This window comes from Peromyscus eremicus, chromosome 2 (genome assembly GCF_949786415.1).
Source record: "Peromyscus eremicus chromosome 2, PerEre_H2_v1, whole genome shotgun sequence".
Lineage (NCBI taxonomy): Eukaryota > Metazoa > Chordata > Mammalia > Rodentia > Cricetidae > Peromyscus > Peromyscus eremicus.
The window spans coordinates 9,705,939-9,778,027 of record NC_081417.1 but is presented as its reverse complement, the minus strand read 5'-3'; the positions used below and the strand labels follow the sequence as shown (position 1 = coordinate 9,778,027).

Sequence of the window (72,089 nt, the reverse complement as noted above, 5' to 3'; positions counted from 1 at the left end):
AGTTTGGTTCAAGGAGTTAAGTTAGACATCAGAAATGTGCATTGTATAACTCATGCAAATGGGGAAATTTATTAAATAGTTAATAAAGCTTTAAAGGAATTTAACATATGAATAGTAACTATTCAATAGCTTAATGTGTTGGGGAGTATAATAAAACAGTAGGTATCATTAGGTCCTAGCGAGTTTTCCAACATTTCAGCTTGGCATCAATTTCAAATTTAAGACATTGAGCAAATATTTAGAATGGATCTTCTTTCTTCTTTAATTAAATAAAAAATTATGTGTATGAATGTTTTCCCTCCAGGTAGGTCAGTACACCATGTGTGTGTCTAGTACCCACAGAGGCCAGAAGAGGGCATCAGTTTCCATGGAACTGGAGTTGTAGATGGTTGTGAGGTACAATTGGGTGCTGGGAATCAAATCCAGGTCCTCAGAGCATCCAGGACCCTTACATTGAGCCATCACTCCAGTTTGAAGGAAATATTTCTACATTTACTTATTATTTAGGTTGTAGTTCCCAAACTTTTTGAGCTGCTACAAGGGTAACCTCTTGGTGGAGGGGTTCTACATGGACACTGTTAAAATTGAGAATTTCAATAGTAATTCTGTGGTCTGCCTACATAAGTTGTGGGTCTTATATAGAGATCTGCCAGAGAGTGAGAAGAAGCCTGAGGATCGTTATGTTCTCCTATTGTCCTTTTTGAATGATAACATTGAAATGGATTAGTTCCCAAGAATCTCAAGGGTATGTGCAGATATCAACATGCTTTAAAAAGAAATAGTTTAGGGTCTGAGAAGTAAACAGTTGTTCTCTGGAATGGGAATAAAAAGACAATAAAAAGACAAAACATCTTAAGGTTTCTTGAATTTGCCATAAGTACAAAAAGGGAATGAGGGATTTTAATTGGTCACTAGGACATTCATAGTAAATTATTCACTATTCTCTGTTCTTCGTTCTCTATTTGAGCTTCTTGGAAAGACCGCTTCTAAGAAATTCCAGCAAATCCTATCTCCTTCCCCTTCTTCCTGTAAGCATTTACGAGCATCCACAGGATCCAGGAATTCTGAGGTGGTTGGGATAAGCAATTGTAACAAATATTGTATAAATAATCTACACACAAAACATTCTAGAACTGTAAGAAGAAAATATAACATTTTATCCTCCCACTTCTTAGACATGTGGAATATCGATTCAACAGACAACTATGTGGGACAAATATGCCTGGACAAAGTTTTATAGAGGGATAAAATGACAATGAAAATAATGACAATAACTGTTAGGCACTGATTTACACATATAAGGATTTACTTTAAACAAACCGTTGAAGCCCCTGCTATTGTTATGCCAGTTTTACAGGGATGAAGAAAACTGTAACGAGAGTTCCTTTCTCTCTAAACTAAGAACTCATCAACCTCATCATTTAATTCAGTTTGTTTGAAAGTCAGAGAACCACCACTACAGTAAGCCTGTGGAGCAAGTGTAAGACGTATCTCAACTTCAGATGCATTCAAATGTCTATTCAGGGCTCCTGAAAAAGAAGCATGGTGGCTCCACCTCCCATAGCAGCATGACCATTGGCATCAAATTCCATTACTTTGTAATAGGCACATAACTTGAAAAATAACACACAATTCTTTTGTGGAGGGTTATTAACCATTCAGCATTAAACAAATATTAATGACCATTAAATGTATTGTATGTACACAGGGCTCATGGATGACATGGTTATTCAATAATGTTTTGAGAAATTTCAAATCTCAACCATTGGTAATGGAACAAGAGAAGGCAGTGAAAATGTCTCTGATTTCCATATCTTTCCTTGTCTTTACATAGATGCCCTTCTACTTAAATTGCATTTCAGGCAAAGAAGAAAAAAAGGTGCTACCATGAAAAAAGCTTAACCAGAGAGAGAGAGAGAGAGAGAGAGAGAGAGAGAGAGAGAGAGAGAGAGAGAGAGAGACAGACAGACAGAGACAGAGAGACAGAGAGAGACAGAGATAGAGACAGAGAGACAGAGACATGGACAGACAGAGGCAGAGAGATGGACAAATACACAGAAAGACACACACACACACACACACACACACACACACACACAGAAACAGAGACAGAAACAAACAGACAGACAGACACACCTACACACACCCAAACCCACACAGTGAGAGACAGAAAGAGAGAGAGAGAAGAAAGTGAAAGAGAGAGAGAGAGAGAGAGAGAGAGAGAGAGAGAGCAAGAAAGAGAGAGAGAGAACAGGAATGGTCCCAGGAATCCTCAACCTGTGAATATATAAATCTGCTCAAGATGCGTCTAGAAAATATCATAACATTTCATATGACCTGCAGCCCTCCATCATCTCTAGATGATTTATAGCACCCAATGTATGCAAATACTATGTAAATAGTTTTTTTTCACTGTATTGCTCAGTCATAAGGACAAGGTAAAAAGAATGTATATGTTTAGTACTGACACAATTAAGAAAATTATTTTCCATCTGTGGTTGGGCAAGTCTGTGTATGAACAACCCACTGATACTAAGAGCAGACTGTCACCAGTGCCAGGGCCATTTTACTGATGTGCCAACCATTCTGCTATTTCAATGATCCCTGGGGTGCTAGAAAGCACAGATTCTTGCTGGGTTCCTTTCCTTGCTAACCTCTTTTGTGTGACACAGTACAATAACCAGTGTTGCTAAAAGGGTTTTGTCAGCATGTTCAGAGATGTAGAAATAGTTCTTGATGTCTTAACGAAACATGGGATACTCTCTAAAGATGCCAGGAAAATGAGACATCACTTTATTGGAAGAGAGCTCACAGCTATACATAGTCTATGACAACTGAGTCCTTCTGGAATGTTCTTCTAGATGATTTTGCGTTTCTCCAAGGAATTTTATTCTTAGTTCTAATATTCTTTTCTTCAAGGAGAGCCTGAGTTGTTCGTCACCAAACGGCAAAAATTACCCAAAGCCATAAACATCTTGAAATGACTTCCTGATTGCTACACCAGAATGAAGTTTCCTACTGTCAGAGACTGGTCACTTCCTGTTCTTTCAATGACTCTATATCAAAAGGTTTCAAAGCCTGAAGACTTCTTGTAGGTAAGAAGTAATTTGGTCCAGTTTAAGAGGTCATGCTGCCAGGGTTGCCTGTATTACAATATTTGATAAACTACAGGCATTCTAGAGACCCACAGGAAGAGGATATGGGACCTTGAGTAGTCCTTTTCTGTCTGGAGAAGCTGAGATGTTATCATCGTCATCACGATACAATCAAATATAATATCCTGAAGGGATCAAGCATAATCCTGTATGTCATCAATCATTCACTCCCAAGAGAAGGCTTATGACAGAATGTGACAAATGTAAGCATAAAAATAGTAAGAACAAATAATAAGCACACGAGGAAGCCTACAGTTGATCAGTTTGAAATGTCCTTCCTGGGAAATATGGATCACAATTACTCTATTGGAGTCGATTGTTAAGAAGAAGACAGGTAACCTAAACATGATGTTTGGATTATATCTTCAAAAAAACTCATTGTTTGTCAAAAATTGACATCTTCTGGGGAATCCTGTGCTATTGGCTGGATCTGGAAGCCTCATATAAGAAACTTTTCACCAACAGTATTACTAGTAGGCCTGGCTGGCCAAAGGAAAGAGGCTTTTGGAAAACATTTCCTTCTTTCCTTCCTTGATGGAGATGATTGAAGGATAATGCTTTCTTCCTCGTCCCTTGATGTAGAAAGAAATGATGGTGTACAGTGTGGACCTTAAGTGTCCTCACATGGCCCACGTGTTGAAGGTTTGGTTCTCAAGGAGGCAGTATTGGGAGGAGGTAGAAGCTTAAGAAAGAAAAGAAGTGATTGTGGGGTGTGTTCTCTAGGAGATGTTGGGACCTGAATCTTCCCTCTTTACATGGAGTGAAACCTCTGAAACCATGGACTGAACAAACTTTTCCCCCTTTAAGTTGCTTCTCTCAGGTATTTTATTACAGTATCAGAGAGCTAACATCACAGGCAAACCATCCTGGAAAACACTGGTCATGCCTTATCTCTGCTTTTCCTCTGCCCTACTGTGGCAGGACTCCTCTACCAATGCTTCTGTGGGATACACAAGCAAATTCTGTAGCTTGTCAAATAGTAGAAGCTTTCCCAGAAGAACAGACAACATCTGTTCTTGCTGTCATTGTACTTACATATAGATGAACATGTATTATATATAAACATATAGCTTAACATGCATGTGTAAAACCTTATGTTTAATTATATAATGGTGAAGTCCAGAATGTTTTCATTTACTACACCATGGGGCTTCTACACAACTGAACACTGATGCTAGGCATCCACTTGACTTATACTTACTGTACTCTTAAGCGCCCCTTCCGTTTATGCCTCCTGAGAGCCCTGTCTAGTATGAGGCAGTAGAAATGTGAGAGACAAGCGCATATTTTGTGGCCCTATGAGGATCCAACTTGGGTGCTTATTTAATCTGAAATGCATCTGTTAAATTACTAATAAAATTTATTTATTTAGGAATAAGACAAATACAAAAGAAAATTACTTTTGTCTCTAGGAACTAGAAAAATGCAAATAGGCTCAAGAATCAGAATGCAGTTAATTCTGAAGAAAGCAGTTTAATTAAAGACAGAAGTGACAAGTGCATGTGGGCATGTGTGCCCATGTGAGATAAAGAGGTGCATGAGGATGACGGAATGCTAATGTCTGTCTTCTGCACAGACTTGCTCTTGCATGGGGATTGCCCCATATTGCAGTTCAAGGGAGTGGGAGAGAACACCAATAACATGGCTGCTCAGCTCTTCAGCACAGTGGACCATGCCTGGAACCTGGCACTTAGTGATTTGGTATATTTGAGAGCAGCTGGAGTCCTCTCAAGTTAACATTTCTGATTGTAGGTCACACTGGTGAAGAAGTTTCTTCTATTAATCTCTAAAAGTAGACTTTATCTGATTTCTGGGAGACCCGGGTGCTCCATTGTCCACCATCCACCTGATTCCTCCCACTTCTCAAACCATGTTGAGATCAGGATGGAGGTTGTATTGGTTCTTCGTTTGACCTTAAATGGTGCTGAAGACTTCAGATCACATCCAATTAAAGAGTTGTCATTTCTGTATCAGAATCTTGTAGCTTATGAAAATATCCTCATTCTAAAATGAATTGCATTTTTATTTTTTTTCTTAAACAACCCAACACCGGAGCACTGTTATCTGTCAACTGTGTAGGAAGATAAAATTAACTCCAGAAATGGTGTTTTATTGTTAACTGGTTAAATTCTTCTTGTTTCATTTTGCTCCTTACTGCTTTGAGACAGGATCTGGCTACACAGCTCACACTGGTCTTAAATTTCCTGTGTAGTTGTGCTTGTCCTGGAACTCACGGCAATCCTCCTGCTGCAGCTGTTTGAGTGCTAGTTATATGCTCAACTCTGGGGACAAGCAGTGATACAGGCCTATATCACATCAGGGCTGTGGCTCACCAAGGAGTGGCAATCACTGTCTGTTTCAAGCTGTATATGTCCAATATAACAGTCACTGCTATTGGAGGTGACAGGTTGGTGGCACATGAACTTATCCCCAGTACTGCATAGAGTTCTTGAAATTTTAGCCCCAGTTAAAGTGGACCAGAACCAAGGAAATAGTGCAATTGCTCAGAGTCAGCCATTCAAGACAGTTTGTTGTCTTTGCTGAACAATGTTGCAGACATGTGAAAATGACTTTATTTCCAGGACTTTTTAGTCTGTTGTAAAGGAATCCACTGCCCTTGGCTGTGCAGTGCCTCAGGGTAGAATTTAAGTCAGTTTTCCTTTTGATGTCAACATGTCTACTGGAGTCTCTCTCTTGCTTCTTAATGTATAGGAACTGGATTCCGGAAAGATTGCTCCAAGTATTCTCTGGACATACACTGCTAACTATACTCCTGTTTCTGTGTACCTTTTACATGCAGTTTGTGCTTCTCCATGCATGCATGCATGTCTGAAGCAGTGCAAGAGCATGGACATCATGGGTGCTCCTCACCAGGGCCTGCATTAACTATGACTGTATTTCTCAGTGTTTACGCACATGGTCTAACCTGACTCAGATGCTTTCCTCTTTCCTCCACACATTTATCCATCTCAACCTGCTTCAAGGCTTTGCTGAGATCCTGTCTCTGGCATCAAGCCTTTCTCCATGTGTCCGTTCCTTGAGACCTACAGGTCTGTGGGTCTTGCTGCTCAGTATATTCTGCTTCTGTCTCAGGCTTCTTCCTCTCTTCTCTGCCCACAAACTAGAAGGTGCAAGTTCCCAGGTAAGAATTCTCTTCCCTACACTGCTCTTGAGCTACACTGAATAGATGGATAGCTGTTGCCAGATACTGTGATAGAAAACTGTCAAAATAATCAGAGAAGTGGCTGGACCACTGCTGTTTTTAACTCTCTGTCTCTAAGCTTTAGTTGGACTAACTTTGGCTAATGCCATTAATCTCACCAGTCACTTGTTGTTGATCACATGCTTGTTCACACTGCGTGTGTGTGCGCGTATGCACATACACACACACACACACACACACACACACACACACACTCCTTGTGGATTGTTATGGAAATTAAATGAGATAATATGCATGAAATTTGTTATACATTGGCTTTTAAAGTTTTCTTGTCTGATTTTTATGTGATATAGCAGAAGACTGCATGTTTTATGACCCAGCAATCTATTCAGGATTTTATTAGTTATATATGGAAAACTTTGCCATAATGCATGGACCATTCCCTGTTTCTGGGCATCTTTCCTCCAGTCATATTAATATAATTTTGAATTATACCTTCAAGCTCTCTTAATTATTTTCAGATGTAAAGGTCCTCCATTTTAGTTAAGTTGAGACACATAATTTAAATAATTAATAACTGCAGCAAATTGAATAGGAGGTCTGGATTGGACATTCACGGATTTTAATCAGACACACAAAAATAATAGGGACAATTTTTAAAGACAGCCTTGAGACTGGGGACCAATTGTCAGCAGCATCCATCTGAAGCAAGGTCCCTACTGCACATCACACTGATGACTTGGGTATCTTTGCTATTCCACTGTAAAAGTACTTTAAAAATATCCCCAGTAGAGACTGTGCCCAACTATCCACGAGGACTGTTCATGCCAGCCCAAAGTTTCACTTGCATCTTAGTGCTATGGTAGGGTCTTAGTTATGTTACTGTTGCTATGATAGAACACCATGACCAAAGGCAACTTGAGGAAGAAAGGGTTTGCCTGACTTACATTGTGATGGTCTGAGAATTGCTGAAGGAGACCCCAGACCCAAATAGTATGTAAAAGCAAAGGGAGTTTATTCCAGCATATGGGGGTCTATTTGTACAAAATGGTAACCCTGAAAGGATTACCCAGGTCCCTGTTAGCTTAGCTAGGGGAATTCTAGGTTAGGCAGGCTGTGCATTAGTACATTTTAAATTGGTTGTGGTTATTTTACCATTTTTGAGCATACTTGGGCAAAGCAGGATATGTTTTAGAGAAATTACAGGAATGTCATTTTTGATCACTGCCTTGAGGTTTTGTGGGTACTGGCTCAAGCCTGGTGTGTGATATCTCCCCCATCTTTGCATACATGCTCTCTCCTCACTGTCCCTTTGGGAAACTGAAACAGGCCCAGTTGTAATGTGGGGAAAGTTCAGATCTTACATTCCTCCCTTGAGACTGGCTCCATCTCAAATCCTTGAGATGGGTTGAGGGGCTGATACTGAGATTTTAAAATCATCAGTTGAATGGTGGAAATTTATTTCTTAATGAATCTTATAAGAGCATTAAGAATGCAGGGACCACAGATTAAAATGAGTAATTGCCAGATCATGGGTCTGGCTATTAAAGAGAGGTGTGTGGTGAGCCAGAGGGACAAATTAAACAATAATTCAAACCAGTTTTGATTCTGTTGTCTGGCCAGTTCATGTTCCTGTACTCTTTTCTTACCCAGTGATAGAGACTCCCTAAAAACTCCAGAGTGGTTAGTATAAAAACACCATTGTTCCCCCAGGGCTGTACAGAGTCCCCCTTATTGGAGAAACAATAAATCTAAGCCATGGTGATTCTGTAAAGTAACTTCAACTAGGGAAGAGAGGGAAGCTTTTAAGTGAACAATGGATTTCCTAGCTTTAAAAATGTCATTATCAATGGCTTTCTTAGGGCATTATAGTTTTTAATCCTGCATTATAAGGACTGAAGCTCCCAGACCTGTTGATCCTGTTATCCCTAGACTGAGTAAAGTTGAGACCAGAAAAATGGCTACTCCTATGACCAGTTTCGGTCTGATCTGAGGGGTTGGAAGGAGCTATCTCTCTATTTCCTCATTAGTGTAGTAGAGAATGTGAGGTGTGAGCTGAACCAGGGCACATAATTCCCCTGTTCGATACAATATCTGGGAGTGATCATTGTGTGAGGGCCTTTCCAATGTCTTGTGTCTTATGGTTATGTCTCTTAACTCAGACCTCATCACCTGGTCCAAGGCTGTGGGGGTTAGTAGGAGGAGCTGATTCTTAGATCTGGCATATATCAGGTTAGAGGTGTTTCTGGACCTTATGTAGGGCCTGCAAGGATTTAAGGAACCTTTGTTTGATGAACCTTTGTGCATCACATTCTGCAAGAATCTCAGATTGGAGGCTAGGCAGAAGGGGAGTATCTTAAATGGGGTCAGGCCCTGGGTCCAAAGGGTATTTCTTGTCTTATATAGAGCATAGGGAAGGAGGGCTACCCAATCACCACCAATTTCTAGGATAATTTAGTTAAAGTCTCTTTTAAAGTCTGATTCATTCTTTCTACTTGCCCACGACTGTGGGGATGGTATGAACAGAGAGGCTTCCAATCTGTCCCATTAATCTTAACAAGTGATAATGTTACCTGAGAGATGAAAGCAGGTCCATTGTTGGATCCTAATAGTGTGGGTAGTCCATTCCTGGGAATGATCTCCTCTAACAACTTTTTGGCCACCATGTTGGGCAGATTAATAAGTAGTCTTCTATGATAGTCAAACTTATAGTCATGTTAAGTTTTCTAGGTATACATAGATATAATTCAATTAGGTAGGTAATCTTCAAACACTTCAAAGACCTACAGAATATGGCATTTAAAATGTTTTAAAAATTTAGACTTTCTGGACAGTGAGACATGTCTACTCCTGGCAGCACCAATTTACTTCAGAGAGGAGGATGGGCATCGAAGATACTCTGTATGGAGTTTATCTTCTTCTTGGCAAAAATAGCCATTTGGGCAAGAAACTGTTCTTGCCTGGACTGCTTAATTGACTAGACATACAGAACCCATAGAAAGGTAACCTGCTTCACGGAGGAAACTGCCAGACATTCTACAGGACACAGAGAAAGTGACTGAGAGACTCTAGGCCTATGGGCTAAAGACAGACGCCCAAACTTTACAGAGGAACTTTGGATGACTGTCCAGGCTGCAGCTGTCTCTGTCTACTCTCACAAGACTCCCAAAAGCTGCTTGCTTCCTTTCCTGGTTCTTAGGTAATATTATATCCTTCTGAGGTCTTTGATGTAGTTGAAGACTAGATAGTTATAATTTCCTTAGTTATGATAAAACGTAAGTTAAATATGAAACCTTAGACTCACAAATATAGGATAAATAGGATATCTTCTTTAATTTGGCCAAATACAAATAGACTAGATATTGTAACTGTAATTCTTGCTTGATAATTGTTTTGTTATATGTAATTTTACTATGTTAAAGTTAAAACCTTCCTTTAAAAAAAAAGAAAAGGGGAAGTGCTGTGGATACAGTTCTGTATGCTGTGAAAAACCTTCCTTTAAAAAAAAAGAAAAGGGGAAGTGTTGGTGATGTCGTTCTGTATGCTGTGAATGTGTTACTCTGATTGATTGATAAATAAAATGCTGATTGGCCAGTAGCCAGGCAGGAAGTATAGTGTAGGCAGGACAAGCAGAGAAGAGAATTCTGGGAAGAGGAAGGCTGAGTCAGGAGATACCAGCTTGCTTTCCAGGGAGCAGCATGTAATAGGCACACAGGTAAAGCCACGGAACATGTGGCAACATATAGATTAACAGAAATGGGTTGAGTTTAAGTGTACGAGCTAGTCAGTGGTAGGCCTGAGCTAATGGCCAAGCAGTTTTAAATAATATTAGCCTGTGTGTGTTTATTTGGGTCTGAGCTGCAGGACTGGCAGGTGAGAGAGATTTGTCTTAACTACGCGCCAGGCAGAACTGGAGAAAAGTTCAACTACAAGGGGCCTAGCTCCAGTCCCTCTTCCCTTATGCTATGTTTTGAAGCTCCTTTGCATTTGGTCTTTATTTTCCTGTGGCTGCCAGCAATACTTTGTCAAGCCCCTTAGCTGTTTCTCTTCAGGAGTTTATTTTTATATTCATATATCTCAAATCATCTTCCAAGACCCTCAAAATTCATAAGCTTTCATGTCCTCAGACTTCCATATATCCCAAAACATTCTTGGATCCTCAAAACTTGCATAGGCTTTAACCCCTTTTTCTTTTCATCTAATCATTTATCAGAGACACAAGCAGTTATTACTGAGAACAGTCATTTCAAATCGTGTTCCTTTAGTGGAAAGTTACATCTGAAACCTGTTTATCTTTTAATATGAAGCATATTAGCAAGGCAAACCTGTCTACCTGTATTACTTTGGATAAATCTGTGGACCTTTTTGTAGCCTCATTTAGATCCCCCTTTAAAATCTGGTGGTAGACTTTGAGCCGCGCCCTACCTGCAGGGTCATTGTATTCTCAAAATGCCTCATCAGTATCAGTTTGAATAGCCATGGGCTAACCATTCAGTCCTGGGACCAATTTCTAAGTGGCAGCTGGGGTCCATTTTTGCTCCTCAGTTGTGAACAGTACCTATAAGAGCTGCTGACAATTATCCTAAGTGGGCTGGTGAGTGATCAACAGAGTCTAATAAGTCTAGCAGAGCAGAAGGTTTCTCTGAAAACTTGGGGGTTTTGCATTTTCCAATTGTACAAGTCACTAGTGGCAAAAGGGATATTAGTCATATATTGCCTGCTGTCCTGGTTGGGGGCGAGCAGGTTTTCACCTCAGCATCTGACTCCTGAGTATTTATCGGTAAAATTGTAAGATTGAGATTTAGTTTAAAAACAAAATACAACCCACTGTATATCAACATTCTTTCTAGTGCATATATATATATATATATATATATATATATATATATATATATTATGCAAGTATGCAGGCACACACTAACACCCTCACCTGGGTCCTTGTCCAGCTGAGACTGTCTGCTTGAGGTATCTCTCTTTCTGTCTCTAACCCCTGAGACCTGTCTACCCCTGTCCTGGGAGGACCTTTTCTCTTATCCTAGCTGGGCTTGTTCAATAGATCTGAAGGTCTGAAAACCCTCCCTCCTTTTACAGAAAACCAAAACACAGATTTTCCTACTTTGTTTTTTCTGTCTGAGGACAGTACCTCCACCTGGCAGTGGCTGTAGGGGACAGTGCCCCTGCTGGATAAGGCATCAGAGCAAAAAAAACAGTCACATATGGGCAAAAACATATTTCCCAACTTAAAAATGGCATATATAGCTTGTGGATATACAAATGACAGATGAGGCAATGGATATTTTTAACTCAATATTTTACTTATTAGATAATTCACCATAGCATATTCCTCATTTATTTTGTATCCACATCTTCCCTTTGCAGGTCGGTAATTTTCAAGAACCCTAGTGGATGTCTGAAAACTTCAGTAGTACCAAGGCCTATATATACTGTGTTTTTTCCTATATATAAATATCTATGATAGAGTTTAACTTATAAATTAGGCACATAAAGAAGTTGACAACACTTGCTTGTCATGATTAATAACCTCATGTACGACTCCACTCTTTTTTTTTTTTTTTCTTTTTTTGGTTTTTCGAGACAAGGTTTCTCTGTGTAGCTTTGCGCCTTTCCTGTGACTCGCTTGGTAGCCCAGGCTGGCCTCGAACTCACAGAGATCCCCCTGGCTCTGCCTCCCGAGTGCTGGGGACTCCACTCTTTCTTAAGTTGAGAATGTCTATCTTTTTACTTAAATGAAACACTTTATGGCTTTTTTAATTACCAGCATCCTCATTCTATACCTTGGTGCCATGAGTAAGTAAAATGAATGCCACTTGAACACAAGCATGCGGTAGATGGGATATCTCAGCTGGATCCTAAACAACTGATGAGTTGGTGGCCAAAGCAGTATGGATACAGTGGACAAAGGGAAGAGTCTATTCTATCCTGGTCTGGATGAAGGAGGGCAGCGTGAGATTTCCTCATGCTACTCAGATTATCAGTTCATAATTTGATAATTATTTATTTTTCACACTACAGCATTTTCAAGTCTGAGTGATATGGGGTAGCAAGGGGTAGTATGCAAAGTAAAACTGTGGATAATAGAAGATTTGTAATTAGATTAACCAGAATTTAACATGTAAAACTTTTCAGGAATTCATTGTGTAAAGAAGCCTATTTCTTTCTCTCTCTCACCCCCCCACTTTTTTTTCCAAGTAGGGTTTCTCTGTGTAACCCTGGGTGTCCTGGAACTCCCTCTGTAGACCAGGCTGACCTCAAACTCACAGAGATCCACCTGCCTCTGCCTACTAGGTGCTGGGATTAAAGGCATGTGCCACCACTGGCTGGCCAGTGTATTTCTGTTAGCCTGTCTTCAAAGATTATTATGGAAGCTGTGTGGTGAATGGTCTGTGCTGGCATACAATACTGTAGCCTTAAGTTTATGTTTCCTAAACAGATTGATTGGATATTTTTTAAAATCATTGAATAGATAAATTTTTATATAATCTAATTCTGAGATGAAATAGTTTAAAGAGTTTAGGGACAATCACTAGAAAAGGCTTGTGTGTGTGTGTGTGTGTGTGTGTGTGTGTGTGTGTCAGAGAGAGAGAGAGAGAGAGAGAGAGAGAGAGAGAGAGAGAGAGAGAAAAGAAATTGTCCCACAGTCAAAGTGATATTCTGAATTTTAGCTTGCAAGCTGTATCCATCCATCCATTCACCTCTTTGTCTAGCACAGTCTCTTTGTTATATTCATATGCATGATGGAGGGCTGACTATGGTTTGGTGGTATGAGGGCTATTACTCCCTGTAGCCTTGTTAACTAAAATATGACATTATAGTAAAGTGCTTATGAAGGAATATTTAGAATTTGCCTCACTGTTTTTCTATTACCTCACTGTTTTCAGGATTACCGATGCTCTTGTCTCCTTGGGAGATGATTAACAGTGGCTTGCTATTGCTTTCACCAATCACATTCTGATATAATCAGAGGCAAATAAAATTGTTTAAAGGGATCATGTAAATTAACATAAAGTGTGTGGTTTATTGGCAGCCCATCTGAGCTGGTGACAAGTCCAGGACCTAAGCACAGAAGGCACTTGCCTCTTGTCTCAGCATGTCTATTCTTTAAGGTAAATTTCTGATGCCTTTCCTGTCAGCTCATAATCCTTCCCATCAACCTTAGATTAGAGCTCTCTTGTGCCATTTTCAAAGGACTAAAGGGCTGGCCACCTTTGGGTGAGTCATTGCCCACACAGGGCACTGCAGCATTTACAGCCCTGTCAGTGGGTTTCTAAAAGCTGAACTTAGCATCTGTGTGCCTGGGTTGCTCAGCTCTGCCTCCCTAGGTTCCCAGTCTCTCCTGCAGTGCTGAGCATCCTTGCCTGCTTCCTGTGGCAGGAACTAAGCACCAGCTCTCACAGGCCTTCACAGCCTTATCAGTATTGCCTTCTGCCAGGTCCCAGCTGACAAATGCCTTGCAGAACACCCCTGGCATTTATTTGCTTCATCAGGGAAGCACATGTGGAGAACCTGCCACAAGCCCACTTGTTTCTCAATCATAGTCACAGTATACTTCTGCTTCCCAGCACTCAGCTGTTGCCCTTGTTTCCTGACTTCTCCATCCTTTAATTTGTGGCCTTGAAACCCACTAGTGCAGAAACCAAGTTTTGTTTGTTTGTGAAAAAGTGAAGCTGGGCATGGTGACATATGCTTGTAATCATAGCACTTGGGAGGCTGAAGCAGGAGCATAATATAGAGGAGGGTAGCCTGGGTTTTATAGCAAGACCTAAAATAAAATAAAATCATAAAATAAAAAACAACATAGGAATGTAAACTGTCCTTGTTTACATTTACATTACATTTACATTTACACAAATGTAAAATGTGAAAGCAGGCACATTTAAAAGAATATATGTGACACTAACTCTGTGGCAGTATTATGAAGATCCCCTCATGTCTCCTTCAAAATATGGCCCTCTGCTCTAGACAGCTGAAAGATGCCGTTCATTAAGTGTGAACCTTCTCTGTTTCTGTAGTTTAAAATATTTCCACATATCCCTTTTGTTTTCTCCTGGTGTGACCACCAATCTTCTCCCTAGGGTCAGGCCCTCCACTTGTCAGTTGGTCCCATTGATGCAGGAACTTCTCATAAGGAGCCCATATTCCTCTAGGAGTGTGTAAGATGGAACAAATGGGAGACACCAGTCTGCTCTCTGCCCTGATGGAGCAGTTTGTACCAGGAGAGTCCGGGCCTGGCATGTTTGTCTCCAGTCACCAACCCTCCTGCCATCATTCACCGGGAGCTTTGTTAATAAATAAATTTGCCTGGGGGTCAGAGCTAATAGCAAGCCATAGCAGAAACTGGGCTGTGGTGGTGCATGCCTTTAATCCCAGCTCATGGGAGGCAGAGCTAGGCGGATCTCTGCGTGTTCAAGGATACAGCCAGCATGGAGACACATGCCTTTAATCTCAATACCAACCATAGAAGATCTGGAGGTCTGTAGAGACAGGCAATGACGAGGAGGTCATGTGGTTGGGTTTACAATCAATGAGAAGGCAGAATAGAAAGTCAATAAAAAAGACAAACAGACAGGCAGGAGGTCTCTTGCTGAGGAGGACAGCAGCGGCAGTGAAGGGTAAGGTTTTTAGTTCTTAGCTATTGCTCTGACCTCTTGGGCTTTCATCTTTGCATTGGCTCTGTGTTTCTTATTTAACAAGATGGTTACATCTACAGAGTTTTACTTTCTACCCTCTTTGACTCATTCTTCACTCCTTAAATATCTCTCTATTCCAAAATGAGAGCTCTTTTGCTTATTTCTAATGCTTCAGTTGGTGACTCCCTAGGCTTTCCTTTCCTATCTACTCACCCTTTTCCTTCTGAGACTGTTAGAGATTACCTGATTAAGCATTAGGTATTTTCTGAGGAAGCTTGTCTGATGACAAGAATCAAAAGAGGAACTCACTCCCAGCAAGATGGCTCAGCAGGTAAAGCACTTGTTTGCAAATCCAGCAGAATTTGATCTATGGATGTCCTGGTTTGGCTTTTTGTAAACTTGACACATGCTAGAACTTTACAGCAAGAGGGAACATCAGTTAGTAAAATACCTCCACTGGATTGCTTGTAGGTGATTGTGGGGTATTTTCTTGATTAATAATTATTGGGGGAGGGGGCCCTACTTGTTCTGGGTGGTGCCACCTCTGGGCAGGTGGTCCTGGGTTGTTTAAGAAAGCAGGCTGAGCTGAAGAGCAAGGCAGTAAGCAGCACCCCTCCAAGGCCTCTGTTTTAGTCTGTCTTGGCTTCCCTTCATGACGAATTACAACTGAAATCCAAAATAAACCCATTCCTCCCCAAATGATGTTTGGTCATGGTCTTTATCACAGCAATGGAAACAAAACCAGGACACTGAATCTCACTATGGAAGGAGAAATAGACTCCTGAATATTATTCTGACTTCTACATGCACACCTGGCATGTGTGTACACACACAAACACACATACACACATGCACACACACACACACTCACACTCATATTTATATATTTACACATTATGCACACACAATAATAACAATAAATAAAATAAAACATTTAAGCAGGCCATGCTTAAATCTGCTTGCCATGTTGGCACTCCTTAGATATTCGTAAAAGGCCTAGACCTTGTTTCCAAAAACAAACCATGCACACCCAAACCAAAACCAAAACCAGGGGCTAGTGAAGTGACTTAGAAGGTGAAGGCATTTGCTGCCCAAATTGAGGACCTAAGTTCAATCTCCAGGATCCACATGGTGGAAGGAGAGAACAGATTCCCCAAAGCTGTTCTCCAATCTTTACTTGAGCCTACCCACTTCTGAAATAAATACATGTAAATTTAAAAAAGAGGAACTTACTGTAATATTAATTCCTGAGCCTATCCTTGGAAACTTTTGATAATACATATCTGGGTTGGAGTCAGGTCACCTGCAATTTTAGGAAGCCACACAGAAGACTCCAAATGTGCTTGTGTCTAGGAATGTGAGGCTCCATAACATCTACTCCATCTGTCTCACTTTCCAGATGTGGGCACTCCTAGACTACACTTTTGCAGCCCTGTCCTTCTTTTTGCCAGAGAGACAACCCAGGGACCAAGGTCCCCACTCTATTGCTGGTCCATTTCCAAGTCTGAAATCTTTAGCCATCTTACTTTCTGAGAATTGACTTTCACCTCTTCATTGGCTCTGGATATTCCTAACATGTGTTTCACCTTCTCTCAAACCCAGCTTGTCTAAATGAGCTTACCAGTTATGTCATTCCCCAGCTGGAGAATCCTTCTCTCTTTTTCTTCCTTTTACTTATGACTATCATATTCTCATACACCTGGCATAAAACTCTAGCATCATCCCTGACTCCCAGCCCTCCTCCATCTCATATCTGTTACATCATCCTGCCACTTCTCTCCATGTAATGACTCCTTAATTTAAAAAATGTATCTATCTATCTATCTATCTATCTATCTATCTATCTATCTATCTATCAATCTATCATTTATCATCTATCTATCTATCAATCTATCTATCTATCTATCTATCTATCTATCTATCTATCTATCTATCTATCTATCTATCTATCTATGGAGAGTAGATGCATGATTGAATGTGCAGAGGTCAGAAGACAACCTACAGAAGTCAGTTCTCTCTTTCCACCACGTAGGTTCTGGGGATTGAACTCAGGTCCTCAGGCTTGGTAACCAGTGTCCTTTCCCCTGAACCATCTTGCTGGCCTCCATGTAGTGGTTTTTACTTCTCTTTCTGTTTCACTGCTATTTCAATCACTGAGGTCCTTTGTCAGCTACTGACTGCTGGCACAGCTGTCTGCCTGGTCTTCCTGGATTCAGAACTTCTCCAAAGAGTCCCATTTGTTCCCTTTTGTCCTTATGCTGGATTTCACCAAGACACAGATGTACTAATGGTGTTCTGTGGCCAGCTATTTGGTCCTCAAAGCAAGCTCCATAGAAGTCAAACTGTAATCAGGATGTTGAGTGTGCTAGGTCTTAGAGAAGAGCTGATTGTAACACTGGGCTCTGAAAAACAGGCAGCAGGATACAGCTAACCTTACAAGGAAGGACCAGACATATTAACCTGGAGAGTGACAGCCTCTTCACAGGCTGTGCTCCATGGATTCTGCTATCACTGTCTGTGACTCTCATTTTTCTGTGTCTGCCTGATTGGCATCTCATGGGCTTATCATTAGTGATATCAAACATGTATGGAGTTACCATTGAACTAGCTGACTTGTGAGCCATTTTCTTCTGCATGCTCCCCCTACATATTTTTGCTCTGACCAACTACACAATTATACATTTACTTTCTGGCTTAGCATCTCATCCTCCTTATCTTTAGGTTCTTGGTGAAAGAAGCCCTGTACCCATAATTTATCAATAATGATCATCTAACTACAGTGCATAAAATTGGAAAGAAGTCACCCACAGTCACACTCAGCAGGATCTCCATTAATGTGTCCACATTCTCTGTCTTCAGATGCTTTTCATGCCATTGTAATTATAGTATTCCATCCTTCTATAATACTGTTTTCTTCATTTCAACATTTCCAGAGAAATGTGATGAAAGCTGATAATAACAACTGAAGACAGGAGACATTAAAAAGGTAAAACTGGAGAAACAGGAGGGTCAATAGAGCAGGCACAATGAAGAGGTAATAGAGAATTACAAATGAATTGTACACAAAAGGCCCAACTGAAATTGGCACATCTTTTTCTCAAAAATTTGAGAAATTAAATGAAATTTCCAAAACTCTTTCAGAGCTCTTGATGTTGGCACAAAAGAAGAGATAATTGAGAAGCACACATTGCTAAAGAAAATGAAACTTGATGAATGAATAGCAAGAATGCAACATTCCCATTTAGGGCATCTTCTGACTTCTTTGCAACCAGCTAGGTTAATATGACAGCTCTCTCAAGATGAGCTGACCATGAAAGCCAGCAGCTTCTCCACTGGGGGTGGAGGGATTTTATATAAAGTGGAGACGAGAAAACTTGCACTCAGGTATTCAGTAGATAAAATGGTAAATTTGGTAGGAAAGGAATAGGGTGGAATTAGGGGTCATAGGACTGGTGAAAAAAGTGCAGCCTCACAGATGATGTAGTGGTGATACTTGGCAGACTGCAGTCCATGACTTGAAGAGCCAGCTAGCCACACTTATCTAGGTGAGTTCCATGCATGCTGGGGATGATAAATCTTGAGCTAAATTGATTGAGTAAAAAGGAGAAAACAAGAATTATTAGAGCAAGAACAGCACAGAGAATGTTACTGGAGATGTCAGAAAACAAAATAATTGCAAAGAAGATGTCCACATTAGATTTTTGTTAAATTGATACAAGTTAGAGTCATCTGAGAACAGGTACTTGGACTGAGAAAACACCTCCATCAGATTGTCATCAAGTCTGTAGGGTCTTTTCTGGTTTAATTATTGAGGCTGGAGGACCTAGTCTATCAGATGCAGTGCCATCTGGACAGATGGTCTGCGATGTATCAGAAAGCAGGCTGAGCAAGCCATGGGGAATAAGCCTGTGAGCAGCACTCCCCTACAGCCTCTGCTTCAATGCTTTCCTCCAAATTTATTCCTTGGGTTTCTGTACCAACTTCCCTTCATGATGGACTGTAAACTGTAGTCTGTAAGTGGAAACAACTCTTTTCCTCCACAAATTGCTTTTGGTCATGATGTTTATTGCAGCAATAGAAAGGCAAACCAGTGCGGAAGAGAAAGGGGGAAAGGAGGGAGAAGTGAGGGTTAAGATTTATAGAAGAAGTATGTCTGCTTTATTTCCCTTCCCTTTCTTCTTTCCTTCCTTCCTTCCTTCCTTCCTTCCTTCCTTCCTTCCTTCCTTCCTTCCTTCCTTCCAGTGGGAATGCACCCTGTCCATGACCTTGGGCTATCTGGCCTGATGGGTTGGTGCTTCTTATCTGCCTGTGTGACTGATTAAAAGGGAGGAGGAAGGGGGTCATACACTCTTGGGTGGTGGAGACCAAATCAGGCAGTGTGAAGCAGCATATGATCAGTTCCCAGCTTTCCAAGGACTCTGCAACTGAGTTACCTTATCCTGTATCAGTGAGTCTGTTTTTCCCATAGAACTCTTTAATACATTGAGACATATATAGACCATTGAGGTTCTTGTTACAAGTGCCACCCAACATGGGGCATTAAACCACATAGACTTGAGAAAATTTAAAAAAGGGTTCTAGAACACATAATCAGAGTCAAAAAACAGTTTCCTAGTTGTGTCTCTCATGCAAGCTGTGATACAGAGATGTCACTGGCATGTGGGGTTGAGCTACAGCATAGTGGATTCTTATCATGATACACAGAGGTGTCTGGAAGCTGAGCAGCATGCTGTGTGGCAGATTTAGCTTTTGCTATAAGTTTTCTGGACTACATGCTGCTTGGTGGAGGCATAGACCTACTGTTTCCCAGAGTTTGTGGTAAGCATAGGTCCGAGAGCTGGCAGTAAACATACCTCCACCATATTGAAAAACTGAGCGGGGTGGAGCCATCAGCCAAAACTGCAGCTTCAGTACTAGCCATGCAGCTTAACAATTTAAAAACTCTCCTGGTCAGAAAATGATTACAGATACACAAGAGGACAGATTCAGGTGGAAAAAAACCTCTAAATGGTGTACAGTGTGGAAAAATGTATGTAGGCTTGGAAGGGAGATGATAAGGAGTATAGGTAATTACATAAAGAAATAAACAGTTTTAAAAAATAAAATCTTTAAAGGGACAGTAAAAGTAATATAAAAAGAAATAAGCCATGTAAAGATGGAAAATACACAGAGAGTTTGGATTATGTATATTATTGTGTTTTCTTTGAATTTTTTGACTGTTAATGAGCTAACAGCACAAAGACATTTGATTTTAAAGGCTACTAAGTCAAACTAATATATATATTTTAAAGGTATTTTGACTTCAAAATTTGGGTCTAAGGATATGTTGCTTTGGAAAAGAGGTTCTGCTTTTGTTTCCACAAAAGATGAGAACTTATGAATGTCTTCCAGGTTAATATGGTTTGATCAAAGAAGATCCCCTGAAAAATTTCCAATGGGACCAGATGGCCCAGATGGCCCAGATGATTCAACATTTCAGAGCAGTTTCCTCGGGATTCTACCTTTGTCAAGGAGAATGTAGCTATCAGTTTGGGTCCCACAAAATCTGACAAGGTGAACATAGTTTTTAGTATGGGTCTCCTGAAATCTGTCAAGGAGAATGTAGCTGTCAGTTTGGGCCCCATAAAATCTATCAAGAAAATTGTAGCTGTCAGTTTGTGTCCCACCAAACCTGTAAAAGAGAAGGCAACTATCATGTGCTGCTACCTCCTCTGCTCCACCACCACTGCTGGAAGCTACCCCTCTGATGCAATATTCTTGAGGTAATCTATCCCAGTACCTGCCTGCCTCAGGAGGTGGCTACTCTTCCACAGTGCCAGGTGTCTTACAACCCTCACAGCCTGCACTGCTGTCAGTCTGTAGGCCCACAGAAGCCTTCCCAGTCAATATGGGCCCAAATGCCATTGCCCTGCACTGGATTCCCACCCCCATAGCTGATTTCCCCATCATCTGGAAGGCAGCCAATGAGTCAGGCTCAGGTTCCCCCTACTTTCAGCAGGTCCTTGTTCAATGGTCAATGCAGTTACAAACATATATTTCCACTGGTACCATTTGCTTAAAGCTGTGTTGGAGCCTGCAGTCTTTCTCAATTGGAGCCTATGATGATCTGGCAGAATCCCAGGCCTGGACAAATATCTTACTTAACATCCCAGTGACCTATGATGTGCTCACAGGGCATGGGGAATATGTCCATCCTGTGCACCAGGCACAGATTGTTTTGAATGCCTATTTTCAACAGGTCCCAGACCTGACCCTCAAGGTCCTACAAGGGGCTCAGCCCAGCCTACAAGCACTGGGCATCTCTGCCAAGGAACACACCTCTGCCTCGGTTAGATGGAGAGATCCTATCTCCCTCCAATGGCAGCCGCCAGCCCCCTGCCAACCTGTGGAAGGGAGTATGCTTGTGTTTTTCTTCAGAGTGCCACTATGCCAATATGGGTCCCAGCAAGGAATGTGTACTTGGCCATTGATTAGCCTGCTTGCACCGAGGAGAAAATCACCCAGGATGGGTAATGCATATACTCCACTTTCTTGCTCTCATTGTCTCTCTAAAGGCTGAAGACTTGTGGAGCCTTGTTTTCCCTCATTGTGTATGATGCCTTTTGAAATGAGGAATGTTAGTTTAGCAGGCCAGGAGCTAGCTAAATATATTAAGGGCCCATGGTTAGCTAAATTTCTATGTTATCCACTACAACTAATACATGAAATTTTCCAATTAAATCAGATAAGAGCACAGGTTATGACTATTGACTCTTTATTTTTTGAAAAGGTTTGGCATGATATAAAGAGGCTATTTGACCCCTGGATTTCACTTATGTTTTGATTGGTGGGGTGGTATTTTTGTTCTTTCTCTTTTTTAAGTGTCTCCTACAGCAGCACATCCAACAGCAAGAGGCATCCACTAAGGTGACTTTATAGGTGTTAATGGCTCTTAGACATCCAATTCATAGCCCTCCACAGGAGGTTATGCATGCCTGGATTTCTGAAATTCAAAAGGCTACTGCCTGACATTCTCCACCTGGGGTGACTCCCCAGGGATAGACGTTCTTCAAGGGCTGGTAATCAAAGATGTGTAAGAGCTTGTTTGGCAATCAACCTAATATAGGCACAGTCCAGTTGCTGACACCCCTGAGGTGGGGTCAACAAGGCTGGAGCAAAGGACTCTGACTCCCACTGAGTACCCATGTAATAAAATAAAAGGGTGGATATGAAATAGGAAAGGCCCACAGGGTCAAGGAAATTGGCTCAGACGAGTTGCCAAGGCATGCACATAACATACTTCTTAAGAGACAACCTGAAGTCTACCTGAGGGCCTAGCAACAAGAACTATCAGAGTTCCTGGTCACTGTCAGAGTTCCTAGTTGCTGTCAGAGTTCCTGACAAGCTGAGTCTGCCTGAGGACCTAGCAATAGTCATTGTCAGAGTTCCTGATTGATGTCACAGTTTCTGATCATACTCAGCCAATGAGGGATGACCACACAGACTGGGCGCTGGGAAGAGGGTATATAAGTCCTTCCCTGTTATTGAGTAAAGAAGTTCATTATTTGCCTTCAGTGGACTCCTGGTGTCATTGACGCTGCAGCTTCTCACCCCCTCCCCTGAGGGAGCCATTAGGATCCAAGCTACAGTGGACATCAAAGACACTCCATATGAAGTTTATATTCTTCTGGGCATAACTGGCCATTTGGGCAAGGAACTAATCTTTCCTGGACTGCTTGACAGTATGTTGTATAAACTGGACATGAAGGACCCATAGTAACTTTGCCAAATCCAGGTGAGATGGTCCTTCAGGTTCCTGCTTCACAGAGGAAACTGCCAGACATTTTGCAGGACACAGAGAAAATTGACTAATGACCTTTGCCAAAATAAGTGAACAGTTCTTCAAATTTCCTGCTTCACTGAAAAATCTGCCAGATACTCTAGGCCTATAGGCTGACGAAGGATGCCCCAATGTTACAGAAAACCTTTGGGTGACTGTCCAGGCAGTCAGATGTCTCTGTCATTTCTAGAATTATGGAAGTTGCTTGAAATGCACTTTCTATTTACTCAGGTAATATTATATCCTTCTGGGGTCTTTGATTGAGTTGAAGACTAGATAATTATAATTATATTTTTCCTTAATCATGATAAAAGGTAAATTAGATATGAAATTTTAGACTTACAAAAATAGGATAGATTGTTGTCTTTAATTTTGCTAAATACAAAAAACTAGATACTGTAGTTATAATTCTTGCTTAATAACTGTTTTGTTACATGTAATTTTACTATGTTAAAATGAAAACCTTTTGATTAGATAGAAAAGGGAAAGTGCTGTGGGATGATCTTTCTGTATGCTGTGAATATGTGTTGCTACCATTGGTTAATAAAGAAGCTACTATTGCCTATGGCAAGGCAGAATGGATGCAGGTGGGAAATCCAAGGAGAGACAAGGAGAAAAAGCCAGAGTCAGAAGAGACACTGAGTGCTGTTGTGGGAACAAGATGTAATGGAACACAGGTAATGCCACAAAGCCACATGGCAAAACATAGATTAATAGAAATGGGTTGAATTAAGTTGTAAGAGCTAGCTAGTAAGAAGCCTGCACCATAGACGAAACAGTTTATAATTAATATAATCCTCTGAGTAATTATTTTATAAGCAGTCATGGGATTGGGAACTGTTGGGCAGGACACAGAAAAGATTCTGGCTATACTTCCTTACTTTTGGTGTGTGTGTGTGTGTGTGTGTGTGTGTGTGTGTGTGTGTGTGCGTGTGCGTGTGCGTGTGCGTGTGTGAGATAAGGTCTCCTGTAGATCATGCTGACCTTGAACTTGTTATGTATTTTAGGATTCCCTTGAACTTATGTTCCTGATTCCTCCAATTCATAAGTTCTGGGATAACAGACATTAGCCACCACGCTGGATATATGCAGTGCTATATTTACATCCAATAAGAAAGTGCTTAGTTACTCCCATTGCATTTATGCCACCATTGCACCAGTGGACATACCTTGTTAGGCCAGCATTGTTCTTGCTCACAGGATTCATATCTGGGCAAGACTGATGATTATTTTTCTCACACAGTAGCACACATAGCACCTTCCAGCACTGTGTAAACCAGCCAGTAGGGATGAAATTTCCAAGTAAGCCAAGATGTTGACATGCATATAATCAAGACATAACACATTTTTATATCCACAAGTTCCCTTTAAAATTTTTATACTTATATCATTTTCCTTCCCTCACAGTGTCCTTGACTTCTTGCAACCACTAATTTGTAGCTGTGAGTTTTCTCCGGCCCTGCCCAGCCCTGTGGTTGGGATGAATCTCTCTGTCCCATGTCCTGCAGCTACTTGATCCCAAGTAAACACACAGAGGCTTATATTATTTGCTAACTGTGTGGCCATGGCCTATGGCTCAAGCTTCTTGCTAACTAGCTCTTATAACTAAACTCAGCCCATTTCTATTAATCTATATGTCGGCACATGTTCTGTGGCTTTACCTGTATGCCATTACATGCTGCTCCCTGGATGGCAGGATGGCATTTCCCCTGCCTCTCCTCTCTCCTCTTACTGTCTCCCTTGGATTTTCCCACCTGGCTCCATCCTGCCCTGCCATAAACCAATACAGCTTTATTTATCAACCAATCAGAGCTACGCATATTCACAGCATGCTGAAAGAAATCCCACAGCACTAATTTGTTTTCTATTTCTATAATTTTGCATTTTAAATCTTACAAATTACCAGTTAGACTTGAATCTTCCTTCCTATCTTCCTTCCTTTCTTATTTCCTTCCTTCTTTTTTTATTTCCTTTTCCTTTTCTTTTGGTATTTTTGTGATAGGATCTCACTATGTAGCTCTGACTTTCCTGGAACTCAATAGGTAGACCAGGCTGGCTTCAAACAGAGATCTATCTGCCTCTCTGCATTACAAGTTCTGGGATTAAAGGCATGAACCACTATAGTCAGCTTGGAATTGGATTTTTAACTTTGTGTCATTCTTAGATTATTTAAAGGAGTCATCAATAGTCCCCCCTATTTTTTTTTAAACAAATTCAATATTTTATTAAAATCACTTGGAAGTATAATGAAATTAATAGCTTGGTGATGAAGGGAGATTTTTTTTATTAGGACAGAGTAATGAGCTATGTGAATAAGCAGAAAGAATGAAAGGTGTTAACTGTGAAATTTAAGTGGTTGCATGAGTTTAATTACTCCTTTTATAATAGGTAGCCTTTCGATGTCAATTTAAGATGCTGAAATCTGTGCCTACCATAGAGTTTGAAGGAGAATGAGAGCTTTATTTTCTGCCTTTGGCAATTTTAAAGAAATGATTGGGAATAGATTTAGGACCTTACTAAATGTTCACCCTACCACAATAATTCCTTTTGTTTTCCTTTTATTGAAAATAGATTTTCTTCATATAAAATATATCATGGTTATGGTTTTCTCATCCTCACCCCCAACTATTACTTCTAGTCCCCCTCCCACCTTCCTTCTCATCCAGATTATTCCCCTTCTGTCTCTCATTAAGAAAGCAAATAGGTTCTAAGAAATAAGAATAAAATAAAATATGAGATAGAACAAAACGACATCAAAGTAGGATACTGCTGCTGTGAAGACCAGCCTCCAGCTGCTCAGGGTTTGAGGGGGAGCCAACCGAGTCACAGGACTATCACTCAACTTGAATTTTCTATCTGAGGGAGTAAAACTAATTCTATGAAGCCAGGAAAAAGAGAATCACACACACACACACACACACACACACACACACACACACACACGCATACACATACATCTCCAATATGTTAGGATCTCACCTAGGGTGCTGATGAATGGCAAGCCTTTATTTAGCAGGTCAGAGAAATTGAAGAGGAGATGCAGAGTTGGTGAACTACTGGACAGACAAATGGACACATGGGTACTTTTCTTAGGGCCAAAGTTTAGTTCTTTATTTATTATTCTTATTGTTGCTTGTTTTACCCTATTACTTTTCTGTTCTGTTTTTCTACCCTGATGTTTTCCTCTTGTCTCTCTTGCTGTCTTCCTTTTAGCTTCCCTTTACATCCTTTTTGGTGTTTTCTGTCTCTCATGTCTTTATGTTTTCTCTTACAGCAGTAGAATCTTTCAAGCAACATAAAATTAGGATGTGGTTACATTCTATTTCTCAAGTGAATGATTACAATGAATACAAGTAAAAAGCAGCATGTTTTTGATAACCCTTGCATGAGTAAGCATTCTGCATACTACAGGTGAAAAACAAGTTGTCCCAAGAACCCACAGACATTCATGTACAAGCAACTTGTTACAGATTAACAGAGTGTAAGCAAGCAAGGTATTTTTCTCATCCAGTTCTTTTACTGTCAAGCTGCATTTTGTGGTTACAAAGAAAGGACCAACCATTTTATTACTTATCTCAAAAGGTAATCGTATAAGGAATTTTGAAAGAATCACAAAACTACACTTTTATATATGAAAAACCATCAGTCATTTTTACTTTAAATCATCAGGGTGCATACCCATTCATCAATAGTATTTTATATCAGAAAGATGAGGGCAGAAATGGGTACAAGGAATTAATCATGTTTGATCACCAACCTATCCTAGCAAGAAAGTTACATCAGCCAGGCTGCCATTGTTTTTGTTCCCTGATCTCAATGAGTTCCTCACTCTATTATGTGAGTTTCTAAACTTTAGATTGTTTCCCAAGGTTTTTTTTTTAACCTCAAAACTATTAACAAAACATCCTAATGTAACCTTAAGTCATATTTTTAAACTTTGTCTTAGTTATGGTGCACATCAGAACCTGTGAACATGTCTCTCAACATTAAGATTAAAAGAACTTGAGCTAACAGCTTTCTGTCACTCAATTGTTTTTCTTAATCATTAATCTTAGCCACAGTCTATATGGCTCTTCAAGAGAAACTAGCTGTGTGACATTTCCTTGTTCTATTTTCTATCCTCTGCAGCCCTTTCTTTATCAGGGCTAAGGGCAACACCATATCTTGCTTTTACCTATATTAGTTTTTCCACTAAGCTAACCTCTATCACAATTCCTCACTATATCTATTAAAGACTCTCACTCATCAAAAATCCTATTTGAACTATCACCATTATTGTATGAAATCATTGCTTCAGTTAAACAGTACAGATTAGGAGGAAATCATCTTCATAATAATCCACAGGTAAAAATGTCCAGTAGAATGGGATATTTTTATGAGACAATCACACTATATTAAAAGCAGTGGGAATTTCCCTATACCCATCAATACCATGCCAGATATCAGACAAAAATGAATCACTCTCTTATTCCTCTCTTCCATCCCCCTCTCCAGTTGATCATATCATTCCAGCCCTCCTAATCCATCCATAACTAGTCCTTTTCATAGGGAGATCTACCTGTCTCTTTTAGTCCCTTACTTTATACCTAACTTCTGTGATTTTACAGATTGTAGCTTGGTTATTATTGACTTGACAGCTAATATCCACATATAAGCAAATATCTATCATATTTGTCTTTCTGGGTCTGAGCTACCTCACTTAGGATGACTTTTTTTTCTAGTTCCATCCATTCACCTACAGAATTCATTTTTTTTCGACAGCTGAGAAATACTTTATTCCGTAAATGTACATTTTCTTTATCTATTCATCTGTTGAGGGACATGCAGGTTGTGTCCAATTTCTGGCTGTTATGAATAGAGCAGCACTAAACATATTTGAGAAAGTGCTCATGTGGTAGGGTGAAGCATTGTTTGGGCATATGCCCTAGAGTGGTATAATCACCACACTGATTTCTGTAGTGGCTGTGTAAGTTTGTAGCCCACTCAGCAATGGATGAATGTTCCGCTTACACTACGTGCTTGCCAGCATGAGCTGTCATGTGTTTTATTGATCTTAGCCATTCTGACAGGTAAAAGATGAAATCTCAAAGTAGTTTTAACTTGCATTTCTCTGATGATTAAGGTTATTGAACATTTCTTTGTTTCTCAGCCATTTGAGTTTCAAGGTCTTAAAGTATTTATCATACAAGTCTTTTGCTTAGTTAAAATCACCTCCAAGATATTTTATATTATTTGAGGCTATTGTGAAAGGTGTTGTTTCATTGATTTCTTTTCAGTACATCTGTCATTTGTATGTATGAGGGCTACTGATACTGTGAGTTAATGAGTTTATTTTGTATCTAGATGCTTTGCTGAAAGTGTTTATCAGCAGGAGGAGTTTCTTCGTGGAATTTTAAGAGTCCTTTTTTGTATACTGTCATATATTCTGCAAATAAAGGATACTTTGATCTTTCCATTCCAATTTGTATCCCCTTGATCTGCTTTATTTGTCTCATTGCTTTAGCTAAGACTTCAAATACTATATTGACTAAGTATAGAGAGAGTGGACAACCTTGTCTTGTTTTAGATTTTAGTAGTATTGCTTTGAATTTCTCTCCATTTTAGTTCATGTTGTCTATGGGCTTACTGTAAACTGCCTTTATTATGTTCATGTATGTTCCTTTTTTTTTTTCCAAGACAGGGTTTCTCTGTGTACCTGTGCACTTTTCCTGGAACTCACTCTGTAGCCCAGGCTGGCCTCAAACTCACAGAGATCCACCTGCCTCTGCCTCCTGAGTGCTAGGATTAAAGGTGTGTGCCACCACTGCTGGGCTGTGGTATGTTCCTTGTATCCTTAATCTCTCCAGCAATATTATCATGAAGGATTGTAGGATCTTATCAATGCCTTTTCTTTATCTGATAAGATGATCATGTGGTTTTTGCTTTTCAATTTGTTTATATTGTGGATTATATTTATTGATTTTTTTGTGTGCATCTCTGGGATGAAGTCTACTTTATGATGGTGAATAATATTTTTGATTTATTCTTGGATTTGGTTTTCCAATATTTTACTGAGAACTTTTGCATCTATGCTCATAAAGAAAATTAGTGTGTAAATCTTTCTTTGTTGGGTCTTATGTATTTTGCATATCAGGGTAACTGTGGCCTCATAAAACGAATTTGGCAATGTTCCTTTTGTATCTATTTTGTGGAATAATTTGGGGAGTATTAGTATTAATTCTTCTTTAAAAGTTGAGTATATTTTTGTGCTAAAACCATGTGGCCCTTGGATTTTTTTTTTTTTTGGTTGGGAGACTTTTAGTGACTGCTTCTATTGCACTAGGGGTTATATGTATGTTTAAATGGCATATATGGTCTTGGTTTAACTTTGGTAATGGTATATATTGTGGAAGTTATTAATTTCTTTTAGATTTTCAAATTTGGTTTAACACAGCTTTTTAAAAATAGGTCTTTATGATTCTCTGTATTTCTTTAGTGTCTGTTGTTATATCCCCCTTTTCCTTTCTGATTTTTGTTAATTTGGCATTTTCTCTCTGCTCTTTAGTTAGTTTGAATAAGGGTTTGTCTATCTTGTTGATTTTCTCAAAGAATCAATTCTTTGTTTCATTGATTCTTTGGTTTTGTTTTATTCTATTGATTTCAGCCCTCAGTTTGATTATTTCTTGCCATCTACTCCTTTTGGGTGTGATTTATTTTTTTTGCTCTGGAGCTTTCAGGTGTACCATTCAATTGCCAATACGAGATTTCTCCTTTATGTTTTTTAATGTAGGCACTTAGTGCTGTGAACTTGCCTCTTAGAACAGCTTTCATTGTGTCCCATAAGTTTGAGTATGTTGTATATTCATTTTCACTGAAATTTAGAAAGTCTTTAATTTTTGTCTTGACCCACTTTTTTTCATTCAGTAGAGAGTTGCTCAGTTTCCATGAATTTGTAAGTTTTCTGTTTTTTTTTTTTCTTTCTGATATTCAGCCTTTGTCCCTGGTGGTCTGATAGGATCACGGGAAATTTTCAATTTCATGAGGTGACAAGAAGAAGGTATAATGTTTCTTGTTTGGGTGAAATGTTTGTAATGTCTATTAAATTTAGCACTTCTTTGTTTAGTTTTTGTCTGGATGACCTGTCTATTGACAAGAGTGAGGTATTAACATCTCCCACTACCAGTGTGTGAGGGTTAATATGTGAATTAAGCTGTAGTGGTGTTTCTTTTATGAACTTGGGTGCCCTTGTGCTTGATGCATAGATGTTAAGAATTGCAATGTCCTCTTGGTAGATTTTTTTCCTTTGGTGAGTACACAGTGTCTCTCCCTATCTCTTTTCATTAGTTTTGGTTGGAAGTCTATTTTTTTCAGACATTAAAGTGGCTATAAGAGTTTGCTTTGTAGGTTTGTTTTTTTGAAATATCTTTTCTATCCTTTTACCCTGAGGTGATGTCTATCCTTGATGTTAAGGTGTGTTATTTGGACACAGCAGTAGTATACATCCTGCTTTTAAATTCAATCTGTTAGTCTATGTTTTTTTTATTGATAAATTAAGTCCATAGATGCTCAGAGATAGCAATGAGCACTGAATGTTGATTCCTGTTACTTTTATTTGTTTGTTGTTATTTTTGTTATGGTGATGGTGATGGTGGTGGTGATAGTATTGTAGTTATTGGTGGTGTGCATGTGTGTGTGTGTGAGTGTATGTGTGTGTGTGTGTGTGTGTGTGTGTGTGTGTGTGTGTGTTTTCCTTCTTTTAACTTGCTGGTCTGGGATTATTTATTTCTTATGTTTTCTTGGGTATGGTTAACCTCCTTAGATTGGAGTTTTTCTTTTAGTGCTTTCTGTAGGGCTTGCCTTATATATTGATATTACTCAAATTTGGTTTTATCATGGAATGTCTTATTTTCTCGATACTTTGTAATTGAAAGCTCTGATGTGTAAAATAGTTTGGGCTGACATCTGTGGTCTCTTAGGGTCTGTAGCATATTTTTCCAGACCTTTCTTGATTTTAGAGCCTCCATTGAGAAGTCGGCTGTTATTTTAATAGGTCTGCCTTTATATTTCACTAGGTCTTATTTCTTTGGATTTTAAATATTCTTTCTTCATTCTGTAAGGTTAGTGTTTTGATTATTATGTGCAATGGGATATTTCTTTTTTTTTTTTTTTTTTTTTTTTAATTTTTATTTTGCAATACAATTCAGTTCTACATATCAACCACAGATTCCCTTGTTCTCCCCCCTCCCGCCCCCCTCACCTTCCCCCCAGCCCGCCCCCCATTCCAATCTCCTCCAGGGCAAAGCCTTCCCCACAGACTGAGATCAACCTAGTGGACTCAGTCCAGGTAGGTCCAGTCCCCTCCTCCCATGCTGAGCCAAGGGACCCTGCATAGGCCCCAGGTTTCAAACAGCCAACTCATGCAATGAGCACAGGACCCGGTCCCACTGCCTGGATGCCTCCCAAACAGATCAGGCCAATCAACTGTCTCACCCACTCAGAGGGCCTGATCCAGTTGGTGACCCCTCAGCCATTGGTTCATATTTCATGTGTTTCCGTTTGTTTGGCTATTTGTCTCTGTGCTTTATCCGACCTTGGTCTCAACAATTCTCTCTCATATAAACCCTCCTCATTCTCGCTAATTGGACTCCCAGAGATCCACCTGGGGCCTAGTCATGGATCTCTGCCTCCAGGTCCATCAGTAGTTGGATGAGGTTTCTAGCACGACAATTAGGGTGTTTGGCCATCCCATCACCAGAGTAGGTCAGTTCGGATTGTCGCTCGACCATTGCCAGCAGTCTGTTGTGGGGGTATCTTTGTGGATTTCTGTGGGCCTCTCTAGCACTTTGTTTCTTCCTATTCTCATGTGGTCTTCATTTACCATGGTCTCCTATTCCTTGTTCTCCCTCTCTGTTTTTGATCCAGCTGGGATCTCCCACTCACCCAAGCTCTCTTTCCCTCGACCCTCGCCCTTCACTACCCCCACTCCTGTCCAGGCTGTTCATGTAGATCTCATTCCATTTCTCTGTCGTTGGGCGATCCCTGTGTCTTTCTTGGGGTCCTGTTTTCCAGGTAGCCTGCCTGGTGATGTGAGTAGCAGTCCAGTCATCCTTGTTCCACATCTAGTATCCTGTTATGAGTGAGTACATACCATGTTTGTCTTTCTGAGTCTGGGATACCTCACTCAGGATGATTTTTTCTAGATCCATCCATTTGTCTGCAAACCTCATGATGTCATTGTTTTTCTCTGCTGAGTAGTATTCCATTGTGTATATGTACCACATTTTGTTTATCCATTCTTCAGTTGAAGGGCATCTAGGTTGTTTCCATGTTCTGGCTATTACAAACAACGCTGATATGAACATAGCTGAACAAGTGCTCTTGTGGTGTGGTTGAGCATTCCTTGGGTATATGCCCAAGAGTGGTATAGCTGGATCTTGGGGGAGATGGATTCCCAATTTTCTAAGAAATCGCCATATTGATTTCCAAAGTGGTTGTACAAGCTTGCATTCCCACCAGCAGTGGAGGAGAGTTCCCCTAGCTCCACATCCTCTCCAGCATAAGGTGTCTTCAGTGTTTTTGATCTTAGCCATTCTGACAGGCGTAAGGTGGTATCTCAGAGTTGTTTTGATTTGCATTTCCCTGATGATTAGGGATGTTGAGCAATTCCTTAAATGTCTTTCAGCCATTTGAGTTTCCTCTGTTGAGAATTCTCTGTTTAGTTCTATAGCCCATTTCTTAATTGGACTGTTGGGCATTTTGATGTCTAATTTCTTGAGTTCCTTATATATTCTGGATATCAGTCCTCTGTCAGATGTGGGATTGGTGAAGATCTTTTCCCATTCTGTAGGCTGTCGCTTTGCTTTGTTGACCGTTTCCTTTGCCCTACAAAAGCTTCTCAGTTTCAAGAGGTCCCACTGATTGATTGTTTCTCTCAGTGTCTGTGCTACTGGTGTTCTATTTAGAAAGTGGTCTCCTATGCCAATGTGTTCAAGACTACTTCCTACTTTCTCTTCTAGCAGGTTCAGAGTAGCTGGATTTATGTTGAGGTCCTTGATCCACTTGGACTTAAGTTTTGTGCACGGTGATAGATATGGATCTATTTGCAGCCTTCTACATGTTGATATCCAGTTTTGCCAGCACCATTTGTTGAAGATGCTTTCTTTTTTCCATTGTGCACTTTTGGCTTCTTTGTCAAAAATTATTTGTTCATAGGTGTGCGGATTAATATCAGGGTCTTCAATTCGATTCCATTGGTCCACATGTCGGTTTTTATGCCAGTACCAAGCTGTTTTTATTACTGTAGCTCTATAGTACAGCTTGAAGTCAGGGATCGTGATGCCTCCAGAGGTTGTTTTATTGTACAGGATTCTTTTGGCTATCCTGGGTTTTTTGTTTTTCCATATGAAGTTGAGTATTATTCTTTCCAGGTCTGTGAAGAATTGTGTTGGTATTTTGATGGGGATTGCATTGAATCTGTAGATTGCTTTTGGTAAGATTGCCATTTTTACTATGTTAGTTCTGCCTATCCATGAGCATGGGAGATCTTTCCATTTTCTGACATCTTCTTCAATTTCTTTTTTCAGGGACTTAAAGTTCTTGTCATATAGGTCCTTCACTTGCTTGGTTAGTATTACCCCAAGGTATTTTATGTCATTTGTGGCTATAGTAAAGGGTGATGTATCTCTGATTTCCTTCTCCGCTTTTTTGTCCATTGTATATAGGAGGGCTACTGATTTTTTGGAGTTGATCTTGTATCCTGCTATGTTGCTGAAGGTGTTTATAAGCTGTATCAGTTCCTTGGTGGAATCTTTGGGGTTGCTCAAGTATACTATCATGTCATCTGCAAATAGGGAAAGCTTGACTTCTTCCTTTCCAATTTGTATCCCCTTAATCTCCTTATGTTGTCTTATTGCTCTGGCTAGAACTTCAAGTACTATATTGAATAAGTATGGGGAGAGCGGACAGCCTTGCCTCGTTCCTGATTTTAGTGGAATTGCTTTGAGTTTCTCTCCATTTAATTTGATGTTGGCTGTTGGCTTGCTGTAAATTGCCTTTATTATGTTTAGGTATGTTCCCTGTATTCCTGATCGCTCCAAGACCTTTATCATGAAGGGGTGTTGGATTTTGTCAAATGCCTTTTCAGCATCTAGTGAGATGATCATGTGGTTTTTTTCTTTGAGTTTGTTTATATGGTGTATCACATTGACAGACTTTCGTATGTTGAACCATCCTTGCATCCCTGGAATGAATCCTACTTGATCATGGTGGATAATTGTTTTGATGTGGTCTTGGAGTCTGTTTGCCAGTATTTTATTGAGTATTTTTGCATCAATGTTCATGAGGGAGATCGGTCTGTAGTTCTCTTTCTTTGTTGTATCCTTGTTTGGTTTGGGAATCAGGGTAATTGTAGCCTCATAGAAGGAGTTTGGTAATGTTCCTTCTGTTTCTATTGTATGGAACAATTTAGAGAGTATTGGTATTAACTCTTCTTTGAAGATCTGGTAGAATTCTGCACTGAAACCATCTGGTCCTGGGCTTTTTTTGGTTGGGAGACTTTTAATGACTGTTTCTATTTCGTTAGGGGTTATTGGACTATTTAAATAGTTTATCTGGTCTTGATTTAATTTAGGTATGTGGTACCTATCCAGAAAATTATCCATTTCTTTTAGGTTTTCCAGTTTTGTGGAATAGAGGTTTTTGAAGTATGACCTGATGATTCTCTGGATTTCCTCAATGTCTGTTGTTATGTCCCCCTTTTCATTTCTGATTTTGTTGATTTGGATGCTCTCTCTCTGTCTTTTGGTTAGTTTGGATAAGGGCTTGTCTATCTTGTTGATTTTCTCAAAGAACCAACTCTTTGTTTCATTAATTTTTTGTATTGTTCTCTTTGTTTCTATTTTATTGATTTCAGCTCTCACTTTGATAATTTCCTGGCATCTATTTTTCCTGGGAGACTTTGCTTCTTCCTGTTCTAGAACTTTCAGGTGTGCTGTTAAGTCACTAGTGTGAGATTTCTCCAGCTTATTTATGTGGGCGTTTAGTGCTATGAATTTCCCTCTTAGTACTGCTTTCATAGTGTCCCATAGGTTTGGATATGTGGTGTCTTCATTTTCGTTGATCTCTAGGAAGTCTTTAATTTCTTTCTTTATTTCTTCCTTAACCCATTGGTGATTCAGGTGGGTATTGTTCAGTTTCCATGAGATTGTAGGTTTTCTGTAGTTTTTGTTGTTGTTGAAATCCAACTTTAGACCATGGTGGTCTGATAGAACACAGGAGGTTATTCTAATTGTTTTGTATCTGTTTAGATTTGCTTTGTGACCAAGTATGTGGTCAATTTTAGAGAAGGTTCCATGGGGTGCTGAGAAGAAGGTATATTCTTTTTTGTTAGGATGGAATGTTCTGTAGATGTCGATTAAGTCCATTTGAGTCATGACATCAATTAAGTCCTTTATTTCTCTGTTAAGTTTCGATTTGGGGGATCTGTCCAGTGGTGAAAGTGGGGTGTTGAGGTCTCCCACTATTAATGTGTGGGGTTTTATATGTGATTTAAGCTTTAATAATGTTTCTTTTACATATGTGGGTGCCCTTGTGTTTGGGGCATAAATGTTCAGAATTGAGACTTCATCTTGGTGGATCTTTCCTGTGATGAGTATGTAATGCCCTTCTTGATCTCTTTTGATTGATTTTAGTTTGAAGTCTATTTTGCTGGATATCAGGATGGCTACACCCGCTTGTTTCTTAAGACCGTTTGATTGGAAAGTCTTTTCCCAGCCTTTTATTTTTAGGTAGTGTCTATCTTTGAATTTGAGATGTGTTTCTTGTATGCAGCAGAAAGATGGGTCCTGCTTTCGTATCCATTCTGTAAGCCTATGTCTTTTTATAGGTGAATTAAGTCCATTGATATTGAGGGATATTAATGTCCAGTGATTGTTCATTCCTGTTATTTTTTGGTGGTGATGTGTGTGTACTTTTCTTCGTTGGGGTCTACTGCTGTGGCTTTATCTATTGCCTGTGTTTTCGAGGTTGTATCTGACTTCCTTAGGTTGGAATTTTCCTTCTAGTGCTTTCTGTAGGGCTGGGTTTGTGGATAAATATTGTTTAAATCTGGCTTTGTCATGGAATGTCTTGTTCACTCCATCTATGACGATTGAAAGTTTTGCTGGGTATATTAGTCTAGGCTGACATCCATGGTCTCTTAATGTCTGCATTACATCTGTCCAGGACCTTCTGGCTTTCAAAGTCTCCATTGAGAAATCGGGTGTTATTCTGATAGGTTTGCCTTTATATGTCACTTGGCCTTTTTCCTTTGCTGCTCTTAATATTCTTTCTTTATTCTGTACGTTTAATTGTTTAATTATTATGTGGCGAGGGGACTTTTTCTGGGGGTCTAGTCTGTTTGGTGTTCTATAGGCTTCCTGTATCTTCATAGGCATTTCCTTCTTTAAGTTGGGAAAGTTTTCTTCTATGATCTTGTTGAATATATTTTCTGTGCCCTTGAGTTGGTATTCTTCTCCTTCTTCTACCCCTATTATTCGTAGGTTTGGTCTTTTCATGGTGTCCCAAATTTCTTGGACATTTTGGTTCATGACTTTGTTGACTTTAGTGTTTTCTTTGACTGATGAATCTATTTCTTCTATTGTATCTTCAACGCTAGAGATCCTCTCTTCCATCTCTTGCATTCTGTTGATTATACTTGCATCTGAAGTTCCCAATCGTTTTCTCAGATTTTCTATTTCCAGCATTCCCTCTGTTTGTGTCTTCTTCATTTTTTCTATTTCCTTTTTCAGGTCTTGGACTGTTTCCTTCATTTGTTTCATTGATTTTTCTTGATTTTCTTTCAGTATTTTATTGTTCTCTTCCAGGACTTTATTGATTTCTTCTAATTTGTTTGCCCTTTCCTCTAGTTGTTTACAGCGTTCTTCACATTTTTTTGTCTTTTCCTCTACACGAGCCTCTAGCTTCTTCATGATGACATTCATAAGGCTATTTTCTTCTGCTTCTTCCAATTTCTGATGTTCAGGTCTAGGTGTTGGAGGAGGGCTAGGGCCTGGTGATGGTGTATTACTATTCATTTTGTTGTATGTGTTTCTGCCTTGACGTCTGCCCATCTCCTTGTGGTTCGTTCCTGGCCTTATCCGCACACTTGGTTCAGAGCTGACAGATTCAGGAAGTCTCTCTCTCTTGTCCAGATGGGAGCTCTCTTGTCCAAATTGGAAGTCCGGGGCAGGATGGAAGCTCTTGTTCAGAAGGGAAGTCCGGGGGAGGATGGGTGCTCTCCTCTCTCTCTCTCTCTCTCTCTCTCTCTCTCTCTCTCTCTCTCTCCTCCAGATGGGAAATCCACGGCAAGATGGGAGCTGGGGGCCAGCCTCTAAGTCTCAAGAAGAGGCTTGGGGTTCAGGCGGATGGGCGTGGGGGCAGGGCGTGGAGACTGCAGGGTCTGCCAGGGGTCTTGGAGAAGGAGATCCTTCCCGGTGGGGCTAGAAGGGCACCTGCCCGGGGAGCAGAACCTGGGGCCAAGTTGGGCAGGTCTTCCCCGGAGTGGCTGGTGCCCAGGGATGGGGTAGGGGGCAAGCTAGGGCACTCACCTGTGCTTCAGAAGGGAAGTCCTGGGCAAGATGGGAGCTGGGGGGCCTGGCCTCTAAGTCTCAGGCAGAGGCTTGGGGCTCAGGCGGATGGGCGTGGGGGCAGGGCGTGGAGACTGCAGGGTCTGCCAGGGGTCTTGGAGAGGGGGATCCTTCCCAGTGGGGCTAGAAGGGCACCTGCCCGGGGAGCAGAACCTGGGCCCAAGTTGGGCAGGTCTTCCCCGGAGTGGCTGGTGCCCAGGGATGGGGTCGGGGGCAAGCTAGGGGACTCACCTGTGCTTCAGAAGGGAAGTCCTGGGCAAGATGGGAGCTGGGGGCCGGCCTCTAAGTCTCAGGAAGAGGCTTGGGGCTCAGGCAGATGGGCGTGGGGGCAGGGCGTGGAGACTGCAGGGTCTGCCAGGGGTCTTGGAGAAGGGGATCCTTCCCGGTTGGGGTAGAAGGGCACGTGCCTGGGGTCCAGAACCTGGGCCCAAGTTGGGCAGGTCTTCGCAATGGGATATTTCTTTTCTGGTTCAGTCTATTTGGTGTTTTGTATGCTTCTTGTACCCTGATACAAGAAGGTACCTCCTTCTTTATGTTAGCAAAATTTTCTTGTATGATTTTTTAAAAGCATTTTCTGTGCCTTTGACCTATGTTTTTTTCTTTCCTCTGTTCCTATTATTCTTAGATTTGTTTTTTTCATAGTGTCCCAGATTTCTTGGATGTTTTGTGCTAGGATTTTTTTTTTTTTTTAGATTTAACATTTTCTTTGAAGGAGCTATCCATTTCTTCTATTGTGTCTTTAATACCTGAGATTATCTCTTCCATCTCTTGTAGTCTGCTGGTGAGGCTTGCCTCAGAGATTACTACTTGAGTTCCTAAATTTTTTTCCTACTTGGTTGTTTTGCTGATTTAGGTAGAAGGTTCCCAGGCCATCCTTGCTGGAGTTTGGGGCTGGTGTAATAGGATAACTGGGGAGGAACCTTGGAGGACAGCAGAAAGGATGGGGAGGTTGAAGCAGGTGGTCTGCTACAGAGTTGGGGAATTGGTTTTGGAGGAAAAGGGGAAGAGGTGAAGATCTGCAGTTAGCCTACCTGCTTCCCTGGCTTGAGGGCCAAAAAGAACTTCAAAGTAAGGTTGCCCTCAAGCCCTGGAGGAATGAGGAAAAAGGACTTTCTTTAAAAACACAAAAGCAGACACATTAAATTTATTCATGAGACAGAGGACAGAAGGTCACAAATATTACCTGAGAGGAGACCAGAAGCCCCGCATGTCAGTTCTGCATTTGTTCTTGGATCTTAGGGGTTTGGGGTTAATCTTCCTTCATTTGCCATTACTCTTCTCTGGGAATTCTGGGTTTGCCTGCATGTGTCTGCTGTGGAGGCACTCAGATGTTCAGAACAGATGTATTTGAAAACATGTGATGGGCAAATCTAGAGCTGACCAGTGACTGGGGTAACTCAGGATTTGTTGCCTGCATGAAGACATGGTTCTTTCTGACCAGTTACATTCAAGGTTCCTAGAAGGTCAGATAGTTCTCCAGAATGTAGAGCTCCTTGAGTTGGGGGGTTGGCTCCTCAGTACCTTTGTCAGTGAGATCAGGTTGTTATCCCTAAAGCTGAGTATCTGCAGCTTTATGAGCAGGATTTCAAAACTGTGGCTTAGATAGAGTGCATGCAGGGTCATATGGACTTAGGTAGACTGCACACATGGTCATATGGTGGAAGTTTCTCTGGAAAGAATGTTCATTCATGTTTTTCTAAATAAATTCTAGTACCTCAAGAGCTGAGAGAGAGCCAAATCTTTGAGGCAAGTATTTAGCCTGTTCATACCAAGTTTTAGATGTTTAAATTTTTGAAAACTGCTGACCTGTGTTGGCAGCTCCTTTACCTGGTTATTTTGGGCACTCCAAGTTCATCAGTTCTGCTATGTCTTGGGGGTACTGTTGTTAGCTTGTGACCATATACCAGTTGTATGATGAACAAGTCATTGGCTTTGGGCATACTGGAGACACCCCTGTCACTCATGTCCACTTCCAGATGTTTCTCCTACCTGCTCTCCTTGTACTGGATAGTTTTATGTCAACTTCACACAAGCTAGAGTTGTCTGAAAGAAGTAAACCTCAACTGAGAAAATGCCTCCATATAGCCAGCTTTAAAGCATTTTATTAAATAGTGATTGATGGGGGAGGGCCCAGCCCATTGTGAGTGGTGCCTTACCTGACTTGGTGGTCCTCGGCTCTATAAGAAAGCAGGCTGGGCAAGCCGTGGAGGCAAGCCAGTAAGCAACACTCTTCCATGGCCTCTGCGTCACCTCCAGCATCTAGGTTCCTGCCCTAATTGCATTCCTGTCCTGACATCTTTCAGTGATAAACAGTGATGTAGAAATGTAAATAAAATAAACCCTTTTCTCCCCAAATTGCTTTGGTCATGGTGTTTTGTTTCGGCAGTAGAAGCCCTAACTAAGGTACCCCTCCACCAGTTTCTTCAGAGACTTTAACATGTTCACCTAGGGCAGCACTTACCCAGTGTGTATGGGAGCCTGCCAGGCAAATTTGGATAGTGAGCAATGGGTTGGATCAGCCCCAACCCTATACTTCTCTTTTTTATTGAGTAGTATTCAGTGGTAAACATGTGCTAACAATTTATTTAGCCCACATTAAAAAAAAACCATTTTAATTATTTCTAATTTATGGCTCTTTCAAAAGAAACAAAAGCTTGCTAAGAATATTTGTGTGTAGATTTTTATACAGACATACATTATCATTTCTCTGGGATCAGTTTCCTCAAAGTGAAGTTTCTGGACTGCCTGCTAATTGAATAGTTTGTTTTTAGGAACTTCCAAATCATTTTCCCAAATGATCACATAATTTACACCTTTACCAGCATTGTATGCATGGATGAAACTCTGTGGATCCTTGTCAATATTTAATTCATCATTATTTTTATTGTGGTCACTCTGAAAGGTATATAGTGACATCTCCTTGGATTTTAATTTGTCTTTCCTTAGTTTCCAATGACTCTGAAATCTTTTTATATGTTGGCTTACCATTGGTGAAATTCATGTTCATATTATTTGGCTATTTTATTTTTATTTATTTATTTATTTATTTATTTATTTATTTATTTATTTATTTATGTTTTCAGAATGGAGTTTTACTACGTAGCCTAGGTGGACCTTAAACAGTCAATCCCATGTTGTGAGATTATAGGCATGTGTATACCTGAAGTGCTGTGGGATGGTCATATGTCAAATGTGTTGCTCTGATTGGTCAATAAATAAAACACCAATTGGCCAGCAGTCAGGCAGGAAGTATAGGCGGGACTAACAGAGAGGAGAATTGAGAGAACAGGAAGGCTAAGGGAGACACTGCCAGCCGCTGCCATGGCAAACAGCACGTGAAGATGCCGGTAAGCCACGAGTCCCATGGCAAGGTATAGATTTATAGAAATGGATTAATTTAAGATGTAAAAACTAGATAGCTAGAAGCCTGAGCCATTAGGTCAAATAGTTTAAATAATATAAGCGTGTTTATTTTATAAGTGGGCTGTCGGACTGCCGGGACTTGGTGGAACCTGGAGAGAAAACTCTTCAGCTACACCTGACTCATGTGCTTATTTTCTAAATGTATGATTTATTTTTCTCTTCTTCAATAACGCACATTAAGAGTTTTCTGAATATTCTAGAACCAGTTCCTTGTCAGATAGATTGCAATGCATTACTGAGTGTGTAGTGTGTCTCTCTGTTAGGTGTTTCACAGAAAAACATCATTCAGGAGCATTGTCATTAGGAGGCCCACACATGGAGTGGCTCCTGAGTTCACTGGAACTATTCAACTGCTTTGCAAGCCAATGGGGTAGTGCATTTTTAAGTCAAACTTCAAAAGCTGATGCATATTTTCAGTAGCAGCACTTGAAAAGCAGACAGAAAAATTGAAGCTAACCTGAGATACATAGTGAGTTCTGGTCCAGCCTGGGATACTGATGAAACTCATTCTCAAAATAAGTAAATGAACTGTATGTGAATCTTGAATTTTGGTCTCTTTGGGGACAGAAATATGCATGACATGGGAAAGCACTGAATGGAGCCACAACTTCATCACCTGGGGTCACAAAGAAGAAAACAATTCTCCTTGGATGAGGGTACAGCTAAGTTCTGATGTTCAAGTGTGCTAAATGCTTTCTTTCTTTTTTTTAAATGTGTTTTTATTGTGAGATATCTTCACTCTGCACTGGGTTTATTGGGTTCTACCCATGTCCTAAGTTAGGCAACTTGTGTAATTGTAACTGGTTGGACCAAGAAGTTGTGAGTATGCTGCAAATGTGAAACTGGTCTTCGTTGTTGCTGGTCATATAAAATTTGACAGCTACATTGGAAAACATTTTGTCTAGTTTCTTAAAAATTCAGCAAAAACCTTACACAACTTCAGTAACTACTTTTTGTGTGTATGTCTACCCAAGAGAACCCCAAACCAAATGTCTACATAAAGTTTTATACTAATGTTTTGGGTGGTGTTATTTATAGTTGCTTCAGACTGGAAACAATCTGAATATCTATCAGTTGGTGACTAGTGTAAGAAATATCAAATTTGAGTCTTTTATATCAAATACTATAAAACTTGTGTTTAGAACAAGGAATTCATACCTTTTTGTCTCCTCCACCTTGTAAGAATTTCAAAAGTTTTAATCGTCACTTTTGGGGAATATTCCATCACACTGTGAAACCTGAGTTTACATTTGCATTGATTAAATAAAATTAACCTTAGTTTGGAGCCTGAGTTAGCAACTAGTTATCAGAAAGTAATCATAGTGCAGCAGAAGGCATCCGGAAGAGACAGAGAAATGCACCTGAAGGAGTACAGAGGGATTTGGAGTGGTGGCTTTTTTTTTTTTGTTTGTTTGTTTGTCAGAAGAACGCTCTCTTTGGGAGATGCCAGCAAGAAGAGAAGGTTGTTAGCTAGGTGCTACTCAACCTCTCTGAGCTAGCAGGTTTTCATGTCAGTCTTTGACTCTCGAGTCTTATTTATAAAGAGAATGATAGATATTCAGTCAAAGTTACGTTTAGTGGCAAAGACAGAGCCACAGCCTGCAGGAACAGAGTTCTCACCAGGTTGTGGCCTCAGTGATTGGGCTGCTGCCAAGAGAAACAGGCTGGTGACTGCAGAGTCACAGTTGCTGGCTGAAAAAGCAGTAGATTAAGACAGTCACTGTACCAAAGTTAAAACAACACCTTCCCACCCAGAAAAACTTTTGTTTATTCAAAGGCCCACTACTCTAATCTAGAAATTTGATGGCCTGGAGCAGTGACTCTTTTCTCCTTGGACAGTGACCCCTCCCCACTTCCTTCATTTCCTATGTACCAGTTCTTTGCGGACTCACCTGTAATACGTCTGTAAGGTCAGACCTCTGCCAATGGCGGAAAAGACAAAGTCACTATCTTCCTTAGAATAAAAATCAACTGGATCAGGCCCTCTGAATGGGTGAGACAATTGATTGGCTCGATCTGTTTGGGAGGCATCCAGGCAGTGGGACAGGGTCCTGTGCTCATTGCATGAGTCGGCTGTTTGAAACCTGGGGCCTATGCAGGATCGCTTGGCTCGGCCTGGGAGGAGGGGACTGGACCTGCCTGGACTGAGTCTACCAGGTTGATCTCAGTCCTTGGGGGAGGCTTTGCCCTGGAGGAGATGGGAATGGAGTGTGGGCTGGGGGGAAGGAGAGGGGGACAGGAGGGGAGAGAACAAGGGAATCCGTAACTGATATATAAAACTGAATTGTATTGCAAAATAAAAAAAAAAAATTGTGGTTCATTAAAAAAAAAATCAATACACTTCTTGTCTCTCTGTGTGTGGTCTTCCTGAGGACACACTCTTGATTAAGAGTAAAGTTTTCCTTGTCTAGACACTGTAGATGGGATGGTGGTCTCTTTCTTTGTGACCTCATGTTTATTTCTAACAATTTATTGCTTAAGAACAAACTACATTATATCCATATAGTAGGGACACTATTCACCCAATAAAAAGAACAGAGCTGTTTTTACTTGCTTTAGTGAGGATAAACCACAAAACCCTTACATTAGATAAGATGTGGAAGCCTACACTTCTGTTTAGATGACTTTGTCAGGAAAGGTAATTCTCTACATAGAAAAAGCAGAACAGTGGTTGCAGAGGGATAGTGTAAAATGGAAAGGAGGCCATTGGGTTATGTAGTAGCTTGAATAAGAATGGTTCCCATAGACTCATATATTTGAATGTTTGGTTCCCAGTTGATGGAATTTTTAGGAAGGATTAGGAGGTGTGGCCTTGTTGGGGGAGGTGTGTTACTGGAATGCCAGGCACATTCTCACTCTCTTTCTGCCTGCTGCTTGAGGATCAGAAAGGAGCTCTCAGTTACTGTTCCAGTACCATGCTGCCCACCATGATGATCATGGACTAACCCTCCCAAACTGTAAGGAAGCCCACACTTAAGTGCTTTCTTTTATAAGTTGCCTTGGTAATGGCTTGCATCACAAAAATAGAACAGTGATTAAGACAGGGTAAATGAAGCTCACAAATTAGCATTTTTAGGGATAACGTTCACTCTGCAACTTTTCTAAAATCACTGACATAAATTCACAGTGGATGAGCTTTGTGGCATGTAAATTATTCCCCAGTGAAACGCTGGAAACATAAATCATGCATGAAAAGCCATGGCAACCCCTTTTACCACATACTCTCTTAAAGCAATGGTCTGTAAGCCATTGTTGCTGTAAGCCATCATTGCCTTTCTATCTTGCTTTTAGGGAAGCCAGGCTCAGGAATGAGAGGGGAAACAGCTATTTAGGTTCAGGTGCCTTTATATCTGTTTGGGGATAAATAGATTCTATTTTAAGGATTCCCTAGAAGTTCATCAGCTAGAAGAATGGTTGGAGCCAGATAGATAGCAAAAGGCCATTTTTCTTCCCTAAATGAACTTTCAAAGTTCGCATTTTTTTCTATGCCCAGGCATTTGCTGAATGTTCTAGATGTGTGATAAAATACGGAGACACTGCCATATTGCCCCTTCCCAGCTTGTGACATGTACAGTGATAGAATTTGATTATTTTCAATTGGAGTTCTTAAGTTATTACTCATTATGACGAGTAAATAATATTCTCAGACTGGAAACACAATGACTCACAAATTAGTGACCTAGGATATCTATTCTCTTACCTGCAGGGTTGTCATGTGATTCTGGGAGAAAGGAAATGTGCAGTTTGTTTGTTTGTTTGTTTGTTTCAGATGTTAATTTAGAGCACAGTTGTGTGGTCATTAGTTTGAGTTTCTGAAACAGAATAATCAGACTCAGGAACTAGAGATTAGAATGTGACTCCTGTCTGTTGCAAGCAGTTTCTGTATTCTGTTCTTGATAAACTGTCTCCCATTAGTAATGAAGTGATTGCTTACAGGATGTCTGTGGTAGATAATGATGCAGCTCCCGACTCTAGGACGGTTCCATGTACACGGGTCTCTGGCATCTGTGCACAGAGCCGCAAGCCCTTACAGAGCAACCATCTGCATGCAATCACCAAAGGCGACTTTGGTGGTGACCTTGTCAGAAGCATTCTGTTTGGTAAGCAGGGTTGATGGAGTCTTGGCTGGCTCACAAGTGACAGCAAACACGTCTGTCACAGTGAGTTTACTGATTTGATACACAGAGCTCAAGTTAGAGACTCAGTTTGGAACACATCTCGAAGCATTGTGCTTCTGTGCCCCAGGCTTGTTTCCTTCCCTGGTGTCCTGGGTGGTCACCTGTAGCTGAGTTTGGCAGAAACAGCCATATTAGACATATTTGGGCTTTTAGCAAAAATTCAGTCTTCAACTGACAGTTTTCCCTTTTTGCTGAGACCTGGCGTACTGGATTGGCTGTCTGCCTACTTTGTCCGGTCATGTTCACAATAACCCTTTCAAGGGGGCGGGAAACACACAAGGAAAAGTGAGGGTGATGGCAGAGCTGTGACCTGCAAGGCTTTGTGTCAGGTATTTGTCTTCAGAGCTGCTCAGGTTCCTTTTCAATAGTCATACTATCAGAATCAAGTCGATCCCTCTCATGGTCTCAGATATAAATAGAAATTAGTTTTCTGTTTTTCCCCTCCCCCTTTGTGCTAATAAGATTGTTTATGCAGTGCATGCAGCATAAGGCCTTGCATGTAGTAAATTCTCAATAAATATAAGATACATTTAGCATTTTCATAGTATATGTGTGTGTCATATATATATGTGTGTGTATAAATGTCATATTATCTGCAGGCAAAATTATTTTACTTAGCAAAACTTGAATTTGTAAGACCAGAAACAAGAAGAATATGCTTAATTTTTGTATGAAAAAACATCGAGTAGAAAATTCTATTTTATACATTATTTAAGATGTACCTAGAAGCAATGTAACTTCAATTTACTGGAATTAGATTAACATATTGCTTGTAGAGATTAAAAAAAACTAATATAGCTATCTCAACAGATTTGAATAACTGATTTAACTGAGTTGTAAAAGTGCAAAATAAACTGTTTTCTTTTTCCTTTTTTAAAAATATTCTTCTCATACAATATATCTGAAAGCAGCCCCCCCCCCTGAACTCCTCTCCTACCCCCTCTCCCAGATTCACCCCTTCTCAGTTTCCCTTCAGAAAAGAACAGGCCTCCCAGGGATATGAACTGAACATGACAAAATAAACTGCAATAAGACTAGACATAAACCCTCACGCATCAAGGCTAGACGAGGCAACACAGTAGGAGGAAAGGGGTCCCAAGAGCAGGCAGAAGAGTTGGAAGCACCCCCACTCCCATGTTAGGAGTCCCACAAGAATCCCAAGTCAAACAACCACAGTGCGTATACAGAGGACGTAGAGCAGACCTATGCAGGTTCCATGGATGCCATTTCAGTATTTGTGAGTCCCTGTGAGCCCTGCTTAGTTGATTCTGTGGGCCGTGTTCTCCTGGTGTCCTTGACCCATCCTGGCTTCTACAATCCTTCCTACCCCTCAAGTAAATTAATTTTAAGTTTAAAGTTCCTCATCCTTAATGTTGGATTGGTAGTGCCTGTCATAGGATTACATCAAGAAATTCTGTGAAAGATAGTGTCTCAAGGCTGAAAAATTGTGTAGATCATAACAGCTGAAATAAAATGCCAGTGTTCTAGCACTTTTAAAATCAGATTTAAGCAATGGCCATTGCCTCTGCATTGGATAACTTCAGGTGTGGAGAGATATCCATATAACTGGTAAGACGTACTTCTGTGTATGGGCACGCATGGGGTGTATACTTCTGTGTCCGTGTATATGTGTGAGGCTGTTTCCATAGCTAAGATGAAAGAAATGTTAGAAGGGACAATGTTCCACTAGCCCTTCCTTCCCAGGGAGACATGTTTCAGTTGCTGTTTCCCCTGGGTTTGGCAGCAGACATAGAGTGCTTCCTGGGAGTGTGGCAATGGTGCTCGGCAGGAGGGTGATGCTTCATGCTCATCCTCCTTGGGCTGAGCTGGGTGGCTGGTGCCTTTTGTTTCTAGGCTTCTGGTTTCTTGGGTTGAGCTGCCCGCAGCTGCTGTGGCTCCTATGTGAGCACAGGCATCAAGAAAGCTTTCAGCCTCTGGTATCAGGAAAGCTGATCTAACAGAAGTCTTTTTAAAATATTTATGTGCTGCTGGTTTTGTTTCTCTAGAGAACCCTGACCAATACAATCTCTGTATACCAAAAAAGAAAAATCTTTTTTTCCTACCTAGATGAACTTCCATCATGAGAATGAAAGAATAAGTTTTGATGTCTATTTTGCAATGTTGCCTGAAAGACTAGTTATGTACCTAACATGAGAGGACTGTACTATTCTTGCTTGTTAGAAGATGCTTTCAATTCAATTCCACTTATTAAATAATGGGATTTTAGCCAGTTTTTTGAGTGGGCATAGACTGAGCTTCTGGGAGCATCCATATAATTTATTAACATTAAATGTTACAGAACATCATTTGAACAACTATTTTTGGGTTTTCTCTTCATAGAAAATAACAACCTGGTAGAGAAATAAAACACTTTCTATTATAGATGCTGCTTGCAGCTAATGATGTCATTTCCTCTCTTTCTACAGATGGTTTTCTGGGTGCTATGTACCAGTAAGACCTTTTATGAAAGATACTTGAACTTAAGGAAAGAAGGGTTTGTTTGCCTCACAGTATCAGAAGTTTCAGTCTGTAGTCTTTGCTTCCATTGATTACGGGCCTGTGGTGATGGAACATCATGGCCCTTGGTGCATGCTCCAGAAGCCATTCACCTCATGGCAGACAGGAAATGGAGATAAAATACGACTCCAAGGACAAGCTCCTATTGACCTACTTTCCTCAGGACCCCATCTCCCAAAATTTCACAGTTTCCCTAGCAAGTACTATCAAGCCTTCAACACATGAGCGTGTAGAAGATATGCAATATTCAAACTATAGCAACAGTCTCTAAATTTTCACAAAACACCAATAATTACAGTAGCAATGGCTTGTTTTTAGGAAGTAGGAAAATTAAAGAGGGAGATATTTGTGGGCTTGAAGGGTTGATTGACTAGTCACTTAATGGAGACCCTATTACTGGATGAGAGACAACTGATTCTTATCAAATCCTGAATTTTCATTTATTTATATTTTTAAGAGGGTAAGGATAAACAATTTAATACAGGTTAGCATTCTGTGGAACTTCACTAAGGGTATTTTCTGCATATGATATATAAAATAGTATGTACATCATAGTAACATTTTAAAAAGTTTTCCCTTTTATTGAAAATAGATTTTTCTCACATAATATATGCTGATTATGGTTCTCCCCTCATTTACTCCTCCCAGTTCCTCCTCATCTACCCTCTCATCCAGATCAACTCCCTTTCTGTCTCTAATTAGAAAAAAATCAGGCTTCTAAGGAATAATAACATAATACAGGGTAATATGATATAATATAATATAAAATAATTACTAACACATTAGAATTGGACAAAACAAACAGAAGGAAAAGAGCCCAAGAGAAGACACAATAATCAGAGGTACACTCATTCTCACACTTAGGAATCCCATAAAAACACTAATCTTGAAGCCATAGCATAAACACAGTACCTGGTGCAGACCCATGAAGGCTCTGTGCATGCTACCGCAGTCGCTGAATTCATATGTGCATTGATTATGTTGAATTAGAGGGCCTTGTTTTCTTGATATCTTCCATCCCCTCTGGCTCTTACACTCTTTCTGTCTCATTTTTTTCTGGTTCCCTGATCTCTGAGGAGAGGGATTTGATGGAGACATCCCATTTAAGGCCAAGTGTTCCAAGATCCCTCTCTCTCTCTCTCTGTGCATAATATCTGGCTGTGGGTCTCTGTATTTGTTCCCATCTGCTACAAAAGGAAGCTTCTCTGATGATGACTGAGCAAGTCACTGATCTATGGGTATAGCTGAATGGCATTAGGAATAATTTTATTGCTATGTTGTTGTTTTTTTTTTTAAAGGAACAGTAGTATTTTGTTTTACTCTAAGTGCCTTGAATATCTAGTCTCAGGTTCCTGGTCACCCAAGCAATCAGGTATGTGCTCCATCTTGTGGATGCACCTTAGTCAAGTGAAATATTGATTGGTTACTCCCACAAGCTTTATACCACAATTACACTAGCATATCTTGTAGGCAGTACAGCATACATCCAATGACTTACCATCCTCCTGTCTGAAAAAGTCAGTTTACCAGTGTCTTACACATGAGAAAATTTAACTTTGGGAAAGATATAATGGCTGTGGAATCATTAAATTCATAATAAAGAAATAGAGGATCCTTACATGACTTTAGTTTTTAAAATATACTTTTAAATTTATTTAAAATTTGCATACAATAAAGTGGATAGATCTTCAATGTGAAATGTGGCATATCTTGGCTAATGTACACATCACACTATCCCATTAAAATTATCCTCATACTGGATTCCAACTCTTCCCTCACTCAGGGGATACTAGGGTCCTGATTTCTGTGATCAGTAGGGCTTGTCTGCTCCTGAACATCGTAGAAATGCAGTCATCATGTGCGCATGCTTGTTGCTGATATCTTTCTTTACTGTTGTGCAAGTAATGGTCCCTTTTATTGTTGAGTATTCTGTGTGAACACTGAATGAGTTACTAATCTATTTTACTCTGATGAATGTTTGTGATGCTTCCTGTTGTGAGCCATTTAACAATATGCTATAAGTGTACTTATAAATGTTTTATAAACAAATTTTCTCATTTATCTCAAGTAGAACTATTGGGTTATAAAGTGGTTGTATCTTTAAATTTATACTAGTAATTATAGATTTTGGCGTACACATATTTTCTTGTTATTGTAAGTGGAATTGTTGTCTCATAGTGTGGATTTATCTTTAGATGTATAAATAATCACCAAATTGCTTTGCTAAACAACTGTACTGTTATTTACTCCCACTGACAAAGTAGGAGACTCTACTTACTCCATATTCTTGCTAGTTTTGCCTTGTGTTTCCAACTCTAGCATTTCTAGTGAGCGTGTAGTGATATTAATCTGTGATTGGACTTACGTTTTCCTGATGATTGACAGCAATGAACATTTCATGGTCATGAACACAGTTGACTGTAAGACATCTTGCCAAGTCTTCCTAGTTAGCTTGTGTGCCTTTTAATTCTTGGTCTGCTTCTAATTATTAAGTTCTTTGTAATGAATACTGCACCTTTGTCACAGATAGAGATTGCAAATATTTTCTTCTACTTCCAAGCCTGCTTTTTATTTTTATAAAGATGTCTGTTGAACAATAACTTTGTAATTTTGGTGACATCTAACTGATAATTGTTATTTCACTGGCTACTGTTGTTTGAAGTGCCTCTATACAGGGTTTCTTTATGGTGGAATGGGTCACATTTTTTCTCCAGAAGATATGTCAATGTAGTGTTTAAGTTTAAGTCTCTGATCCTTTTCAGCTAATTTTGTGTACAGTTTTTTTTTTCCATAAATTTATCTGGTTTTTGTAAAGCACTATTGATAAAGACATTTATTATTTTTCATATCATAAGCACACACAGAGAATCTTTGTGTTAACACTGCACTGTCTTGATTCCTTTAGCTGTATAACATTAAAATGATGTAGAATCTAACAATTTTGATTGTTTTTCTCCATTATTTTAGCCATTTTAGATCATTGGTGATACATCGTAGAATCAGCTAATAAATTTCTATGCAATCTTTATTTATATTTGCAATTATTTAATTCACTGAACCTACAGGTCAATCTAGGAATCATTGAGAATCTGGAATTAGTAAGTACTATAATTCATAAACTGATGATCTTTGCTAATCTGGCTTTTGTGTCTCAGCAAAGTTTGAAGTTTTCAGTGTTTTGGTTTTACACAGCTTTTTTTCTTTATCTTTAAGAAGTTTACACCAACACCTAGGAAGCCTGCATGGGCCTGACCTAGGTTCTCTACATGAGTGTGACCATTGTGTAGCTTGGTCTACTTAGGAGACTCCAGCAATGGGAGCATGGGCTGTCCCTAACACTTGAACTGGCTTTTGGGAACCTATTCCCCATACTGGGTTGCCTTGCCCAGCCTTAATACAAAGGAGCTTAGTCTTACCTCAACTTCATAAGCCATGCTTTGTTGGCACCCATGGGAGGCCTGTCCCTTTGTGAACAGAAACAGAAGAGGAATGGATGGGGGAGAGCAGAAGAGAGGTGGTGGAAGGGAACAGGAGAAGAGGAGGGAGGGAAAATTGCAGTCTTGATGTAAAATAAATGAAAATAAATAAATAAATAAATAAATAAATAGAAAAAAGAAGTTTGCATTTTTAGGTTATTACATAGGATATTTTAAGCAAATTTTATTTTCTATTTGTTTCCTGGCATATATGAATTCAACTGGTTGTTTTGTGAGTTATACTCATATCCGCTTACCTCCCTACAGACACTATTAGTTCCAGTAGCTTGGAGGGAGCTAAAATCTAAACGATTTTTTCATATACAATTTGTCCACCTAAAATAAAGATTTTATTTATTTATTTGTATTTATTTCACTTTCCAAAGCTCTTGTTTGTATTCATTTTCTAGCCTTAGTGCATTGAATGTGACCTCTGGAAAGTGCTGAGTACTTGTTATATCACCCATCATAGAAGCAAACAGCCAGTTATGGTGTGTGTGTGTGTGTGTGTGTGTGTGTGTGTGTGTGTGTGTGTGTGCGTTATGCTGGGGATCCACCCAGAGTCTTCCACTGAGCTACACCCTTAGGCATAGTCTTTTCTTTTCTCTACTTCACCACAGGCTCAGAAACAGCTGTGTAGGGCAGTGTGTTGGAAAGACGCTAACCAACACAGAGCTATTTTTATGCTTATATCTCTTTCACAAAACAAAATCTCTTGCCTATTCATATATATATATGTAATATATATATAATATATATATATATCACTCACACACATGCATGCATGCGCGCGCGCACGCGCGCGCGCGCACACACACACACACACACACACACACACACACACACACACACCACACAAGAGAACCTGACTGAGGAGGGCCTTAGCATTCCCATGGGGCTGAGGCATTGGCATTCTTTATTGTGATATATTTTGATTACACTTTGGTACTCCCAGGACTGACAATAAAGTTTGCTATGAATCAGAGGGCAGAGCTAGCAACTAGCTGACCAAAATTATTCATAGATGTTGTTTTGGATAACTGAGGGTATATAGATAAACACAGGTAGTAGTAGGGAGGGGCTGAAAGAAAGCCTCAGCCTTTTGTATTGAGGAAGGAAAGAGAGAGAAGAGGTCACTGGTTGCTTCTTCACCATTTCTGTGATCAATCAGGTTCTTACCCAGATAGCTGACCTCTGAGTTTTTACTGATAAAGAATAACTAGATAAATGCTTCATCTCTTCCCCAACGTTGGGCATGAAATCACAAGGCATCCACTCACCACTGGCTTTATAGCCTCTGGAGTTGATCCTGTGCCTGGCTTTTCCTCCCTCCACACAGGCCCTCTGACTGGGTCTGAGTTTCCCATTGCAGTGTCTCTATAGTCGTCTCCAGCTGCTGTGGTCTCCAGTTGGGCCCCAAACACTGCCAGAGTTAGCCACTCACTGCTGGCCAGCTCTGTCCTTGAGACAGCCTCGTGCCCCTGCTTCCCTCCATGCAGGCTTCTTCTGCATGCGCCCCTATGTCTGCTTTCCGTCAACTTGCCACCTCTGCTCATGGGTTGTGTGCTCCCCCTCAACCCTCTCCTCAGGCTGCTGCCGTGCCAGGTGAGCTACCTCAGTATCCACTCGGGCTTTTGCTGCTGCGACCACTGCCACGCATGCTCAGCTCCCGGCTGTGAGGTGCGGTGACAGCCAGCCTCACACTTAATAGTCACTGTCAGCAAATCTGGTGGGACATCTGGGAATTCTTAAGGGAGAATACGTTTTTTAAAAAGAGGTTTTATCCATGGTAAAAATGGGGAGCAATATGATTTAGGGAGTTAGGTCTCTGTATGGTTCCACAATGGATGGTTTGAAAATGGAAAAATTAAATGAAGGGATAATGAACTTAGCAGGATTAACATAATGTTGATTATAAATCATTATCAGTTTGGTAATTCAGGTTTTTTTATGAATAATAATTTTAATATAAATATTCTTTTTTATAATATTATTTTATTACTTCCATTTTTTATTTAATATTTTTACTTTTAATTAACTTAATTTCACATATCAGCCACGGATTCCCCCATCCTCCCTCCTCCCACCCCCCAACGCTTCCCCCAATCCAACCCCCATTCCCACCTCCTCCAAGGCAAGGTCTCCCTTGGGGAGTCAGCCCAGCCTGGTAGACTCAACTGAGGCAGGTCCAGTCTCCTCCCTACAACAAGGCTGAGCAAAGAGTCCCAGCATAGGCCCTGTGCTCCAAAAAGCCAGCCCATGCACCAAGGACAGGTCCCAGCTCCACTGCCTGGGGGCCTCCCAAACAGTTCAAGCCAATCAACTGTCTCACTTATCCACAGGACCTGGTCCAGTTCCATGTGGGCTCCTCAGCCATTGGTTCACAGTTCATGTGTTTCCGCTAGTTTGGCTACTTGTCCCTGTTCTTTTTCCAATCATGGTCTCAATATCTCTTGCTTGTACAGTCCCCCCTTTCTCTTACTGATTGGACCCCCAGAGCTCAACCTGGGGCTTGGCTATGGATCTCTGCATCTGCTTCCATCAGACACTGGATGAGAGTTCTATTATGACAGTCAGGGTGTTCAGCCATCTGATCACCAGAGCAGTTCAGCTCAGGCACTCTCTCAACCTTTGCCAGTTGTCTACAGTGGAGGTATCTTTGTGGATTTCTGGGGACCGCTCTAGCACTCTGCTTCTTCCTATTTCCCTGGTGTCGACATTCATCATGGTATCTCCCTCCCCATTCTCCCACTCTGCTCCTGATCCAGCTGGGACCTCCCACTCCCCTAAGCTCGCTTTCCCCTGATCCTTGCCCTCCATTACCCTCCCACCCCCAGTTTGCTCATGTAGATCTCATCCATTTCTCTATTATTGGGTGATCCCTGTGTCTTTCTTAGGGTCCTCTTTACTAGGTAGCCTCTCAGGAATTGTGAGTTTCAGTCTTGTTATCTTTTGCTTTACATCTGCTATCCACTTACGAGTGAGTACATACCATGTTTGTCCTTGTGAGTCTGAGTTACCTCACTCAGGATGAATTTTTTTCTAGTTCCATCCATTTGCCTGCAAACCTCATGGTGTCATTGTTTTTCTCTGCTGAGTAGTACTCTATTGTGTATGTATACCACATTTTATTTATCCATTCTTCAGTTGAAGGGCATCTAGGTTGTTTCCAGGTTCTAGCTATTACAAATAATGCTAATATGAACATAGTTGAGCATGTGTCCTTGTGGTATGATTGAGCATTCCTTGGGTATATGCCCAAGAGTGATATAGCTGGGTCTTTGCTGTGGGATGTTCTGTATGGCAAATGTGTTGCTCTGATTGGTCAATAAATAAAACACTGGTTGGCCAGTAGTCAGGCAGGAGGAAGTATAGGCGGGACAAGGAGGAGAATAAAGCTGGGAAGTGGAAGACTGAGTCAGAGTCACTGCCAGCTGTTGCCAGGACAAGCAGCATGTGAAGATACCAGTAAGCCACGAGCTGTGTGGCAGGATATAGATGTATAGAAATGGGTTAATTTAAGCTATAAGAACAGTTAGCAAGAAGCCTGCCACAGCCATACAGTTTGTAAGTAATATAAGTCTCTGTGTTTACTTGTTTGGGTCTGACTGCTGTGGGACTGGCAGGTGACAAAGATTTGTCCTGACTGTGGGCAAGGCAGGAAAACTCTAGCTACAGGTCTTGAGGGATGTTGATTCCCAATTTTCTAGGAAAGCGCCATATTGATTTCCAAAGTGGCTGTACAAGTTTGCATTCCCACCAACAGTGGAGGAGTGTTCCCCTTGCTCCACATGCTCTCCAACATAAGCTGTCTTCAGTGTTTTTGATCTTAGACATTCTGATGGGTGTAAGATGGTATCTCATAGTTGTTTTGATTTGCATTTTCCTGATGACTAAGGATTTTGAGCAATTCCTTAAATGCCTTTCAGCCATTTGAGTTTCTTCTGTTGAGAATTCTCTGTTTAGCTCTATAGCCCATTTTTTAATTGGAATGTTGTGTATTTTGATGTCCAAGTGGATCAAAGACCTCAACATAAATCCAGTTACTCTGAACTTGATAGAAGAGGAAGTAGTAAGTAGTCTTGAACGCATTGGCATAGGAGACCACTTCCTAAATATAACACCAGTAGAACAGACACTGAGAGAAACAATTAATAATTGGGACCCAGTCAACAAGACAAAATGACATCCTACAGAATGGGAAAAGATCTTCACCAACTCTACATCTGACAGAGGGCTGATATCCAGAACATATAGATCTCAAGAAATTAGACATCAAAATAACCAACAGTCCAATTAAAAAAAAGGTAATTCAGGTTTTATCCTTAAAAAAGTGGTTTAATATCTGTGCAAAATATGAAAAATTGACTGATAAGATACAATCCTTAGAAATACCTGCTAGTGAAACTAAGAAAAATATTCATACACAGACAGAGAATTTAAAGCATAACTTACCACACAATTTCTTTATGAAACTGAAGAGAAGCCACCAAGGTTATCAGAAAACCAACTTTAATTTATCCAGTTACCATATAAGAATGACCACCAGATGATATATACCCCCAAGGCTATTCAGAAGTTAACTAGGATCCTGTAGAAATGTTAGGTTTGAAGAGATTTAAAGAAGCAGTTGTTTCATATGGTATGAATTCACCTTTTATAAGGCAGATGTTAAATTCATGGGCGATTAGGAATAGAATTATTCCATAAGACTGGAAAGATTTGCTTATAACAGTATTGGAAGCTGATCCTCAGTTACAATGGAGAGCATGGAGAGAGGAAGCTAGCATCCTACAACAATGAGGTAGGGATAGAGGTCATGACATTTCCCAAGACTGGCTATTTGGTAGGGGCCATTATAATAATTTGCAAAGGCAGTCTATATTTGATGATAACACCTCGATTATATGCCATATAGCTGGTTTGAATGCTTGGACCGGGTTGAATAATCAGTAAAGAGGACTGAGTCAATTATTAAAAATATATAAGACCCAAAGGAAGCCTTCACTGATTTTTTTTTAAAGATAGACCTCAGTTATAGATAGAATGACATACAATTCAGATGACAGACAAATATTAATTGAATCTTTGGCTTAAAAAATGCTAATTAAGAATGCAAAAGGGTGATTATGCATTTAAAGGCAAGATCAGCACCCATAGATGAATGTGTCCAAAATACAGTTGATATTGGATCTCACATTTATGTTAATACTTGGATAGGAGAGGTGATTTTTGAAAATTTTAAGAAAAATCAAAAAGTCAGATGTTTTAATTGTGGTAAACTAGGTACCTGAAAAGGGATTGTAGGCAAGGTGCTCCTAGAAACAATTTTTTTTCTGGAGATAACCAAACAGAAGACCCCATCCTTCTGGAATATGCAGAAGGTGTGACAAAGGCTGGCATTGGAATGATGACTATAGATCAATAGGGGACAGCCAAGGCAATCCTTTGCCATCAGTAAATGCTTTAGGGGAATTTTTGCAGGCCCTAATGTCAAATTTTGTTCAATAATTTCCTATCAGCATTGGGGAAACCCCTCCACAGAACAATTAAAAGATTTAATGCCTGTTGTTAAAAGCTATACTGCTTCATTAGATAAATTGAAATTTTCAGGAAAGACCATAAAACAAGTATATTAACAAATTGCTATAAATGATTATAGATAAAAGCTAAAAATACAAATAAATGGCATTGAAATTGAGAGTTTGGTAGACACAGGTGTGGATGTGACAATCATTTCACCAAAATCCTGGCATACAGATTGGCCTCTTCAGAAGGTAAATGTTCAACTTCTAGGGACTGAAACTTTAGCTCAGGTATAACAAAGTGCAAGATGGGTTAAGTGCACAAGGCCAGAAGGACAGATAGGAAAATTAAAACCATAGGTGGCAAACATAGCAATTAATTTATAGGTATGTGATTTGTTGCAGCAATGGAAAACACAGATTAACATTCCTTCAGTCTCCAAAACAAACCATTATCTAAAATATGCTTTTGAGAAAAATATTAAAATGATATTATCAAAAACAGTTATATACCATTCAGATTGTGCTTAAGCAGGACACAACAGATGTTGGTCTTTCAAAGGTACCAACACTCCTACTTTAAAAATGGCTAACTGACAAATTTGTGTGGGTGGAACAACAGCCTTTGACATCAGAAAAATTACAGGCATTAAAACAGCTGCTATAGGAGCAGCTAAATGTTCAACATATTCAAGAATGAACCAGTCCTTGGAATTCACCTATATTTGTCATTAAAAAGAAACCTGGAAAATGGAGAATAACATATTTAAACATAAATAAGGTGATTCAGCCAATGGGCTCTCTACAGCCTGGAATTCCCCTGCCTTCTCTATTACCTAAAGAATGGCCTATTATAGTGGTTGATTTAAAAGACTAGTTTTTCATTTTATTATTCCTAACAGGATAGAGAAAAATTTCCTTCACAGTGCCTACTTATAATAATTACCAGTTTGTTAAGATATCAGTGGAAAATTCTTCCACAAGGGATGTTAAATAGCCCTATCTTGTGTCAATATTTTGTACAGCAACTATTGGAAATAACTCATAAACAGTTTGCTCAATCTATAATTTACCATTATATGGATAATATCTTATTAGCTGATTCAGACTCAGATACCTTAGGAAAAAAAGTTTGAAGAGGTAAAGAAAAATTTGCCTTGTTAGGGATTATGAAGAAGAAATTCTATGAATTACTTAGGATATAAGATAGGTTTACAAAAACATTCAATCACAGACAGTTCAAATAAAGAGAGATCAGTTACAAACACTTAATGATTTTCAAAAATTGGAGGGAGATATTAACTGGCTACAGACCACAATTGAATTAGCAACTCAAGAACTAGGTAACTTATTTCAAACCTTCCAAGGGTGATAATGACTTAAATAGTCCAAGAATATTGTCAGTTGATGCTGAAAAAAATTGACTTTGGTTGAAAAGAAATTACAGGATGTGAATATGGATCATTTGGATACAGAGCTTGATAGTATTCTGGTTATTTTACCTTCTACTCATTCTCCAACAGGAATTCTTAGGCAGAGAGAAGATAATATCTTAATATGGATATTTTTGTTACACAAACAGTTAAAAATCAAAGTCCTATGTAGAAAAGGTTTCTAAATTTATTCTGAATGGAAAATTAAAACTTCATCAATTAGCAGGAATAGATCCAAGAGAAATTGTGGTGCTTTTTCTCAATGCTAAAATTGCTTCATTATTGACAGAAAATAAACATCCAAAAAGTGATTGTGGTCATTTCTTAGGAGAGATTAACAACAAATATCCTCAAAGCAAGAGACTTCAGTTTATAAACAGAGCTAATTGAATTCTTCCTTATGCTGATTTCTGGAGCCCTTACATTATATAATGATGCAAATAAATCAGGAAAGACAGATTATAAATCACGAAAAATTAGTAGAATGGCTGAAAGCCTTTATGATTCTGTTCAAAAGTCAGCACTATGTTCTATTCTAATGGTGTTAACAGATTTTCCAAAACCTCTTAACGTAGTTACTGACTCCCAATATGCAGAAAGAGTTGTTTTACATATTGAAACTGCTAAACTTATTCCAGATGATTCAAAATTAACTTTTTTTATTTATTAAACTACAAGTAATCAGAATATAAATCATCCTTTATATATAGCACATATCAGATCCCATATAGGTCTACCAGGCCCTCTAACATAAAGTAATGATGAAATCGATCAGCTATTGATAGGAAATGTGCTAGAAGCCTAAGAATTTCATAAGAAACACTATGTTAATTTCAAGGGCTTAAAGAAAGATTTTTCTATCACTTGGGAACAAGCCAAGGAAATGTTCTACTTCATCTTTATATAACCAAATTCCACTACCTGCAAGAAGTAACCCAAAGGGTACTCAAAGAAATCAAATTTGGGAACTGTTTGTGTTTCATTTTGTAGAGCTTGGAAAATTATAAGATGTGCACCATACCATAGATACATATTCAGGATTTCAATGGGCAATTGCTTTGAGTTCTGAAACTGCTAATTCTTTAATTAAACATTTATTAGAAGTTATGACCATTATGGAGATACCTGTATAAATTAAGACTGACAATGCTCTAGCATATGCCTTTAGTAAAAATGAAACTTTTTTGTATATTACAATATAGAGCATATTACAGGTATACTACACAATTCTACAGGACAAGCAGTTATAGAAAGATCTAATCACACCTTAAAAGATATGCTTAATAAACAGAAGGGGTAATAAAGATCCCCAGAGATAGATTGCACAATGCTTTATGAATTATATATTTTTAAATGCTAATGAGAAAGAAATGACAGCTTCAAAGAGACATTGGATAGTAGGAAAAAAACTGCTGAATTAAATCAAGCTGTACACTTTAAAGATGTGTTGCCCTCAGAATGGAAACCATAATATATGTTACATTGGGGAAGATGTTTTGCTTTTGATTCCACAGGAGAAAAAAAGCTATGGATACCATCAAAATTGATAAAGTTTATATTTGAACAATAGAGACCTTTTGCTTAGGATAGGCAGTAGTTCATCAAACAACATAGCCATTCAATCTAAACTAACTTACAAGACTAACAAATGCTTTTCACTTGATCAGATATAACCTTCAAAAAGGGAAACTTCCCAAAGTTAGGGTTGGGACAGGGTTCTGTATTTATCTTTCCAGGAAAATAAAAGCATCCAACTAAGGAATCTGAAAACCACTGGACAAATGAGATATCTTACAAAATAGGATGATTCATCCAGAGAAAATGTCCCCAGAAAAGGAGTAACTTGTCCTAATGGTATAGCACATTTCCAACAGGATAAAATTTCATAAATCTTCCCAAATGTTTGTTTCTGATGTTCTTTATAAGCGTATAAGAAAAATGGCCGTTTTGTAGTCCCAATTCAATTAAAAATGAAGCTGGCTTTGGAGTTGGAGTGTGGCTCTCTCCTTCTCTAAATCCATACGTGCTTGTTAAAGGAAGATATAAAAACTCTGTCTCATGTCAGAAGAGCCACCTGATATGGGACAGAAAAAAAACTTATGGGACTATTCTTTTGTCACTAGTCTTATAATGTTTTGATTTTATTTTGACTCTTTAAAGCTTTTCTTAATGTATAAATATTATCTCAAAATTTATAAAACTAATATATATCTATATCTATATCTATATCTATATCTATATATATACACACACTTTCTGTTGTGATATTAATGGTCATATTATTTACCTTCCTGTATGTGATTTTGGCTTTGAGTCTGAAGCAGATACCTACGAATAAAGTTTGTGTACCCTGGATGTACTTAACAGATTGTGGTCCTTTAACTTCTCCAAGATCTGCTGCATATGACATTTAAAATGCTTCTTTTCTGCAGTGAAATGTGATCATTCCTAACAATGACCCTTGATGTCTCCAAAAGGATGATGTGGCCCCACAATGATGACTCCATCTTGATTGTGGTAATGCCACCAAGCTGACAAACACCACCCCAAGATTATCTTTGTACTACACACTGCTCAGAACAATTTCAAGGTGTTTGGCTGAGATGGTCCAGCATCACAGACAACTCCAGTCAGTACTTCAGATAAACTCTACACTTTCCAATCACATAGAGACTAAACAAAAATAATACAGCTAGCTCTTCCAGGACTCAATTATTATCCCAATTTTCTCAGGGTCCCCTAAAGATGCTATCACCCCCAGATAACAGGAAACAGTCTATAAAACTCAATGCCCACATTCACAAGACATGGGGTGGGTGGTTTTTTGTTATAGAGGGGTTAGTTGCAAGTTTTTACTTACCATGGTCAGGGAAAAAACTCAACAAATAAGGTTAGATTCAGGGATCTATTTATGAAAAGAAAAAGGTGGGATACAGGAATTATAGGGCAAAAGGGTAGATTATTGAATTTGTTTTAAAATAAAAAGCAACTATTAATCTCAAATATTTTACATTGGTATGGATTTTTGTATAGTGATATAAATTTAAGATTATATTTGCTATATTGTATATATTTTTCTATTCTTGTTTAAGATATTTTTGTATATTGATAAAAATTTAAGGTTATTTTTGTTATACTGTATATATGTTTCTACTCTTGTTTTTAGGTATTGTACCTATGCAGCTCTTTTAGCAATGTAATGTAAATTTCTAGTCCTCAAAATTTATTACTATTTATGATAATTAAGAAATATAGGTTAGTAGTTAGTCATCTACCAATCAAATTTTTGACTATGGTAGATATGTTTTCAAGGTCAAACAGAGATACATTTTAGAGAGATAGATGGCCTTTAAACACTTCAGAGGCCTACAGAATAAAAAATTAAAATGTTTTAATAACCTAAGGATTTTCATGACAGTGAGACATATCTGCTCCTGCTAGTAGTAATTTACTTTAAAAAAAAAAAAAGATGATGGACATTGAAGAACCTCCATAGGGAGTGTGTATTGGGTTTTTTTTTTTTTTGTAGCAAAGTTAACCACTGAGCAAGAAACTGCCCTTTGCTCAGTTGTTGACAGTATGCTGTCTAAGCTAGAAAAATAGAACACCAAAAAGGGTAACTGCCAAAATTTGCCAAGACAAGATAGGATAGTCCTTCAAAATTCCTGCTTCATAGAAAAGTCTGCCAAATATTCTAGGCCTATAGGCTGAAGATGGATGCCCCAACATTGCAGAAGAATTATGGGTGACTGTCTAGGCAGCCAGCTGTTCCTGTCAATTATATAGTTCTGGAAGTTGCTTGCTCTGTACTTCCTGTTTACTCAGGTAATATTATAGCCTCCTTGGGTCTCTTATGGGGTTGAAGAGTAGATAGTTATAGTTTTACAATTTTCCTTGTTACTAAATTCAAAAAATAAACTCACAAAAGAGATACAAGGTGTACAAGATTGAGAGACATAAAAGCTTAAACTTTTTATCTAAGAAAATGTTTTGAGTTCTAAAAGGACAGTTTTGGGTTGGTAATACAAATTAGGATAGAAAGTAAATTAGGTACAAAACTTTGGACTCATCAAGATGGGATAGATAATGGAATATTTTCTCTGAATTTGCTAAATGCAAATGGACTGAACTTTGTGAACACAATTCTTACCTGATAATTGTTTTTCACTGTACATCGTTTTACTGGGTTAGAGTTAAAATCTTCCCTTTTTATTTAGACAGAAGGGGGAAATGTGGAATATTTTGATCACACTCTGAGACTCCTGAGACTGTCAATAGAGTTTACTGTGAATCACAGGGCAGAGGAGCTACTAAGTGACCAAAGAAGGAGTAGGGAGGGGCTGAAAGAAATGCTCACCATTTTGGATAGAGGAAGGAGACAGAGAAGAGGTCACTGGTCTCCACTGTTTCTGTGATCAGTCAGATTTTTACCATGACATCTGACTCCTGAGTTTTTATTGATAAAGAATAATTAGATAAACACTTCAATCCTTGACATGGCTGTGCTTATGTTAACACTACACAATATTTGGTTAAAATTTACAGTTATGTCATTGACTCTTGGAATTTTCTTTTATAAAAAGTATTTATAATTAATATTTATAAATGCTCACACATCATTTGTCTTCAAATCATTTTATTTCTGTTTGTTTCACTTTTTGCTCTCTGCCATTGTAGACCTGGATAAGAGCAGTAAGGAGTGAGCAGTAACCATTACATAGTCATGCTATTCTGTCTTGAATTTCCTCTGGCAACATATTAGTCTACTACTTATAAATCTAGCTTCACTCTGGACATGGGTGGAATTCAGCCCAATTCTATACCAGAGTATCATATGTATGACTGTAGACCAGTTCTTACTAAAGTTTTATTCTGAGCCTCTTGATTCCAGCCTCCTTTGTCCGTATTTCTCTCACCAGAAGGCACATTAAGCTACACTCACAGTGTTTAAGGATTGATCTAAGCCCAAACTCCAATCCCTTCCACATTCTTCCTGCAAATCAGTTTCAAAGGCTAAAGGTCAGTTTTATCATGACATGGCCTCACTTCTTGGGGCCAACTTTACATATTAGGTGCTTTTCTCATTCTTACATAAAAAAAAAAAACCTTAACAAAATCAGCTGAAGGAAGGACTGGTTTATGACCACTCATGGTTCCAGGATACAGGCCATTCTGATGAGGAAGCCATAAAGGTGGACTTGGGGTAGCTGGCCACCTTGCATGTATACTTCAAAAGGAGATGGGCAGGGCTTGGAGCAGCTGTTCTCTTTGCATCCACATTTTAGGAGGAGATTGTGGGGCTTGGGGCAGCTGGTCATTTTGTGTCTACACTTAGCAAGGAGATGGACATGGATACTGTTTCTCAGTCCACTTTTTCTTTATGTTCAGTCTGGGATTCTATCATATGGAATAATGTCATCTACATATAGGGTGGATTTTCATCCCTTAGTTACCCTAATCAAGAAAATAAATCCCTCATAGACATACCCAGAGATTTGTTTCCATGGTTATTCTGAAATATGTCAAGGTGACAATCAAAATTAACTATCATGGAAGCACATACCAAAGTTAAATCAAGACCAGATAAACTATTTAGATAGACCAACAACCACTAAGGAAATAGAAAAGGTCATTAAAAGTCTCCCAACCAAAAAAAGCCCAGGACCAGATGGTTTCAGTGCAGAATTCTACCAGATTTTTAAAGAAGAGCTAATACCAATACTCTTAAATTGTTCCACACAATGGAAACAGAGGGAACATTACCAAACTCTTTTTATGAGGCCACAGTTACCCTGATACCCAAACCACATAAAGATGCAACAAAGAAAGCGATTTACAGACCAATCTTCTCCATGGACATTGATGTAAAATACTCAATAAAATACCAGCTAACTGAATCCAGGAACACATCAAAACAATTATCCACCATGACCAAGTAGGCTTCATCTCAGGGATGCAAGGATGGTTCAACATACGAAAACCTGTCAATGTAATACACAACATAAACAAACTGAAAGAAAAAAACCCCACATGATCATCTCATTAGATGCTGAAAAAGCCTTTGACAAAATCCAACACCCCTTCATGATAAAGGTTTTAGAGACATCAGGAATACAAGGAACATACCTAAACATAATAAAGGCAATTGACAGCAAGCCAACAGCCAACATCAAAGTAAATGTAGAGAAATTCAAAGCAATTCCACTAAAATCAGGAACAAGACAAGGCTGTCTACTCTTCCCATACCTATTCAACATAGTACTTGAAGTTCTAGCTAGAGCACTAAGACAACAAAAGGAGATCAAAAGGATACAAATTGGAAAGGAAGAAGTCAAACTTTTGCTATATGCAGACAATATGATAGTATATATAAGTGACCCAAAAAATTCTACTGGGGAACTTCTACAGCTGATAAACTCCTTTAGTAAGGTGGCAGGATACAAGATTAGCTAAAAAAAATCAGTAGCCCTCCTATATACAAATGATAAACAGGCTGAGAAAGAAATCAGAGAAACATCACCCTTTACCAAAGCCACAAATAATATAAAATACCTTTGGGTAACCCTAACTAAGCAAGTGAAAGACCTATATGATAAGAACTTTATGTCTCTGAAGAAATAAATTGAAGAAGATATCAGAAAATGGAAAGATCTCCCATGCTCATGGATAGGTAGAATTAACATAGTAAAAATGGAAATCTTACCAAAAGCAATCTACAGTTTCAATGCAATCCTCATCAAAATCCCTTCACAGACTTGGAAAGAACAATACTTAACTTTATATGGAAAAACAAAAAACCTAGGATAGCTAAAAGAATCCTGTACAATAAAGTAACCTCAGGAGGTATCATGATCCCTGACCTCAAGCTCTATTATAGAGCTATGGTATTAAAAACAGCTTGGTATTGGCATAAAAACTGACATGTGGACCAATGGAATCAAATTGAAGACCCTGACATTAGTCCACACACCTATGAACATATGATTTTTTGACAAAGAAGCCAAAATTATATAATGGAAAAAAGAAAGCATCTTCAACAAATGTTGCTAGCATAACTGGATGTCAACATGCAAAAGATTGCAAATAGATCCATATCTATCGCCATGCACAAAACTCAAGTCCAAGTGGATGAAAGACCTCAACATAAATCCAGTTACACTAAACTTGATAGAAGAGAAAGTAGGAAGTAGTCTTGAACACATTGGGACAGGAGACCACCTCCTAAATATAGCACCAATAGAACAGATACTGAGAGTAACAATTAATAAATGGGACCTCCTGAAACTGAGAAGCTTTTGTAGAGCAAAAGACATGGACATGGTCAATAAGTCAAAACGACAGCCAACAGAATGGGAAAAGATCTTCACTAACCCCACATCTGACAGAGGGCTGATCTTCAAAATATATAAAGAACTCAAAAACTACATGAGCAGACTGGGAGTGAGGGGGGGCAGAGGGTGAGGAGTGGAGGATGAGAACATAGGGAAATGGGAGGGTTGAGCTGGAACAGGGACAGAGTGGGAGGGCAGGGAGGGAGATACCATGATAGATGAGGACATCATGGGAATAGGAAGAGGCAGGGTGCTGGGGAGGCTTTCAGGAATCCACAAGGATGACCCCACCTGGGAGTGCTGGCAGTGGTCTAGAGGGTGCCTGGACTGGTCTACTCTGGTGATCAGTATAGTAAAAACCACCATCAAAGAGCCTTTGTCCAGTGACTGATGAAGGCAGATGCAGAGATCTATGGCCAGGCACCAGGCTCAGCTCTGGGAATCCAATTGATGAGAGAGAGGAAGGATTCTTTAGGCGAGGGACATCGAGATCATGACAGGAAGACATGCAGAGATGACCAGCCACACTAGTGGAAGCCCATGAACTGTGGACTTGTGGCTGTGGAGCCCCCATGGGACTGGACTAGGCCCTCTGGATATGGAAGACAGTTGTTTGGCTCGAACTGTTTGGGGGGCACCCAGACATGGGGATAAGGATCCATCCCTGGTGCATGGTCAGGCTTTTAGGAGCCCAGTACCAGTGGTGTGATGCCTTGCAAAGCCTTGGTGCAGTAGGGAGGGGCTTGGACCTGCCTAGGCTCAGTGTGCCAGGCTCTGCTGACTCCCCATGGGAGACCTTGATTTGGGTGATGTGGGATGTAGGGGGGCTTGGGAGGGAGGGCTGGGGGATGAAAGGAGGGAGGAAATGGGATCTGTGGGTGGTATGTGGAGTGAGTAGAAAATTTCTTAATAAAGAAAAATGAAAAAAAAGATTAACTATCACAATATTTAAACTTCAGAATCTGACTTGATTCCAGATGATCAATGGGGAAACTTAAACATGAACAAAAGGCTAGAAGACTGCTCAGCTGGGAAAGTACTTGTTTCACAAGCATGGGACCCGAGTTATGTCTCTACAAACATGCAATGTAGGACATGGGTGCTCTGTGGCAGTGGAGGCAGGAGGATTCCTGGAGTTTGTTGAACAGCCAGTCAAGAAGATTCTGTTAGTAACAGGTGCAAGTGAGATACCTTGTCTCAATAAATGAGAATGATTGAGGAAGACACTTGGCCTCAGTCTCTGGCCTCCGACTTGCATGCATATATATGAATATATACATATATAAGTAATACTTACCTTGATACATTTTCCTTTGGTCCTATGTATTGTGCATATAGATGTATTCAGAATAAAAGAGTGAAAAGAAAACTTTGCATAATGTGTTTTTCTAAGAACAAAAGTGGTAACATAGAACTGTAAAATTATTGTAAGTATCAAAGCCAAGTGTTAACTACTTTTGTTTTTGACTCTGGCAAATAATTAAGAACTTACTGCTTAATCTAAACCTAGTCTTCCCTAGAAGGCTTTTTTTATCAGGCTACTATACTTCTCTATTTATGATTTAGTGATAGGTGTTCTTTTACAGACTGTTTTACTTTTTATTTATTTATTTATATTTCTCTTTATTAAAAAAATTCTTTCCTATTACATACCAACTCCGTTCCCCCTCTCTCCCTTTCTCCCACTCACCCCCAACTACCCTCATCCCACCCCTTCCCCTTCTCATAGAGGGTAAGGCCTCCCTTGGATAGTCAACATAGGCTGACATACCAAGTTGGGGCCAGACTTAGCTAACCCCTTCCCCCTGCATCAATGCTGAGTTAAGGCATCACACCATAGGGAATGGATCTAAAAAGCCAGTTCATGTACCTAGGTTAAGTCCTGGTCCAATTGCCGGGGAATCCACACACACATCAAGCCACACAACTTTCTCCCACATTTGGAGGGCCTAGTTCAGTCCCAAGCAGGCTCCTCAGCTGTCAGTCCAGAGTCCATGAGCTCTCACTAGCTTCGGTCAGCTATCTCTGTGGTTTTTCCCATCATGATTCTAATTCCCCTTGCTCTTATAATCCTTCCTTCCTCTCTTCAACTGAACTCCAAGATCTTGGCCAAGTGCTTGGCTGTGGGTCTCTGCGTCTGCTTTCATCAGTCACTGGATATAGGTTCTATGATGACAATTAGGGTAAACACCAATTAGAGTGCAGGGGAAGGTTAGTTCAAGCACCCTCTCCATCATTACTATGAGTCTTAGCTGGGGAAAATCCTTTGAGTTCCTGAGGTTTTCCCTAACTGCAGATTTCTCCCCATCCCCTTAATGGTACATCTTAATGATATCTCTTTCATTACTCTCCCTTCCCATCTCTCCCCCAACTGGTCCATCTCAAGCCCTCATGTTCCCACCTTCCATTTCCCCCCCTCTACTTCCCTTTAGAGTTTACCTAGGAGATCTTTCCCCTTCCCAGGGCAATACATGTGTATCCCTCTTAGTGTCATCTTCTTTATCTATCTTCTCGCGGGTTGTGGATTATATCCTGATTATCCTTTGCTTTGCATCTAGTATCCACTTATGAGTGAGTACATACCATGTTTGACTTTCTGAGTCTGGGTTACTTTACTCAGGATGATATTTTTCTAGTTCCATCCATTTGCCTACAAATTTCATGATAGCATTGCTTTTTAATGCTGCATTGTGTAAATGTACCACATTTTCTTTATCCATTCTTCAATTGAAGGGCATCTAGATTGTTTCCAGGTACTGGCTATTACAAATAATGCTGCTATGAACATAGTTGAGCAAATGTCTTTGTGGTGTGGTTGAGCATCTTTTGGGTATATGCCCAGGAGTGGTATTGCTGAGTCTTGAGATTGACTGATTCCCAATTTTCTGAGATACCACCATACTGATTTCCAGAGTGGCTGTACAAGATTGCATTCTCACCATCAGTAGAGGAGTGTTCCCCTTTCTCCACAGCCTCTCCAACATAAGCTGTCAACTGTGGGTTTTTTTTTTTTTGCCGTCAATAAGAAATTTACTTATTTTTAAAAAATCCAAATGCTGGCATTGTCCAGAAAATTTTAACAGGTTTATTTATAATTGTTATAAAGTTGAACTGTTGAAATGTGTTCACTGAAACATTTTACTTGCATTAATGCTTTACATCTTGCATTTATATTAAATATTCACACACAAATGAAAATGGAAAAACTGCCAATACCTGATTTCTGTCCCCTATTTTTCCACTCGCAATCATATACTTAGGTACCTTTTGACCCCATGGAAAAAATATCTAACATTCAGAACTACTGATAACAGGAAGAAGAGGAAAAAATTTTTTGAGAATGAAATGTTTACCCTCATAGTGGACTCTTAAGCACGTTCTCCGCATATGCGGCATGCTAGCTGGATATCTTTTGGCATAATTGTTATACGTTTGGCATGGATAGCACACAGGTTGGTATCTTCAAAAAGGCCAACCAGATAGGCCTCACTTGCCTCCTGCAAAGCACCAATAGCTGCACTCTGGAAGCGCAGATCTGTTTTGAAGTCCTGAGCAATTTCTCACACCAGACGCTGGAAGGGGAGCTTGCGAATCATAAGTTCAATGGACTTCTGATAAAATCTGATTTCACGGAGTGCCACAGTACCAGGCCTGTAACGATGAGGTTTCTTCACCCCTCCAGTAGAGGGCGCACTCTTGCGAGCGGCTTTAGTAGCCAGTTGTTTCCTGGGTGTTTTACCACCGGTGGATTTGCAGGCAGTCTGCTTTGTATGAGCCATGGTATGGGCACCTCCTTACTTACCCCCCTTCTCCTTCGGCTGGAGCTCTGCAAGCAAGAGGCGGTGCTGATGTTAGGGAGCGGTGGCGGCCCAGCGACGGCTGTGAACACCTCAACTGTGTTTTTGATCTTAGCCATTCTGACAGGTGTAAAATGGTATCTCAGAGTCGTTTTGATTTGCATTTCCATGATGGCTAAGGATGTTGAGCAATTCCTTAAATGTCTTGTGGCCATTTGAGATTCTTCTGTTGAGAATTCTCTGTTTAGCTCTGTAGCCCATTTCATAATTGGATTATTTGTTATTTTGCTGTTTAGTTTCTTGAGTTCTTTATATATTTTAGAGATCAACCCTCTATCAGATGTGGGGTTGGTGAAGATCTTTTCCCATTTTGTAGGCTGCCATTTTGTCTTATTGACAGTGTCCTTGGCCTTACAGAAGTTTCTGAGTTTCAGGAGGTCCCATTTATTAATTGTTGCTCTCAGTGTCTGTGATACTGTTGTTATATTTAGGAAGTGTTCTCCTGTGCCAATGCGTTCAAGGCTACTTCCATTTTGTCTTCTATAAGATTCAGTGTCACTGGATTTATGCTGAGGTCTTTGATCCATTTAGACTCGAGTTTTGTGCATGGGGATAGATACGGATATATTTGCATTCTTCTACATGTAGCTATCCAGGTATGCCAGCACCATTTGTTGAAGATGCTTTCTTTTTTTCCATTATATAATTTTGGCTTCTTTGTCAAAAATCAGGTGTTTGTAGGTATGTGTATTAAGTCTCTGATTTGATTTCATTGATCAATATGTCTGTTTTTATGCCAATACCTAGCTGTTTCTATTATTATAGCTCTGTAGTAGAGCTTGAAGTCAGGGATAGGTGATGCATCCAGTAGTTCCTTTATTGTATGGGTTTTTTGTTTTTACATATAAAGTTGAGTATTGTTCTTTCAAGGTCTGTGAAGAATTACATTGAGATTTTTATGGGGATTGTACTGAATCTGTAGTTTGCTTTTGGTAAGATTACCATTATTACTATGTTGATCCTACCTACCCAAGAACATGGGAGATCTTTCCATTTTCTGATATCTTCTTCAATTTCTTTCTTCAAAGACTTAAAGCTCCTGTCATACAAGTCTTTCATTTGTTTGGTTAGAGTTACCCCCAAGATATTTTATGTTATTTGTAGCTACTGTAAAGGGTGATGTTTCTCTGATTTCTTTCTCAGCCTATTTATCATTTGTATATAGGAGGAATGCTGATTTTTTTGAGTTAATCTTGTATCCTGCCACATTACTAAAGGTGTTTATCAGCTGTAGGAGTTTCTGGTAAAATTTTTTTGGTCACTTATGTATACTATCATATCATTTGCAAATAGTAAAAGTTTGATTTCTTCCTTTACAATTTGTATCTCCTTGATCTCATTTTGTTTCTTATTGCTCTAGTTAGAATTAGGTGTGGAGAGAGTGGACAGCCTCATCTTGTCCCTGATATTTATGGAATCACTTTGAGTTTCTCTCCATTTAGCTTGATATTGGTTGTTGGATTGTTGTATATTGCCTTTATTATGATTAGGTATGTTTCTTGTATCCCTGATCTCTCTAGAATCTTTATCATGAAGAGGTATTGGATTTTTTTCAAAAGCATCTAATGAGATGATCATGTGGCTTTTTTCGTTCAGTTTGTTTATATGGTGGATTATGTCGACAGATTTTTGTATGTTGAACCATCCTTGAATCTCTGGGATGAAGCCTATTTGATCATGGTGGATGAATTTTTTGGTGTGTTCTGGAATTTGGTTTGCTAGTATTTTATTGAGAATTTTTGTATCAATATTCATGAGAGAGATTGTAATTCTCTTTTCTAGTTGCATCTTTATGTGGTTTGGGTATCCGGGTAACTGTAGCCTAGTAAAAGAGTTTGGCAATGTTCCTTCTATTTTTATTGTTTGGAACCATTTGAGGAGTATTGGTATTAGCTCTTCTTTAAAATTCTGGTAAAATTCTGTGCAGAAATCATTTGGCTCTGAGCTTTTTTTAGTTGGGAAGTTTTTGATTAATGCTTCTATTTCCTTAGGGGTTATAGGTCTATTTAAATTATTTGATCTTGATTTAATTTTGGTATGTGGTACCTATCTAAAAAATTGTCTATTTCTTTTACATTTTTCAATTTTGTGGAGTACATGTTTTCAAAGTATGACCTAATGAATCTCTGGATTTCCTCAGTGTCTGTTATTATGTCCCCCTTTTCATTTCTGATTTTGTTAATTTGGGTATTCTCTCTCTGCTTTTTGGTTAGTTTGAACAGGATTTGTCTATCTTGTTGATTTTCTTGAAGAACCAACTCTTTGTTTCATTGATTCTTTGTATTGTTCTCTTTGTATTTATTTTATTGATTTCATCCCTCAGTATGATTATTTCCTGTCATCTGCTCCTCTTGGGTGAGTTAGCTTCTTTTTGGTCAAGACCTTTCAGGTGTGCTGTTAAGTCACTAGTGTGAGATTTCTTCACATTCTTTATGTATGCACTTAGTGGATGAACTTTCCTCTTAGTACTGCTTTCATAGTGTCCCATAAGTTTGGGTATGTTCTGCCATCATTTTCATTGAATTCTAGGAAGACTTTAATTACTTTCTTTATTTCTTCCTTGACTGAGTAGTGATTCAGTTGAGCATTGTTCAGTTTCCATGAGTTGGTAGACTTGCTGAATTTTGTGTTGTTATTGAATTCTAGCTTTAAGCCATGGTGGTCTGATAAGATACAGGGGGTTATTCCAATTATTTTGTATCTGTTGAGATTTGTTTTGTTACTGAGTATGTGGTCAGTTTTGGAGAAGATTCCATGGGGTGCTGAAAAGAATGTATATTCTTTTGTGTTTGGGTGAAATGTTTTTATAGATGTCTGTTAGGTCCATTTGAGTCATAGTATCTGTTAGTTCCCTTATTTCTGTGGTAAGTTTCTGTTTGGCAGACTTGTCCAGTGGTGAGAGTGGGGTGTTGAAGTCTCCCACTACTAGTGTGTGGGGTTTCATGTGTGATTTGACCTTTA

General features: G+C 39.5%; 2 pseudogenes; both read right to left on the bottom strand.

Annotated features, from left to right (window-relative positions):
- Positions 1-17,116: 17,116 nt before the first annotated feature.
- On the bottom strand, positions 17,117-39,827 carry LOC131904458 (ras suppressor protein 1-like; annotated as a pseudogene).
- A 28,454-nt stretch (positions 39,828-68,281) lies between these two features.
- LOC131904532 (histone H3.3A-like) lies at positions 68,282-69,050 on the bottom strand (annotated as a pseudogene).
- Positions 69,051-72,089: the final 3,039 nt, after the last annotated feature.